Raw genomic sequence first — 72,089 nt, 5'->3', positions numbered from 1 at the left:
ATATTTACCTCCGCAATAACAATGCACTTTTTCATTAGGATTGAATTTTCTAAATTCATCATCTAATTTACATTGAACTGCAATATCTTTAAATGAATTTTCATTATAGATAATTTGTTTATTATCAAAATTGAAATAATATAATTGTCTTTTTTCAATTCTTAAGTTAATCAAATCATTATAATCTTTAGAAAGTATTATATCATCATTTCTTTCATTGAAAGGAGTTTTAAGAATATTAATTATGTTTTCATCTAAAGTTCCTTTAAAATTTAAAACTGTATTGAATATTTTAGGATTTTTAACGCCATTATCAAAAGTATCTACTAGTTCAGTAAGTAAATATGTTTCATTTGATAATATTTGATTAATCATAGTAATATTATCGATTTTATAATACCTTGCAGACACTAAATTTGTTGCTGAAATATAATTTTTAATGTAAAACTGTGAAAATGATTTATTGGTTTCATTGATTTCGATTTTAAAGGGTAACTGACACTTTTTAAAAGATTTTCTACTTTTTACACTAAACGATATATTATAGTATACAATAAGGCTAGGTGATTTCATAATTGGACAAATCTTTTCAATCTAGTCAGAATTGATGATTTTGATGTTCATTGCTTCTGCTGAACGCGTGGTACTGTGTCTATTAATAGAACTACGTCACTAAAGTAACGGCTTGGAAATGATGTCTATAGAAATGAATAGGAAATAAGCTACAAGAGCAATTCAACTTAATTTTATACCTATTTGGCATTCGAATTGAGACAAAATGCCTCTTGATTTTGAAAGTCTACATATTAATGATTATACTTAACTGTTGAATGGACCATATCCGTTCCAACTAAGCGCAAAAATAGGATTTGAATAGCAATCCATGGCATTTTCTAGTAGACAGCAAGGAACACGGATGTTTAAATCATCGTTTTGTAATATCATTTAGTGATAGTAAGTAAGATCATGGTTAGATCTAAGAATATTTTGACTAATGAACTGATGATGAAACTTAGACAGAATTAGCCGCAAGAATAATTTCAATTCTTTTCTTGAAATATACCTCGTATTGGTAGCGGCTTTGGTCACAAAATAAGAATATTTCCTCATCCATCCTATTTTAAAACTTAGAAATAACATTTGTGAAAGATTTGTGATGTAATCTATCAAAACTCTTCTGCAGCGTGAAACTTTAATCGAAAAACATTATTCCTTTGAATATTTGTTGTAAAGCTGTAGAAATTTATGAAAGTTTTTGTAGAGTTTTGAAGTGTTAGTTTTAAAACTAGGCCTACTTAGTCTTAAATGACTTTGAAAAATAGTAAACGAATATGAATCTATTTATTCTTTAGCGAGATCGAAATCTGTGATTACATAAGACACTGTAGTATGCTTGTGGTGCTGAACTATAGGTGAACTATGGAGCAGCAGTAACAGTGCTGAGAGCTTAGCATAGTGTACTTTAAAATAGCTTCATAGCAGCGGATTGAAATCTGCATCTTCAATTTGATCGATTTAGCCTATTCAAATTACTCATTGATTCTTTGAAATAGGTTTATGCAATAGACAATAGATCCTTTTAACTCCCTGGCCAGTTTCAAAGCTGTAAAACAATCTGGCATTGAGATATAACAGAAAATACACGCAGTTTCCTCAAAATTCAACACATTTCTATAGACGCTATTTCTCAGCTCTGCCTGTAATGACGTTGCAGCGCGCACCTGCTGATTTAGCCGACGCTGAACAGTAAGCGATGTAAACAACGAAATGAGGTCAAAAATCTTGTTACAAAATCACAAATTGCGCGTTAACTAAACATTTTGGAACAGAACGGTTGAAGATGAGTGTATAGATCAATAGAATACATCATATTTTGAAATAAAAAAAAAAGTGTCAGTTACCCTTTAAAGTTGTGTTCTTCTTCTTTCTTCATTTTTATAACAAAATTTTTATTAAAATGAATCCAACGCATATAAATATTCAATGATTTATGAATTATTTCACTCACACTTTACTCACACTTTTAATGTTTAAAAATCTAACTCATACAAATATTTTTACTCGAAATATGTTTAAAATATAAACTATTTCACTCACACTTTACTCACACTTTCTTCTAGTGAGTAGAAAATGGAAAATAAATTCGAGCGTGTGAGAATTATTTTTCATTTTTATGAGTTTCGCGAGTAATTCAAGTAGAAATTGTTATTATTTTTATGTTTTTCATTTTTTACGAGCTCGACCGTTCGACCTTTGATCTGAAAGCCTATTATCCCTATTACTTCGGTTTATTCAGCCACAATCGGCGGCAGAGTAAGGAATTGCTGATCTGTGTGTGTGCGTGTGTCGGCAGCACATGAAACCAAATTTGCACCGGTACCAGATAGAAACAATATATGATATAAGAGGACTGTATTGATGTTAAATGAGATATATGGACCTTTAATAGAAACAGAAAACTTACAAAGCCTTGTATTTTAAGAATACAAACAAAATGTGCACATTACAAGTTACACTTACAACAAATTTAAAGCTCACGAAATCAAACGATTCTACACACGCGCGCGAGGCTTCCGGAACGATATTATTTAGCGAAAAGCGATTTAACGGAACTCACGATATTAACGAAACGATCAACGCAAATCAACACCAATACGATGGAACGCCATCGGTTAGCGACGAACAGAGATTACGAACGATCACGCAGCAAAAACGACATCATGCTGATCCAAACTTTCACAGATCGATCCACGATTGTACGGCTCGCATTCCGCCACGATATTTGTCTCTACCCACGAAAAAACCGAAGACCTGCCACGAGTACAAAAGGCAGCCTCTTCCGGTTACTAATAAACAATACAAATACACAATACAAATACAACAATTTTTCCCATCAAGAATTAACAGTGCGTGTGCGTGTGCGTGTGTGTATAGTGAATTCGATGTCAAGAATTAATCCTCGAAACGGTTCAATTCAAATCGAATACGTATTACATGATTTCAAAGACCGAGGACAATAACATGACACAATATGAGCGGAGTTTATCATAATGCAGTTGCAGTTCTACAGCGGACAACCGCACCACCGGCTACAGATTAACCCTGTATACATTTTGAATATACACAGTGATTATGTAAGATATTCTATATGTCCTTATTGAAATGATATCTTCAAAATGGTTGTTCAATGAAATCATGGACCAGTTTGCAATGCAAATCAAAACTACATTTGTCTCGTATTATCACTGAATTTGATGGACAAAATCTTCTATTTCTTAACTATTTCTGACGGGTTAAATGAAATATTTCTTGCAATACGATACCTGGTTGTTGACGCCTATATTCCCCATTTCGAAAATTAAAAAAAAAACAATTCTCGCTCTCGTCACTTTTGGAATAAGGCTTTTTAGTGATCTCTTTTAAAGGGACGTAAAAACAGAAGAAGACAATCTGTGCGGGCCTTACAAAGCATATATTGGCCGCTGAGCGTTAGCACTCTAGATAAAAACATCAGGAATTAACAACCTTCTTGTCGGCACTATTGTCAAATATTAATCTGAATTATTTTATGAATTGTAGGGATTCACGCCGACATTGTTATACGATCCAGATTGGGAGGGGTTTAGTGAATGGAGATATCAAGATCCAGTCACTGGATTTTGACGAATGGCTGAATCATTAGGGTTTACCGTTAAATGGTGTACATTGAGATTCGATGATTACACTTTTCCCGACCGTCGTAGTGCTAATGGTATGTTCGATTTACCGGTACTCGTTCAATAATACCGCTGCTTTTGCATATGTGACAATGTATATTTTCTAGGTTGGTTCAGCGCAGTCCTGCCTATGAAGCAAATTCCAGACTCAGGAGCGTCTGAATTGTTAGACGACGCTCTAAATCTCTACTTGGAAAGTTTACCATTGGACGAAAATGGAAAGATTCACCCTTTCAATGCAGCAGCTGCATTCAGTTCATATGGAAATCAATTAAGACATTACGCTATGCTTCCTACAGTTCGAACTTCGGTTATCGGAGTAACTCGACTATTTGCGATCTAAAGCCACATTCACACGGCAACTAGTTAGACCGGACTGAATGGGTCCGTACCTGGTCCAGTCCAAATTTAGACCGGACCATATTTTGGTGAGCGTTCACATGGCGTTTTGACACGCGTTGATAAAATCGCATGTCACCGGACCCATGAGATGTCACCATCTGCTAAGTAATTAACTGGGCCTGGATGAAGTCTTGCTTCCAGATTCCAAGTAGAGCAAGACACCAATTTGATCCTCTGTCACGTTTAGACATTTACCCGAATTCGATTTTATTCTATCACGCCGTAACTCGTAAGTTTAAACACGGTTCACAACTCGAAAGTAAAACGGATCATGATAGCGACACGAATACGAATACGCTCCAAACATTTCCATGGTAGGGGGTGGAAAGACGGTACTTAAAAATAATTACATAAACGTTAATTAAAGCGTTTAAAACTTCATAAACTGGACTCACATTCTACTGCAAAGGTCTCGACATCTACCGCAGAGATTCAGAATTACGATTTAGACCGGACCTGGTACCAATTTCTGTCCACACACACACGTAGATTCAGACTGGTCCAAAATTTGGACCAAATCTGGTTCGCTCTTTTAGAACCAAATTTAGACCGGTCTAAATTTTGTCTTGTGAACGCGCCTTATGATAAACCGAATTAGTCTTGGGTCTAACGACAACCTTTCCTGGTTATACTCCCAAATAGGCATTTGGTCGGGAGCACTCGGAGATCTTCAATGATGATGAAGAAATGCTTCGAAAATATTAACAGAAAGAAAAAGTATACAACGACAAAGAACGATATTTTATTATTTCAACAGAAAATCCGTGGACACACATTTCATGGGGTCGTGGGTGGTCGTGTACGTACGGAAGTGGATACGTAATGTCCTATCTATATGAGGTACAACCAAAAATTATCACGATTGATCAGGATTCGCAATTGAGATTCACTTGGGGTAAATTGATGAATATGTACGAACAAACTACATTTTAACAATTGACTTTACCACTATATATTTGACTACAAGTAACGTATGAATATATCTATATCGGACTATTTTACACTACTAGGCTACTATATCTGTTAGGCCACAAAGAAATACCCTAGTTTCTCATCAGATTTTTATCTGGAAAGTGACGAAGGCGGGCGAATTTTATTTTTATTCCTTTTTTCGAATAAAAAAGTTGAAATAAAAAGCTAAACCTGAGACTTATAGAACAGACGCGGGAGGGAAGCTTTTATTTTACCAATGCCAAACAAATACCATTAAATGCAAGTAGAACATATGCAAAAAAAAACTTTATTTAGAATTAAGTAGCTCCCAAAAACCTATAAAATCAAACTATATCGACTCATTTAATGGAAACTAATTTTCGCAAGTGTCACGCTTCCTCGTAATAAGGAAAATGAAACGAACCTGGCGCTGTTTTTGTCACCGTAAATGTTGATTACATGTACGTCGAGGATGAGCATATTAACGCCCGCAGATAAAAATACCACTGTCGTGGACACTATACAGCTACGCAGGCGAGCGGGTTTTAATTTTCATCAAGAAAGCGCATTTGTCTTTTTAGTCTTTATTAGGGATTTTTTCATGGCGCGGGTGGTATTTGACTTTCTTGAGAAACTAGTTTGTTTCTTCGTGTAGTCTTAGACTACCAACCGATGACTACTACGATCGTACTTAATGTGGTCGCTCACTTAACGCCATCGTGTTTCAGGGAACAAATCTGCCAAATCCAACACAAACGAAAATGCTTCCGTATAAGATGTCAATTTTGTTATAATGCGGTGTGTTCAATTGGTCCCAATAGTGGCATTTAAAGGACTTCTACTGTATATCCATACGACACTACTTTAGGTATTTGACTACATCTATATTATGAACATAAGTTTAATGAATCACATTTGACTAATGCCCTACCGTAGCAATTTGTTTCGAAGTTCGACGATAAGTAGATACTGTTTCTTTTTTAATTGTGTCTACATTTTCCGAAGCTAGCTTTCTACGAGTACATTTAAACGACTGTAAGACATCTCTAGAGAATGCTGAGCAGCAGGTTTGACTAGTTTGCCATCTAGAGGTAATACAAGTTATTAATCTGTCTTCAGTCTGGTAACCACGCCCATACCTATTAGATTACATCGTCCCGGGCATGAGACCATCGGTCAACAAGCCGACAGACGGCTTCGTCGGTACCCAGGAGTCGGTATCCCCGTAAACAGCCGTATCCGCGACATCTACGCGTTTCCTGGTCAAATATTTCGTTTGTTTCCGAGCAGAGAAAGTCTTTCGGCGCCCACGTGATGACGGGCATTCCCGCAGTTCGAAATTCTACGCCGTTCGCGAGACTGAAATCGAGTAAGATATTCAAACCGAATGTTTTTTGGCCGGTTAGATCATCATAGTTACAAACTAAGGTCGATTCGTTTAAAACGCTGTCACTCGGTTCACATTTCATGCAGAAATAATTACGGTATGTTTTCACCCGTCCACCGACTACGGCTGATATCGGGTTAAAAACCCGTCTGCATTTAGACCTTAAGTCTTGATCTGCTGACTCGTTGCAGTGTGACGTCACGGGTAGGTTACTGCGCATGCACGGCTGTAAAACCATGCGAACTTGCCTGTGATGCGCGTAAGATAAACGACAATCTTCGGCAGTCGAACCTTTGCGGTATCGTCGCTTAAAGACGCGTTGCGCACGCTCGTGATGACGTCATCGATTCGTGTGGTGTTAGTGCACTGCAGGACGAGACTAGCCGGTTTGTATCGAGTGTCGTTGAACCCGTGACACATCGCGCAATACATATTCTTAAAGGGAAGCCAGTCGTCGATGTAGACGGGAATCGTCGTAGCTAGATTACTGGACGGCGATTCGCAATAGCGACGCACGTCTGAATTTAAGTCGAAATCACTCGGGCACCGACTGATCGCTATAAAACCATTTGACTGATACGTCTCGATTCCGATTCCGTATATACAGTCGGTCCATTGAATTTGTTGTATCGTTTTGTTTCATCTCAATTCGTCCGCGTCGCTTCTTATGACGCACTTTCCAATCAGGTCACAACAGTTGTTGAACAGTGCGCAAGTACATAAATTAGCCAAACAACCCGTGACTGGACAAACTCGAACTAAATCCCCATCTTCATCTATTTGCTCTGATGCCACCTTGTAATCTCCGATCAATTGGGTGTTATTTATGTCGCCTCTTCCGGGAATTTTTCGACCAGGCATCTCACGTGTGATACTCGTTATCCCAGATTCGGGATTCGACATTCCAGATTCAGGAAAACGTTCAGGAGACGCGATGAAACGATCTGAAATAATCGGGCTATAGTTACCTTTCATATAACATATAAACATATAACGAACTCCAGTTTTCTCCCTGCCAACTACCGTCGTCATTAAATGATCCTAAACTGTACTTCAAACGCAAGTTATACACAGATAAATATGACGCCATTCAGCGCAAACAAATTTTGGGTAAATTTGCAAAATCGAACTAAAAATTCGATGAAATTACAATTTCTTGTAACCGCGTGCTCCCAAATGACGACATGTTGATTGGCATGAACCGCACGTAATAATCAGGCTTCATTAGTTACTAGGATTGTTTTCCATTTTTCTCTTCAACTTCACTTAATTTTTTAACATGACAAAAAATTCCTCCCTCAAAAGTTTCAATCTAAGGATTTGCAGCCCTAGCTTCAAAGTTAGGTTCCTTGATTTTAAGTCAATTCACCAACATATTTACTGCTCTTTATTTTTCAATTTAGGAAAAAAAATTATGTATTATTCATATTTTTCCCTGTTTCATTTCTTTCGATTTAAAACACCTCTAATAAACAATCTTTTTGGAAACTATTTTTCCTTCTTCCCTCTCATTTATAAACCTTCCAATGTGCGTTAAAGAATATTTATTCCGGTTATCAAAAAGGCTAAAACGAATCCTAAATTGACCATAAGTCCTTTCTTTACGGACGGTTTAAAAGAGTTTATACTCGTATTAGCATGAGAGAATACAATATATAAATCTTTGGATGATTAACATTTCCCTGTACGATACAAAATGATTATTGAATTAGACCAGCCGACAAGCCATTCCTATAATTGACACAACGAGAAATGACCAATTCGAAATTTTAGAACGGATCTTATTTGATCTTCGCTTGGTCCGTTCTATTTGATCACGGAATAAATCTCCAAACGAACGTTCTGTATCCAGTTCCAGAGTTCTAAAATTAATTCGACTCTTCAGTTAGAACATCGAAAATGAACTGATTTTAACTCTAAGTTAACTCTATCTCACAACTGTGGACATGTGCTCTGAATAGTTAAGTGTGAAAAGCTGCTAAATATGGTTATTTCTTCCACGTAAATAAATTAGAAAAAAAAAACATTTGTTATTATTTTGTTCTGACGTTTCGGCAGGATATTACTTCCACCCATATTCAGAGAATTCTTCGAAAGTGAGATTGTGGGTGAAATAACTACAATCCAGACCGAAAATAGACTCGAATATCTACAACCATTATAACCACGCTGTTAGTATCGAGGCTTCTATAAAAATGTACAAAGAGCAAGAGACTAAGAGAGAAAGAACAAGAGATTGCCAACGATTGGTAGAACACTATATCCGTGTTGACGCGATGAGGAGAGAATCCCACAATGATAATAAAAAGTCCGAAAATGAAACTTCGAGATAGTAGTTTATTTCAACGTTTCGACTATATCCTAATAGTCATCTTCAGGAATAAAGTTATTCCTGAAGATGACTATTAGGATATAGTCGAAACGTTGAAATAAACTACTATATCGAAGTTTCATTTTCGGACTTTTTATTATCATTGTGGGATTCTCTCCTCATCAAGAGATTGCCAAGAGAGCAAAAATATATTTTCCATTATTCTTGTTTCTCCCACAATTTCCTTTCAAGGGTGCGTTGCTTTTGGCCTTTGCTTGACGGTAGTTAAAATACCGTCTCAATTTGTGTTCTGTTTGTAAATATTGTTAACGTACTTTCTTATGAAATGAATTTAAATTAACGATTAGTTCAATTCGACTTACCGGTGCAGACGATCAGAAGAAGAAATCGACTTACGAAGGATTGGCGCCACATCTCAAACCGATGCAGAGAAAAGACACGACTGCGAATCGTAAATGAAATTGAGCTGAACGATTCTCAACTTAGATTGATCGTGTTTGGATGAAACAAGAAGCTGATTGCGTGAATCAAAAACGGTTGGTAGTTTCAATGGACGTGTGTGATTTTAATGAGCTTTTATACACAAACGTTGATATGCGCTCAATTCTAATCTATATGAACATACTTGACAGGTGTAACATTAATTCAGATAGAATTTCACAAGATTCAATAGTAAGAGCTGATCACGCACTGCGAAACCTCATTAATATTTGTATGGGTTGTGATTTACTGATACTAAATAACAGATCTCACGACGACAAAAAGTGTGGCAAATACACTTTCCGCAAGCCGAAAGGTAAAAGTGTTATTAATTATGTACTTTCAGGCTTTAAATTTGATGATCCGAACAATTTATTTTCCACGTTTACAGAAACCCGTCATATAACAAAAATATGTGAAAATAACGCAGTAGCAGGACTTGTATTGTACAGTCTACTCGGGTATGACTTGTATTTCGAGCTGTCAGATTTCATGCCAATATTTCGAATTCAATACACTTTAGAACAATCGCCTTTACTGAAAAATCGAATTAATGGCTGCCGAACAGATTTCCTAGATTCAGGCGTCTCGTGTATCAGATACATTAAACGTGAACGTCTGAATTGGGAGAACGCTGAAATTTACTGTCAACAGAAATATGGAGGACATCTTCTCAGTATCAACTCTGAACAAGAAATGATGGCCGTGAAAAAGCTGTTCGCTACAAAACTGCTTCATGAGGCATATTCACAGGCGAGGCTTATTGTGATGATTGGATTGAGATGGCAGGTAAAATACATATCAAATATTAATCATCTAATTGAGCTTTGATGATTATGATCAATGTTCTTGCCATGTTGAAAAATATTAAATTGTTCCAAAAATGGCACCGAAAAAATGAAAAATGAGTTTTCAGCAATGTTTAACAAGTGTTTGTTTATTTGTTTTTTAATTAAAGGAGTCCATTAGTTATTACTCGTGGTCTGATGGGAAACCGTTCAGTTACACAGAATGGTTTAAACCTGCTGCTGTTAATGAAACGATACCAGAAGTTATTCGAGGATTGATATCTCCGCTAAGAAAACAACCGATAAATGACGTCAATATGCCGTGTACGGCGATGATGCTGAATAATCCACGAGGATCGGCGAACTGGGTTCGATTCCCGTGTCAAATCGAGGAGACGCACACGACATTCATTTGTGAAACAGAAAGAATCGATTTTAATGCATCTTCACAAAACGATACAACAGGAATAAAGCGGAAAAGCTTTGAACGATTTAACTCCACTTGTTTAAGTGGGTGGATTCGTATAGAAGCGCATTGCTATCAGATACTTACAGACTGGCAAACACTCCATACTGAAAGTTTAACAATCCACAAAGCTAGAGAAATGTGTCTTACAATCGGTGGAGACATAGGTATAATAACATCTAGTATTGAAATTCAGTATTTGATAAATGTTTTCGACTATCAGCATCAATACGGCGCTGCGCTATACTGACTAATCATACAAGCGGAAGAATTGTGGTAATAAAACCAGTTGTAATTAGAGATTGGATAACATATTTTCAAACAGTGAAATGGTCAGTGACTGCCTTCGATAATGTCACAGATGAAGCTCATGCCGTGTTATGTACCTATAATGTAACTGGTGAAGAGTTAGCTTCTATAAGCGGTTGTAAATCGTGGCAGTTTGAATGTAACGATCAAAGATGTATCAGCGACCATCGCGCATGTGATACCAGAAACGACTGTCAACACGGTGAAGATGAACTCAATTGTACGGATATCAATTTACACAGTCAGTTCCGCTGTGACGATGGACAGGTTATATCGATTAGCAGTTTCTGTGACTTTATGAGAGATTGCATCGATGGCTCGGATGAGAACTCGTGCTATCATATTTCATGTTCCTCTGATCAATTTAAGTGTAACGACGGACAATGTGTGGGTAAATATAAACGATGCGATGGACTGGTTGATGGTCGAGATAAATCCGATGAGATCGGCTGCTCTTCGGACGAATGTAACGGGTTATTGTGCGTAAATGGCGAATGTATCAGTTCTCTGTTGTATCGAGATGGTGTTGTAGATTGTGGCGGTGACCTCGAAGAAGACGAAATAGTAACGACCAATGTAACAATCAAACCACAAATTCACTGCACTACAGAGAACTACTGCACGACCAATTTCACTTCACTGTGTACAGAATCGGATAAACAAAGATGTTCATTCGATTCTCCTCATTGTTACGCGAGAAGAGATAGATGTATTTTAGAAAGAATGCCGACAGGTTTTCCTGTTTGTAGAAGACTCGAACATTTACTGAATTGTAATGAGTTTGAATGTCCAGCTGGTATAGTGAAATGTCCATCGTCTTACTGTATACCGATTAGACACGTGTGCGATGGTCGATCAGATTGTCCCAATTCAGAAGATGAATTCAATTGCGAAACGTTTTCGTGTCCGGGAATGTTTAAATGGGGTGACGAACATCGATGTATTCCTCAGTCGGAAGTTTGCGATGGCGTCGTGAATTGTAAACATAACTCGGATGACGAGGCTTACTGCGACGTCACGTGTCCTAACTATTGTAAATGTCAAGGTCGTTTCATCGATTGTGAAAATACTTTTTTATCGGATATTTCTCGAATTTTTGCCGCGTCGACTCGAATTTTGATTTTATCGAATAACCGAGTTAGATTCAATGAATCGACATTTTCCTCTTTTCTGTACCTTTTCTTACTCAATATTTCCCGTAATGATTTATCTGACATTGTCTCCAACGCGTTTTCTAATCTACGCAATCTAAATACATTAGATCTGTCGTATAATCGCCTAGTATCACTACACGCTGATACATTCACTGGTTTAAACAGTTTGAAACAACTTTTACTCGCCGGAAATCCGCTGAGATATTTGAACGATGGAAGCTTCAATGGTTTGACGTCACTTCCGGTTATGGATCTCCGTGAACTCTCTATATCGATTCTTACTCGTAACGTATTCCGAGGTTTACCAGCGCTGAAATATTTGAATATCAGCAGTAACGTAATCGAATCAATATCCAGATACGCGTTTACTGGGTTGAGGTCACTGGGAGTTCTAGATTTCACTAACAATTCTCGGATCATTACTACGGAAAATAATATCTTCGATAATCTGACGTCTTTATATTTTCTCGCTTCGGAAGCGTATAAATTCTGTTGTATGGCGCCGAATATTGACCGGTGTCTCCCGGATCCTGACCGATTCTCATCGTGTTCAGACCTCATTGAGAACACTGTCCTCACAGCTGTTATCTGGATCATCGCTTGTTTTACTTGCGCTTCCAATATTACCGTTATCTTATTTCGTTTTAGGTCGATTCGAGTTTCGTCAGAAACGCAAAATAGATCGTCGGATATCCTCATCATTTATATCGCGCTTTGTGATTTGCTGATGTCTGTTTATCTGTTTCTGATCGCTGCAACTGATCACGTTTATAAAGGTGTTTATTTTCTGAATTCTGAAATTTGGACTCGTAGTTCATTATGCGGTGTCGCCGGAATTGTGGTGACGATATCTTGCGAAGGCTCTTTAACATTTCTCCTTCTCCTCACGCGTTTCAGATATTCGAATATAATCGACCCATTTTCCGGTAACCCGGTTTTATCCTCAAATATCATTTCGATTCTATCTTGTTTATGCTGGATATTTCTGAGTTTAATCGCCTTTCTGCCGCTGTCTCGGTCGTCGTATTTCGGTGATAATTTTTATGGTAGTACGGGTATCTGTTTACCTATGAATTTAATATCTATAAATGTCAATGGTTGGCAATATTCGTTCGCTATATTCGCTGTATTAAACGCGATCATTCTCACTCTGATAATGATGTCGTACGCGCAGATGTACAAGTATGTATCCGGAAGCAGGTCCGGTTCGGGTAGAGCCGATCCTACAGAACTCGTTCTAGCTCGACGCAGTTTAGTCATCAATTTGTGTAATTTATTTTGCTGGTTACCGTTGATAATCGTTCAGTTTTGCGCCGTTCTTTCGGTCGAGATACCGAACCAGGTTGCCGCTTGGCTGGCCGTTCTTTTCTTGCCGATAAACTCAACTCTGAACCCGCTTCTTTACACTATTCTAACTATCGATATGAAATCCATACGAGCTCGAAATAAACGCAGAAAACGACAACCAATAAAATGATGATAGTATTGATGAATGATTATAACTTATTTCCTCTACAATGTAGCTTAAAAGATAACCGCTTCACTTAACAAAAATCACGTTCAGATATAACACATAATACGATATTTCAAAATATCAGGATGAACCACAGTTCAGACAGCGCCTACCAAACAGGACTTCTTTTATCGCGTACCCCGAGATTGCAGACCATCGTCACCCGGCTTATCCGGTGTGAATATATTGAAATTATCCGATTTGGGATGAAATTCTCGGTTCGTAATGACTGATAAATCTTTATATCCGAACTCGTTATAACAAGGTTAAAAAAACGTACAATTACTATAGCCGCCATTTTGTTAGGGCACTTTTGTCCTGTATCACGTTTCTTTGGTCCATTGATGGAAGTTGACAGTTTTAACAACATTTAAACCGTATGAATCTATAGTTTTCAAGGATGCAAAAAACATCTCTCAAATTTGCCACTGTAATGGGACATGGGAGCGATATGAAAATCTGTGTTCAGTTTAAAGCGCGCATAAAAATCCAGGGTGCTTAACTGCATTATTTTCAGAAATGATTTTCTGATTGTCAGTATGATGAAAATAACTTTGAATTCGATAAAAGTCAATTTTCAAATTGCACCTTTAACATTCGAAGTTGCAACAAAAATTTTGATTCTTTCACTGACTACATCAATTGTATAAAATCCGATTTTTCTATCATAGAACTTACTGAGACTTGGAGTAATGATAATGCCCATAACAATAATCTCCTGACTACAATAGTATTTTCAAAAGCCACTCGAATGATGTAAAGGGCGGTGGCATTGCCCTTTATTTCTAAGATGATTACGATCATCTATAATACGGCCAGATATTTCCGGTAAGAATGAGCAACTGCAAAGTCGTTAATTGCAGATAGTTCACTTTTCAGCAGTTAAGATATCATCACATTAATATAATAAAATAGTTCTTAAATAATTATCTTTATCAGTTTTTCAGTATGTTTAGTCCTCTTGGAAAATTGGAAGTTGATATTCTAAAAATGGGATTCGAACATACAAGCTCGAGTGCCGGCTTAGCAACTTTTAACTATACTTACATTCTTTACCTATTATTTTTCCCGTTAAAACACTAATACTAAACCTAAGCCTACTCGAACCCTAACCTAACTCTGACCCTTTGGACCCTAGTATAAACCTCATGCCCTTATGCTCCGTACTCTCTATAGATGGAATAACAACTATCAAAAAAGCCGCCATTTTCTATCGACAATCAAAATAGGGATCGTCTGATAGTCGTGGTGTTTATTACTGTGCATGCGCTGGTCTCTTGTGAAAAATAACTTTGCAGTGCGGTAACCCAGTGCCACTAGCGACACCTGGAGGATTATCTCTGAATCCTGGCTTGCCGCAGTAGCGTTGTCGGTTTACCACTGGACGGAGGACGTTTCTAAATTGTATGTATAAATATATAAATATAGAACAGCCTATGCACTGAATATCGAATGAGATTTTTAATCTCGTTAATCATTACTCGGTTTCGTAGATTATCGAATTTAATTTTTAGTGAGCGCCGTGTAGTCTGACTCATCCTCTCTACCGCTCTCTCTCTCTCACTCACACGGAGACGCCCAACATTAATTGGATTAAAATCTATTCGCTGTGTTTAGAGTTAAACTGATCGAGGAGAATGTCAACATGACGCGCAGTCTCTTAACGTTATTACTCATTCTGCTAATGAAATTGTCGTCGGTTCAGACGACTGATCGGATCTCTACCGATCAACCGTCTGTAACTGTCAGTTCACGGTGTAACAACACGTGGTTTTCACTCGATTCTACGTCCGGTTACATCGTTTCACCGAATTATCCGTCGTTTACGCGCGGTGTTGAATGTCGTTGGTTCGTCAACAGTTCTTTACCGGGTACCTTTCGCGTCCAAGTTTACTACGACATCGAGCCTTCGATATTCTGTAGAGATAACTATCTTCACATCAGCGATTCTGATAACTTACTGTGCGGTGATGGAAAACAATTAGATATTTACCGCAGTTATTCATTAACGTTGATGTTTAAGAGTGATGTAAATGATGTTGTGAAAGGAAGTCGAGTTTATGTTTTTTATCGTTTGGAGGAAAATCATCTAAAAACTGTTCACGACTGTCCCTCAAATAGGATAAAACAATCACAAACTTTTGAAACTGGTTACAAATTTGCCATCGGCATGAATAGAATATGTCATTTCCTGCAGCTCGAGTGGTCCGGGTTACCAGAGGGTTTCGGCATGAATCTGACTTTTGAGAAAATAAACTTAAGTTTAGAACAACCAGGTTTAGATTTGACCGTTCAAATTTATGACGGATGGAACACAAGTGAACCTATAACGAATATACGGGAACAAACCGGACATCCGCCCATCTCTATTTACACGAAAAGTAACAGAGCTGTCGTCACTTTTTCAATGAAACAGGCCGGATTAAATCTCAAAACTAATCTATTTGTAAAACTGTATAGAATATCAGATTGGAATATTTCGAAACCATCGATTCCGATCTGTAAAAACAAATCCGGAGTGCTCATTCCTGGTGATAGGCCGCACGTAATAACTCAGTCTAAACGCTTATACTGCTGGTCTATCACAGCTGAAATACTGCAGTACGTCGTCTTCAACTGGTCACGTGATCTCGTCACTTCCGGTGACGTCATCGGTGTTTATAAACTGGAAGGTTTAACGGTTGTCGGAACTGATATTTTACTCGGCGAAAACTACCTGGAATCGTTAGGCGTAAAATCTGACGGATTTCTCGTGATATTGTGTTTACTGTTATCAGAGAATCTTTTCGGAAAATCGTTGAGGAATTTAACATCGATCGAATACAAAATAGAATCATTGAAGGAAACAGACGTCAAAATGGAAGATGAAAAAGTGAGTTGAAACAGCATGAAAATATATTTTAAATTTTTTATATTGTTTTGAAATTGTTTGACAACGATGAAATAATGTGTAAAATTCACATGAATCGTAATTTTTTGAAATCAAACCTGAACGAACATAAGCCATTGACCCTTTAACGACAGAGTCGCAATATTTTCCGGTTAAGGGGCAAACGAAAAATAAGACATGAATGATAATTGAAAACCGATGATTTACTCTATGTTTGCATCTATTGTAGGTTCGAAATGCTCATTCAGTGTACTATCACAGTCTGTTCCCCCGTTATCCGAAACAGAAGTTACAATATCGTATCAGTAGATTTGCACTCAGCTCGAAAATCGACATCTATGAGTATAGATTAGGAACTCAGGAATTAAAACTAACAGTTTTATCAGAGAAATGTGAGAGAGCTGGTTTTTATATATTTGATGGTAGTAATTTCACAGCTAGACGCTATGGTCCGTATTGTCCTGCTGGTGGTTTGGGAAACTACGGTCGATCTGTCGTCAGCCTGATTACATCAGGTGGACCGGTTACTGTAGTAGCATACGCTTACAACGTGGGTGATAACCTAGTAACTGGTGGACTCAAGTTTGTCCCTACTGACTGTGACGGGTATGTTCTACAGGAAGGAGAACGTCAAATCACTATGACGTCATACTGTCTTGTGATTACACCTGCAAATCGACGTCTACCGATAGAAAACATAGATGTATTATCAGAACACGAATATCAAATTAACAGATGTTATCGTGGAGCTACGAATCCCTGTTCAGTGATAAGTCTCACTAGTCACGTGTTAAATACCAGTCTCGTATTAAACCATGTGAAATTGTTACTCACTAAATATGAATTCTGGAGGACACCACTAATGATTGTATTACGACGTAAATGTCAGAAATTAAAACAAAGTCAACTGAATCCAGGTTTTATTGGTGGAAACACAAAGAACGCTGTAGATTGTGGACTCGTGCTGTCACCGAACTTCCCTGGATTATCAACCTCATCAACTGTTAAGGTGTTTGGGTCCGCTGGACCGTTAGAGGCTGGGCAACACAGCCAGTTCCACGAGGGTGTAGCAATATGTACACATTAGTATGTAGTTTAAATATCCACAGTAGAAAAAGTTGTATTTAGGTCCGTAAGACTGTTAGAGGCTGGGTGATGCAGCCAGTTCACGAGGGTGTAGCAATGTAACAATTATATCATTCACAGTAGAAATAAAAACGAGTAATTCATATTGAGAATGTGAGGAACACATTGTGTTGTTTCTTTTATATATAGTAAACCGGCGTCGGTGTATGACTGTATTATATTGCAAGTTATTGCAAATAGTACTGATAGCCTAATCAGATAGATGGCGTGTGTATCAGCAACACATTCGAGGCCTTACGGTGGCGGGTAGTGGTGAGAACCGATATGGATGTTAGATTTTTGCAAAGGTGGGACGGGCTTTCCTCGTCTCGTGTGGAGAGTACTTTCCGTCCTGTCAAAACAGGGTCCGTTGGTGTTGCGAGGGTAATCGCACCGATCATCTGTCGGCGTATGTATCAACTACGTCTATATTTCAATCTGTTGGATTGAGGAGGTTCTTAAAATCATCGATCTGATGTGATCTGAAGCGATTTTTTGTGTGACCGCCGGGCGGTATCGATTCGACCAGGTATTCCTTGGTTGTCGAATATTGATATAGCGTTATGTTGATAAAACGACACGTCGGGAGTAAATTGACTGCCCTTAGCATCAGTCCGAGCGGCTGTATATCGAGTCCTGAGAGTGTCTATACATGAGCGGAACGGAAACTGATTTAAACGGTTTTCACCTTATTTTGCATAAATCTTGATTGAAGGATTCGTATGAAGCACATAAAACCGACTATTATTACGGTATTGAGGTTGAGATGGTGGTGTGCCTTACACACATCTCGCGCGGACTAGAATGTCTCAAAGATTTTTGCCGCGTGTAAATAGTATTCTAGGAGGTTCCTTGAATATTATTCTCAGAGTCGCGTTCGATTGGATTATCTTCCAGTGTTTTGTAAGCGACTGACGGATATTATCCGTGTTCGGATGGTATTTGGTGATCAGTGAGATTGAATCAAATGAGCGCTTTTTTGTGCGCGTGTGTAAGAGATCCGTACGATATCGTTGGTCCGCTTTGTAGATTTGAGCGCGGATTTCGCGAGCACTATAGCCTCGGGCCCGGAGGTAACCCTGTAGTTTTTTACATTGTGAGCGGTATTCGCTTTCGTCCGAGCAGATTTTCTTAAATCTGAGAGCCTGTGCGTATGCAATGTTGTTGCTGCAGTGAGGCGGGTGACACGATTCTTTGTGTAGGAGCGAGTGTGCGTCCGTGGGTTTTGTGTACACCCTTGTTGAGAGTTTACCTGAGTTCTCAAAATCTTTCCCTTTGTAGACTTCAACGTCTAGGAAGGGTACCTTCTCCCTTGATTGTGTCAGTTCGTATTGGATGGTACGGTGTGATTGGTTCATATGTTCGAAAAATTCGAGTAGTTTATCTTCACCGTGGGTCCAGATTGAGAATATATCATCTATATATCTCCAATATAACATGGGTATAGTATTGTTCGGTGCCGAGCGGAGACATTTAGTCTCGAGATAATGCATGAATATGATCGCTAGACTCGGGCTGACTGTTGAACCCATGGCGCAACCCTCTATTTGAAGGCGGTGTTCGTTTTTCCCGAAAGAGAATTCATTTCTCTTCAGTATGAGATTCAGGAATTGAACGAAGCGTCTTTTGTCTGGACGGCGAACTGCGTATTGTAGCGGGAAGTCATCTAGACTTCTTAAGATGCTACTGATGGCTTCTCCGTGAGGGATGTTGGTGTATAGACTTTTGACATCCATTGTCACCAATATCGCATCTTTGCGGAGGGGAGGGAGGGAATTGATTTTGTTGAGAAAGTCATTGGTATCTTGGATGTATGTTGATACTCGACTCGCGATTGGTCTCAGAAAATAGTCCAGATATTTGGATATCTTTTCCGTGGGGCCATTGTTGCCGCTTAGGATCGGTCTCCCCGGGTTGTTGACCTTGTGAATTTTCGGTAGAAGGTAGAATTCGGGGATTTTGATATCAGATCCCGGTGTTAGATATAGCCATGTAACATGGTCTATTTCTTGGTTGTTTTTCATATCGTCTATGATTCTTTTTATTTCACTTGTGACTAAAGTAGTGTCGGGTGGAGCGATTGACCGGTAGCTGTTGGTGTCATTTAGCTGTCTCAGAGCTTCTTTTTTGTAAGAGTCTTTGCTCATGATAGCTATGGCTCCCCCTTTGTCACAGGGTTTTACAATGAGATCTTTATTCCGATTTAGTTCGTTGATCGCTTTCATCTCGTTTCTCGATAAATTGGATTTGAATTTTTGCGTGAGATTGAGTTTTTTTGAGCTCTGTACGCGTTAGTTCAATATAACGTTCGAGCCGGCGATCGCCTGATGTAAGCGGATTGAATTGGCTTATCCCTTTGAAGGGGTGCAGTGAGTTTTTCTCACGGTTAAAAAATATATATTTCAACCTAAGGCGGCGGAAGAAAGCTTCGGCGGCCGTGAGAAGTTCGTCCTTCTGTGTCGGTGCATTATTGGGTACGAATTTCAGACCCTTGCTTAATGCATTAATGGTGGTTTTGCTAACCACGTGGTCTGATAGGTTGACCACAAATCTGTTGTGCTGGGAGGCAGTTGTAGCGGAGGGTTTACCTCGGCTGATGCGTGACCCAGTTGAGTGGTTTTTCCACTGGTTGTTTTTCCTCCTACCCATAAGGGGAGTAAGATTGGAATGTGAGTGCGTGATACTGTGAGCAGAGTTCCGCGTGTGTCGTCTGGTTAGATACACTGCTAGATTAGCCGAGTAGATCGGTATTAAACAGCTGTAGAGCAAAAGGGTTTAGCTGTTAGTGGCTCTATGAGTGTAATCAATAGGTGGATAATCGACCTAGTCGTGTGATTAACACTGTTCTCTGTATGCGGGCGTGTTTTGTATACATATAATGTATAATGCACGATGGCGGCTCGTGTGTATTCGTTCTGATGGAAGAATAAATAAATAGAAATAAAAAATGAATTCCCATTAAACTATGAATACATGTATATGAGCCTTGTTTTTAGACACGCGGACGGTTAACGTCGGAGTGCGGTTCAAGGGAACGACTGTTCAGATAGAAATCTATTGCAAACATTTGAATGGGTTTGCGTCGGACTGAGATGGACTAAGTCTGTCTTAGACATAGGGGTAGTCCTGATAAGGACTGTTGAGAGAGTGTGTGTTGTTGTGAGAGAGAAAATGGATTATTCTCTTCTCGGTCGCTTGCCCCGGTAGTTAGAGCGGCCGCCGGATTGGTGACGTCCCCTACTCGGGTGACGTTTCTTCGGTGCCGCCGTAGGGTCCTCTTCGTTCACCATTGGTGTCGGTTGAGCCGGAGCTGATTTCGGTGTGACCGCGCTAGCTTCTGCTTCTTTGAGCTGGGCTTCTGAGGCGCCTGGTAACTTTAAGATCTCAGCTGCGATCGCCTCTGCTTTGAGGCGGTTTTGGTCGGCCATCGCTTCGTGGTGGCGGGCCGAAATCTTCATCAGATCTAGACTCGTCTGGTGGAGTCTGCGAATCCAGTCTTTTGTAACGTCTGGATTCCTGTCTGCTTCCATCAGTCTGATGGGTAAGTGGATTTTGAAGTGTTTCGGCACTTCGCCAGCGACCAAACCGATTCTAAGTAGCGAGCCGTGATGTTGGTGTTGCAGTACCCTCCGTCTCGAGTCTTCATACATCTTAAGAGCCGAATAGTGTTCGGGTCTTGTTGAGTTGGTCTCGGTAGACGGGTGCGGCGGTTCCGATGGCGGCGTCGCGGTAGCGTTGGTTGAGTCCAGGTCTCTCATCATCTCGTCGATTTCGGTTTCTGTGAACATGTCGTCAAGAGCCATAATACTGATACAGAGCGAGTCAATGTAGTGCAGTTAGTGATCAGTTAGTGAATAGCTAACTATTTATACTCTCTGGGTGCTCCCGCAGGGCACCAATCGGAGAGTTTGTTGTTTCACAGGCTAATTATCACTGTTACGCGCTGATTGGCTAGAAAATCATTGAGTCACTTGACGTCGTGTAGTACACATCCGGTGGTGTGTTGTGTGTATATATTGTGATTTGCTAATTGCGTGATCGTTCTTCTGTGTATTTATCAGGTTTTCCACTCCTTCAGTGTATGAGGGGGTGATTCTGTGTATAAATTGTGTGGACCGTGATGTTCACGGCAAGTTCTGTTACCCACACGGGATCGTTCGAGTTAGCGATCTACTGGTATTCCTCAAGTAATTCCGTGCCGTAGCAGGGACCAGTTAACCGTATGGTTGGTTGTAAATAGAACCGATATTGCTATTCTGCTACCGATGTGGGTGGCTGGACACACCGTCTATGTTGGCCATTTTCACGTTGAAACAACGGCTTCTACCCGGGGGTAGGAAAAAGAAGACATGTTAAGGTGTTTGGGTCCGCTGGACCGTTAGAGGCTGGGCAACACAGCCAGTTCCACGAGGGTGTAGCAATATGTACACATTAGTATGTAGTTTAAATATCCACAGTAGAAAAAGTTGTATTTAGGTCCGTAAGACTGTTAGAGGCTGGGTGATGCAGCCAGTTCACGAGGGTGTAGCAATGTAACAATTATATCATTCACAGTAGAAATAAAAACGAGTAATTCATATTGAGAATGTGAGGAACACATTGTGTTGTTTCTTTTATATATAGTAAACCGGCGTCGGTGTATGACTGTATTATATTGCAAGTTATTGCAAATAGTACTGATAGCCTAATCAGATAGATGGCGTGTGTATCAGCAACACATTCGAGGCCTTACGGTGGCGGGTAGTGGTGAGAACCGATATGGATGTTAGATTTTTGCAAAGGTGGGACGGGCTTTCCTCGTCTCGTGTGGAGAGTACTTTCCGTCCTGTCAAAACAGGGTCCGTTGGTGTTGCGAGGGTAATCGCACCGATCATCTGTCGGCGTATGTATCAACTACGTCTATATTTCAATCTGTTGGATTGAGGAGGTTCTTAAAATCATCGATCTGATGTGATCTGAAGCGATTTTTTGTGTGACCGCCGGGCGGTATCGATTCGACCAGGTATTCCTTGGTTGTCGAATATTGATATAGCGTTATGTTGATAAAACGACACGTCGGGAGTAAATTGACTGCCCTTAGCATCAGTCCGAGCGGCTGTATATCGAGTCCTGAGAGTGTCTATACATGAGCGGAACGGAAACTGATTTCGTGGAACTGGCTGTGTTGCCCAGCCTCTAACGGTCCAGCGGACCCAAACACCTTAACATGTATTCTTTATTTTCTCTTATCCTACTGACAAAAATATAAATCATTACATCAGATTCCTGTTTAAATTTATCGGACAAACATCATGCTCCGAATCAATTGGTACCCGCTCAAGGGGATCAATAGTACTAACACAAATTATCAAAACATTCGAGGATCCGAACAATTTATTTTCCACCTTCACAGAAACCCGTCATACAACAACAATATGTGAAAATAACGCAGTAGCAGGACTTGTATTGTACAGTCTACTCGGGTATGACTTGTATTTTGAGTTGTCACAGTTCATGCCAATATTTCGAATTCAATACACTTTAGAACAATCGCCTTTACTGAAACACCGAATTAATGGCTGCCGATCAGACTTTATAGATTCAGGCGTTTCGTGTATTAGATACATCAAACGTGAACGTCTGAATTGGGAGAACGCTGAAATTTACTGTCAACAGAAATATGGAGGACATTTTCTCAGTATCAACTCTCAACGTGAAATGATGGCCGTGAAAAAGCTGTTCGCTACAAAACTGCTTTCTGAGGCATATTCACAGGCGGCGCTTATTGTGATGATTGGATTGAGATGGCAGGTAAAATACATATCAAATATTAATCATTTAATTGAGCTTTGATGATAATGATCTATGTTCTTGTCATGTGTAAAGATATGAAGTTATTCCAAAAATGATTAGAACACAGAAAACAATCCAAAAAGAGTTTTCTGCAATGTTGTATAACAAATATTTGTTTTTTGTTTTAAAGGAGTCCAGTGATTATTATTCGTGGTCTGATGGGAAACCGTTCAGTTACACAGAATGGTTTAAACCTGCTGCTGTTAATGAAACGATACCAGAAGTTATTCGGGGATTGATATCTCCGTTAAGAAAACAACCGATAAATGACGTCAATATGCCGTGTACGGCGATGATATTGAATAATCCACGAGGATCGGCGAACTGGGTTCGATTCCCGTGTCAAATCGAGGAGACACATACGACATTCATTTGTGAAACAGAAAGAAACGATTTTAATGCATCTTCACAAAACGAAACAACTGAAATAACGCGGAACAACTCTGAACGATTTAAATCCACGTGTCTAAAGAGGATGGATTCATATAGAAGCGCATTGCTATCAGATACTTACCGCCTGGAAAACGCTTTATACTGAAAGTTTAACAATCCAGACAGCCAGAGAAATGTGTCTCACAATCGTCGGAGACATAGGTATAATAACATCTGATATTGAAATTCAGCATTTGATAAATGTTTTCCACTATGAGCATCAATATGGCGCTATACTGACTAATCATACAAGCGGAAGAATTATGGCAATAAAACCAGTTGTAATTAGAGATTGGATAACATATTTTCAAACAGTGAAATGGTCAATGACTGCCTTCGATAATGTCACAGATGAAGCTCATTCCGTGCTGTGTTCCTATGATGTAACTGGTGAAGAGTTAGCTTCTATAAGCGGTTGTAAATCGTGGCAGTTTGAATGTAACGATCAAAGATGTATCAGCGACCATCGCGTATGCGATACCAGAAACGACTATCAACACGGTGAAGATGAACTCGATTGTACGGATATCAATTTACACAGTCAGTTCCGCTGTAACGATGGACACGTTATATCGATTAGCGGTTTCTGTAACTTTATGAGAGATTGCGTCGATGGCTCGGATGAGAACTCGTGCTATCATATTTCATGTTCCTCTGATCAATTTAAGTGTAACGACGGACAATGTGTGGGTAAATATAAACGATGTGATGGACTGGTTGATTGTCGAGATAAATCCGATGAGATCGACTGCTCTTCGGACGAATGTAACGGGTTTTTGTGCGTAAATGGCGAATGTATCAGTTCTCTGTTGTATCGGGATGGTGTTGTAGATTGTGGCGGGGACCTCGAAGAAGATGAAATAGTAACGACCGATATAACAATCAAACCACAAATTCACTGCACTACAGAGAACTACTGCACGACCAATTTCACTTCACTCTGTACCGAATCGGATAAACAGAGATGTTCATTCGATTCTCCTCATTGTTACGCGAGAAGAGATAGATGTATTTTAGAAAGAATGCCGACAGGTTTTCCTGTTTGTAGAAGACTCGAACATTTACTGAATTGTAATGAGTTTGAATGTCCAGCTGGTACAGTGAAATGTCCATCGTCTTACTGTATACCGATTAGACACGTGTGCGATGGTCGATCAGATTGTCACAATTCAGAAGATGAATTTAATTGCGAAACGTTTTCGTGTCCGGGAATGTTTAAATGCGCTGACGAACATCGATGTATTCCTCAGTCGGAAGTTTGCGATGGCGTCGTTAATTGTAAACATAACTCGGATGACGAGGCTTACTGCGACGTCACGTGTCCTAACTATTGTAAATGTCAAGGTCGTTTCATCGATTGTGAAAATACTTTATTATCGGATATTTCTGGAATTTTTGCCGCGTCGACTCGAGTTTTGATTTTATCGAATAACCGAGTTAGATTTAATGAATCGACATTTTCCTCTTTTCTGTACCTTTTCTTACTCAATATTTCCCGTAATCATTTATCTGACATTGTCTCCAACGCGTTTTCTAATCTACGCAATCTAAATACATTAGATCTGTCGTATAATCGCCTAGTATCACTACACGCTGATACATTCACTGGTTTAAACAGTTTGAAACAACTATTACTCGCCGGAAATCCGCTGAGATATTTGAACGATGGAAGCTTCGATGGTTTGACGTCACTTCCGGTTATGGATCTCCGTGAACTCTCTATATCGATTCTTACTCGTAACGTATTCCGAGGTTTACCAGCGCTGAAATATTTGAATATCAGCAGTAACGCAATCAGATCAATATCCAGATACGCGTTTACGGGGTTGAGTTCACTGGGAGTTCTAGATTTCACCAACAATTCTCGGATCATTTCTACGGAAAATTATATCTTTGATAATCTGACGTCTTTATATTTTCTCGCTACGGACGCGTATAAATTCTGTTGTATGGCACCGAATATTGACCGGTGTCTCCCGGATCCTGATCAATTCTCATCGTGTTCAGACCTCATTGAGAACACTGTCCTCACAGCTGTTATCTGGATCATCGCTTGTTTTACATTCGTTTCCAATATTGTTGTTATTATATTTCGTTTTAGGTCGATTCGAGTTTCGTCAGAAACGCAAAATAAATCGTCGGATATCCTCATCATTAATATCGCGCTTTGTGATTTCCTGATGTCTGTTTATCTGTTTCTGATCGCTGCAACTGATCACGTTTATAAAGGTGTTTATTTTCTGAATTCTGAAACTTGGACTCGTAGTTCATTATGCGGAGTCGCCGGAATTGTGGTGACGATATCTTGCGAAGGCTCTTTAACATTTCTCCTTCTCCTCACGCGTTTCAGATATTCGAATATAATCGACCCATTTTCCGGTAACCCGGTTTTATCCTCAAATATCATTTCGATTCTATCTTGTTTATGCTGGATATTTCTGAGTTTAATCGCCTTTCTGCCGCTGTCTCGGTCGTCGTATTTCGGTGATGATTTTTACGGTAGTACGGGTATCTGTTTACCTATGAATTTAGTTTCTATAAATGTCAATGGTTGGCAATATTCGTTCGCTATATTCGCTGTATTAAACGCGATCATTCTCACTCTGATAATGATGTCGTACGCGCAGATGTACAAGTATGTATCCGGAAGCAGATCCGGTTCGGGTAGAGCCGATCCTACAGAACTCGTTCTAGCTCGACGCAGTTTAGTCATCAATTTGTGTAATTTATTTTGCTGGCTACCGTTGATAATCGTTCAGTTTTGCGCCGTATTTTTGGTCGAGATACCGAACCAGGTTGCCGCTTGGCTTGCCGTTCTTTTCTTGCCGATAAACTCAACTCTGAATCCGCTTCTTTACACTATTCTAACTATCGATATGAAATCCATACGAGCTCGAAATAAACGGAGAAAACGACAACCAATAAAATGATGATGATACTGATATGATAATCACTACCGGGTATTTCCTTTTTAGGATAATCTCTACATCATTTTAGGATAATCTCTATACTATGATGATAATAATGATAAATAATGATTATTTATTTCCTCTATAGTGCAGCGTTAAGGATAATCACTCTACTTAATACAAAAGTTACGATAAGAAATTACACATAAAACGATATTTGAAAATATGAATACATTTCGTCGACCCACAGTAAAGACTGCGCCGACCGCGGAGCCAATAAAGAAGTTTCCAGTTTCTAAGCGCAATTTTGTGGCGGTCCCTCGAGGTTTCTCGAGGCTTCTGATTATCTCCTAACCCGTGATTGTATACCATCGTCCACCCGACTTCGCTCTACCTCTGAGAAAATATATTCTTTTCCCATTATGAATTAATTTTTTCAATTATCAATAATTAGACACTGGTGAGATTATACTGAATTTATTTTAGAACTTAGAATTTCATTTCATTTATTTTTCATTTCATTTATTTTACAAACCTATGATGATTTATAATACAAGGACAACAGGTTATAACGTTATAACATACGTTTGTCAGGGGATTCAAAAAATCCGATAGGATTGTCCAGTTGAATCCCCGAACATAAAAAAATTAAACAGTTGTTCACCAAGTAAATAAGGTAAGAAATATACATCTTTACGTATGTGAGTTTACAAGTATATATAGTGGCGATGGTGACATAAAGTGATTACACCCTATTACAATGATTAGAGAACACAGAAGGCAACGCAGAAGAGTAATTATAGTACATCAATATTGAGACAAGAGGAGGCGCTTATAGTGAAATTTGAAAGATTGAACAGAGGACTTATTCCTTATATCAAGTGGAATATTGTTCCAAGTTTTTGGACCTATGATACTAATAGAGAACGATCGCTTAGTAGTACGAGAAAATGGAACACTCAAATCATTACGGCTCCTTAATACTCTAGCTTGGTTTGAGAACCTGAAGTTACAAATATAATTAAAATTATTTGGTAAATGATTATTAACGAGTTTATACATAAAGATAGCTACCTGTACTTATCATATCAATTGAATTAAGTATTTTACCTTTTTTTAAGTAAAGGGGCAGTGTGAGCAAGATACGGAGCATTAAAAATGAGACGAACTGTCCGCTTAAGCAAAGTACTTAGATGATGTAGCCGTATAGAATAGTTGGCACCCCATAAGGTAAAACTAGAGAATTAAAAATGGTAGGGAGAATATAAGCTGGTAAGGATTTACGTACTTTATATAAGATGCCAATAGCACGCGATACTTTGTTGGACGTCATTTTAATATGGGGAGCCCAAGTAAGATTGTCATCCACTATAACACCAAGAAACTTGGATTCTTGACACCTTACAAGGGTGACATTATCAATTTTGATACGAAAATCATGAGGAACACGGATATTGCCGAAAATTACATAATTAGTTTTACTTATATTAAGAGATAACTTGTTAGCTCTAAACCACATGACTAGGTTTCTCAATTCGGAATTAATGATGGCATTTAATCAAATTGGGTCCTTATCACTAAAAAAGATAGTTGTGTCGTCTGCAAATAGAATAAAGTTGAGTAGATGAGATGTACGGATAATGTCATTAATGTAAAGTATGAACAGTAGCGGACCAAGAATAGAACCTTGAGGCACTCCGCAATTTATTGGAAGTGTTATTGAAGAACAACTATCATAAGAGACAAACTGATATCGATTAGATAGATAATTACTAAACCAGGCCAACGCAATCCCGCGTATACCGTATCGTATCAGCTTATCTAAAAGTATGGAGTTGTCAATAGTGTCAAAGGCCTTTGACAAATCTATGAAAATACTCACTGTTAGATAACCGTCTTCTGTAAGTTTCGAAATGCGATCAGCGAAATCGAGTAATGCCATTTCTGTGGAACGGTTCTTACGAAAGCCATATTGGTTTGGACAAAGAATTCTATTTTTATCAATATGCGAGATAAGACGGCAATGGGTTAGGCGTTCAAGAATTTTAGAGAAACATGGCAGAACAGAAATTGGTCGGTAATTAGTAATATTATCAGTAGCTCCGGAGTTAAATAAAGGCGCAACCCTGGCTATCTTAAGTGCATCTGGAACTATACCTGTAATATAAGACCTATTAAATATATGCAGTAGTGGAGACACGATTTCATTAATTGAGCATTTAATAATTTTAGGTTTTATATCATCAGGACCAGCTCCTTTGTCAGCATCTAAAGAGTTTACAATAGCAAAAATGTCTTCTTGAATAATCGGCCTGAAAAATAAACTATCGGGACTATCGGTTGGTAGATACTGAGTTGGTAAGACATCAGCCCTGGGAATGTTTGATGCAAGCCTTCTCCCAATATCAATAAAAAAGAAATTAAATTTATCAGCAATTTCTTGTGAGCTTAATTTTCGCCCATTGTCAGTCTTGAACTCAGGAAGAATGAGGTTTTGCTTAGCAGTACCAATGACACTTATTAGGACATCCCATGTTTTTTTCAAATTATGTTTCACATTAAATAAGGATTCCGCATAATAACGCTTTTCAGCAACTCTAAGCAATCTATGTAACTTATTACGGTATACCCTATATTGTTCGAAATGACAGGGTCGCTTTGTTCTTTTATATTTTCGGTAGTATTTACTCTTAGTTCTGATAGACCGAAGAAGACCTAATGTTAGCCATGGCTTGCGGGTATTTCGTTTGATAGTTTTAGCACGAACCGGAAATACTTGGTCATATAATAATTTATATTTATCTAAAAATAGGTTGTACGATTTATCCGGATTGGCCTCATTATAAACTTCCGTCCAGTCTACACGACTTAGCAGATTATTAAAATTATTTATTGAGTGCTCATTGAATGACCTATAACGTATACTATGCGCAGTATTGACTTTAAAATATTGGTTATGGATCGTAAAGGTAGAAAAGTGGTCCGAGATATCTGTCGTTAGAATTCCGAGGTTAGACAGCCGTTCAGCGTTAACATTCGTGTACATATGATCAATACAGGTAGCAGAGTGTTCCGTGATCCGTGTCGGTTTAGTTATTAAGGGCTGAAGCGATAAAGATACCATGTTATGCAAAAAGTCTTCAGTATGATGGTCCGTGTTGTGTTTAAGTAAATCAATATTAAAATCACCCATAATAAATGCATTGTCTCTCGGCAATTTTTCTAAAGACACATTTAACTCAGTAACCAAATCTTCAATAGAATGACCGCTTTGCCTGTAGAGAACACCTACAAAAATGCGTTCGTTTTTAGATAGGAAAAGCTCGCATATAAGTAATTCAAATGTGTCACTCTCAATTGACAGGTCGTCGCGGAATTTAAAATTAATCCGATCATCCACATAAAGCGCAACGCCTCCAGCATGATTAAAATGACGATTAAAAAACTTACTATTATAACCTTCCATATAATATAAAGTCTCATTATCGTTACCATCCGTGGCCCAGGTTTCTGAGACACCAATGAACATAGGTAATTTATCTGAGCTTTGTATAGTGTCATATAGAACATTAAAATTTTTATTGATACTACGAACATTAGTATGGAAAGAGAGAATAGAATTAGCATCACAAGTGCGAAATAATTCATTAACAGTATTTAATGAGTAATACTTATCATTAGGAAAGTCACCATGGCCACCCGTTTCACCAATAAAATGATGATAATATTGATGAATGATTATAACATATTTCCTCTACAGTGCAGCTTAAAAGATAACCGCTTCACTTTACAAAAATCACGATCAGACATTACACATAATACGATATTTGAAAATATTACGATGAGCCACAGTAAAGACAGCGCCTGCCAAACGGGGCTTCTTTTAACGTGTACCCCGAGATTGCAAACCATCGTCACCCGGGCTTATCCGGTGTGAATATATTGAAATTATCCGATTCGGGATGAAATTCACGGTTCGTAATGACTGATAAATCTTTATATCCGAACTCGTTAAAACAAGGTTCAAAAAACGTACAGTTACTATAGCCGCCATTTTGTTAGGGTACTTTTGTCCTGTATCACGTTTCCTTGGTCCGTTGATGGAATTTGACAGTTGTAATAACATTTAAACCGCATGAATCTCTAGTTTTCAATGATGTTCTTTGCATCTCAAATTTTCCACAATGCGACATGGGAGCGATATGAAAATCGGTGGTCAGTTTTTTAAAGCGCGCATAAAAATCCAGGGTGCTGAACTGCATTATTTTCAGAAATGATTTTCTAATTGTCAGTATGATGAAAATAACTTTGAATTCGATAAAAGTCAATTTTCAACTTGCACTTTTAATATTCGAAGTTGCAACAAAAATTTTGATTCTTTCACTGACTACATCAATTGTATGAAATCCGATTTTTCTATCATAGCACTTACTGAGACTTGGAGTAATGATAATGCCCATAACAATAATCTTTATAAACTACCTGGCTACAATAGTATTTTCAAAAGCCGCTCCAATGATGTAAAGGGTGTTGGCGTTGTTCTTTATTTCAAAGATGATTACGAATCTACAATACGCCCAGATCTTACTGGTAAGAATGAGCAAGTGTAAAGTCGTTTATTGCAGATAGTTCACTTTTCGGCAGTTAAGATATCATCACATTAACATAATAAAACATTTCTTAGATAATTATTATCTTTATCAGTTTTTCAGTATGTTTCATCCTCTTGGAAAATTGGAAATTGATATTTTGAAAATTGGATTCGAACACACAAGCTCGAGTGAAGGCTAAGCAACTTTTAACTATACTTACATTTATTACATTTTTACCTATCATTTTTCCCGTTAAAACGCTAATCCTAAACCTAAGCCTACTCGAACCCTAACCTAACTCTGACCCTTTGGACCTTAGTGTGAATCTTATGCCCTTAGAAAGAATAAATACTATCAAAAAAGCCGCCATTTTCTATCGACGATCAAAATTGGGATCATAAAATAGTCGTGGTGTTTATTGCTGCGCATGCGCGGGTCTCTTGTGAAAAATAAATTTGCAGTGCGGTAACCCAGTGCCACTAGCAACACCTGGAGGATTATCGCTGAATCCTCGCTTGCCGCAGTAGCGTTGGCGGTTTACCACTGGACGGAGGACGTTTTGAAATTGTATGTAGATATATAAATATAGAAATGACTAGGCACTGAATATCGAATTAGATTTTTAATCTCGCTAATAATTACTCGGTTTCGTAGATTATCGAATTTAATTTTTAGTGAGCGCCATGTAGTCTGACTCATCCTCTCTACCGCTCTCTCTCTCTCACTCGGAAACGCCCAACATTAATTGGATTAAAATCTATTCGATGTGGTTAGAGTTAAACTGATCGAGGAGAATGTCAACATGACGCGCAGTCTCTTAACGTTATTACTCATTCTACTAATGAAACTGTCGTCGGTTCAGACGACTGATCGGATCTCTACCGATCAACCGTCTGTAACTGTCAGTTCACGGTGTAACAATACGTGGTTTTCACTCGATTCTACGTCCGGTTACATCGTTTCACCGAATTATCCGTCGTTTACGCGCGGTGTTGAATGTCGTTGGTTCGTCAACAGCTCTTTACCGGGTAGCTTTCGCGTCCATCTTTACTACGACATCGAGCCGTCTATATTCTGTAGAGATAACTATCTTCGCATCAGCGATTCTGATAACTTACTGTGCGGTGCTGGAAAACAATTAGATATTTACCGCAGTAATTCATTATCGTTGATGTTTAAGAGTGATGTAAATGATGTTGTGAAAGGATGTCGAGTTTATGTATTTTATCGTTTGGAGGAAAATCATCTAAAAACTGTTCACCACTGTTCGTCCAACCGAATAAAACAATTGCAAACTTTTAAAATTGGTTATAAATTTGCTATCAACATGTTTGGAATATTTTGTAGTTTCCTGCAGCTCGAGTGGTCCGGGATATCAAAGGGTTTTGGCATGAATCTGACTTTTGAGAAAATAGACTTAAGATTAGAACAACCAGGTTTAAATCTGACCGTTCAAATTTATGACGGATGGAACACAAGTGAACCTATAATGAATATACGGGAACAAACCGGACATCCGCCCATCTCTATTTACACTAAAACTAACAAAGCTATCATCACTTTTTCAGCCCGGCTGCCTCTCAAAACTAATCTATCCGTTAAAAAGTATAGAATATCAGATTGGAATATTTCGAATCCATCGATTCCGATCTGTAAAAACAAATCCGGAGTGCTCATTCCTGGTGATAGGCCGCACGTAATAACTCGGTCTAAACGCTTATACTGCTGGTCTATCACAGCTGAAATACTGCAGTACGTCGTCTTCAACTGGACACGTGATCTCGTAACTTCCGGTGACGTCATCGGTGTTTATAAACTGGAAGGTTTAACGGTTGTCGGAACTGATATTTTACTCCGCGAAAACTACCTGCAGTCGTTAGGCGTAAAATCTGACGGATTTCTCGTGATATTGTGTTTACTGTTATCAGAGAATCTTTACGGAAATTCGTTTAAGAATTCAACATCGATCGAATACAAAATAGAATCATTGAAGGAAACAGACGTCAAAGTGAAAGATGGAGAAGTGAGTTAAAATAGCATGGTAATATATTTTAGATTTATTGTATTGATTTGAATTTGTCTGATGACGATGAAATAACGTGTAAAAATTATATAAATCGTAATTTGTGAAATTGATCGAACATAAGTCATTGACCCTTTAACGGCAAAGTCGCAATATTTTTCGGTTAAATGACAAAGGGAAAGAAGCAATGAACATTAATTGAATACCGATGATTTACCCTATGTTTGCATCTATTGTAGGTTAGAAATAGTCATTCAGTGTTCTATAAGAGTCTGTCCCCCCGCTATTCGAAAGGGAAGTTACAATATCGTATCAGTAGATTTGCACTCAGCTGGAAGGTCGACATCTATGAGCAATTCATTAAACTAGCAGTCTTATCAGAAAACTGTGATCGAGCTGGTTTTTATATATTTGATGGTGGAAATTTTACAGCTAGACGCTATGGTCCGTATTGTCCTGGTTCATTCTACGGTCGATCTGTCGTCAGCCTGATTACATCAGGTGGACCGATTACTGTAGTAGCATACGCTTACAACATGGATGATATACTAGTAACTGGTTTCCTCAAGTTTGCTCCTACTGATTGTGACGGTTATGTTCTACAGGAAGGAGAACGTCAGATCACTATGACGTCATACTGTCTAGTGATCACACCTGAAAATCGACGCCTACAGATAGAAAACATTGATGTATTATCAGAACACGAATATCAAATTGACAGATGTCATCGTACAGCTATGAATCCGTGTTCAACGACAAGTCTCAATAGTCAAGTGTTAAATACCAGTCTCGTAATAAACCATTTGAAATTATTGCGCACTAAATATGAATTCTGGAGGTCACCACTAATGATTGTATTACGACGTAAATGTCAGAAATTAAAGATAATGCAAGTGCTTCCAGGGTTTATGGGTGGAATTTCAAGGAACGCTGTAGATTGTGGACTCGTGCAGTCACCGAACTTCCCTGGATTATCAACCTCCTCAACTATATTCTTTAGTTTTTCTTATCCTAATGACAAAAATATCAATCGTTACATCAGATTCCTGTTTAAATTTATCGGACAAACATCATGCTCCGAATCTGTTGGTACCAGCAAAAGGGGATCAATATTACTAACTCAAATTATCAAAATATTTGATGATCCGAACAATTTATTTTCCACGTTTACAGAAACCCGTCATACAACAACAATATGTGAAAATAACGCAGTAGCAGGACTTGTATTGTACAGTCTACTCGGGTATGACTTGTATTTTGAGGTGCCAAGGTACATGCCAATATTTCGAATTCAATACACTTCAGAACAATCGCCTTTACTGAAACATCGAATTAATGGCTGCCGATCAGATTTTATAGATTCAGGCGTTTCGTGTATTAGATACATTAAACATGAACGTCTGAATTGGGAGAACGCTGAAATTTACTGTCAACAGAAATATGGTGGACATCTTCTCAGTATCAACTCTCAACGTGAAATGATGGCCGTAAAAAAGCTTTTCGCTACAAAACTGCTTCATGAGGCATATTCACAGGCGGCGCTTATTGTGATGATTGGATTGAGATGGCAGGTAAAATACATATCAAATATTAATCATCTAATTGAGCTTTGATGATTATGATTTTTGTTCTTGTCATGTGTATATATAAGGGATTAAAAGCTATTCCAAAAATTTTTAGAACACAGAAAATAATCCAAAACAAGTTTTCACCAATGTATGTAAAACAAGTGTTTGTTTTTAAAGGAGTCCAGTGGTTATTACTCGTGGTCTGATGGAAAACCGTTCAGTTACACAGAATGGTTCGAACCCGCTGCTGTTAATGAAACGATACCAGAAGTTATTCGAGGATTGATATCTCCGCTAAGAAAACAACCGATAAATGACGTCAATATGCCGTGTACGGCGATGATACTGAATAATCCTCGAGGATCGGCGAACTGGGTTCGATTCCCGTGTCAAATCGAGGAGACGCACACGACATTCATTTGTGAAACAGAAAGAAACGATTTTAATGCATCTTCACAAAACGATACAACTGGCATAAAGCGGAACAACTTTGAACGATTTAACTCCACGTGTCTAAGAGGATGGATTCCTATAGAAGCGCATTGCTATCAGATACTTACAGCCTGGCAAACGCTCCATACTGAAAGTTTAACAATCCAAACAGCTAGAGAAATGTGTCTTACAATCGGTGGAGACATAGGTATAATAACATCTGATATTGAAATCCAGTATTTGATAAATGTTTTCCACTATGAGCATCAATATGGCGCTATACTGACTAATCATACAAGCGGAAGAATTATGGCAATAAAACCAGTTGTAATTAGAGATTGGATAACATATTTTCAAACAGTGAAATGGTCAGTGACTGCCTTCGATAATGTCACAGGTGAAGCGCATTCCGTGCTATGTTCCTATGATGTAACTGGTGAAGAGTTAGCTTCTATAAGCGGTTGTAAATCGTGGCAGTTTGAATGTAACGATCAAAGATGTATCAGCGACCATCGCGTATGCGATACCAGAAACGACTGTCAACACGGTGAAGATGAACTCGATTGTACGGATATCAATTTACACAGTCAGTTCCGCTGTAACGATGGACAGGTTATATCGATTAGCGGTTTCTGTGACTTTATGAGAGATTGCGTCGATGGCTCGGATGAGAACTCGTGCTATCATATTTTATGTTCCTCTGATCAATTTAAGTGTAACGACGGACAATGTGTGGGTAAATATAAACGATGTGATGGACTGCTTGATTGTCAAGATAAATCCGATGAGATCGGCTGCTCTTCGGATGAATGTAACGGGTTTTTGTGCGTTAATGGCGAATGTATCAGTTCTCTGTTATATCGGGATGGTGTTGTAGATTGTGGCGGGGACCTCGAAGAAGATGAAATAGTAACAACCAACATAACGATTAAACCACAAATTCACTGCACTACAGAGAACTACTGCACGACCAATTTCACTTCACTCTGTACCGAATCGGATAAACAAAGATGTTCATTCGATTCTCCTCATTGTTACGCGAGGAGAGAAAGATGTATTTTAGAAAGAATGCCGACAGGTTTTCCTGTTTGTAGAAGACTCGAACATTTACTGAATTGTAACGAGTTTGAATGTCCAGCTGGTACAGTGAAATGTCCATCGTCTTACTGTATACCGATTAGACACGTGTGCGATGGTCGATCAGATTGTCCCAATTCAGAAGATGAATTTGTAGTTACTACGAAAATCAGAAGCGTCGGCGTTATTTTTACTACGACTTTCGAACAATTTAACTAGCATTGGCATGACGTCATAGTTGTCAAACGATGCCAAAAACGTTAAGAGTTTGCGGCAAGCGAGATAACCAATGAACTATTAACATAAAAAGTGACTTTTCTAACTTTATCTTTCTCTTCTTTTGGGATTCGTTACACACAGTTGATGCCAGCTGTAATTTTCACGATGGTTTTTTAGCACAAAGTCTGATTGTACATAATACTATATTATATCTATTTACATATCTGTTCGACAATTATATCTATTTTGTGTCTATCCTTGTTGAAAATCTTTTTTATCTATGTAAAGCATTCCTTGTCTTATAAACATTATCAAATTTTCGACAAAGCTCATACTTGCTAAAAAAAATCTAGTTAAGCTACAAATGACTATTTGACTTCATGCTTACTCTATTTAAGGTAACGATTTTAAGATTAATTTTTGAAGATTAATCATTGGAATTTCAATTTACAGTTTGAATATAATTCGACCATAGTAAACATTTGCTAAAGATTAACGATATTTCTCGGTGATGTCCTTTTTAAAGGGAGAATGTTATGGACAGCCCAGTTCATCAGTCGCGTGGTGCAGTGATGTGGACGGATCTGACACCCCATCCGTCTGCTGCACAAGTCAGAGACTCAAACCAAACTAGACACCTGGTTGATTATCATATGCTAAATGTGAAATCAATTATTGTTGCGATAAAGTAGTTAGTAGATTTCATTTAGCAGATGTTGTAACCATTGAAACGATATATTAAAACCTAGTATGTTTCGTGTATGTACAATCAGTTACTGTTTGTCCAGTGGCAGCCCTTAAGGGAAATTGATCATGAGCATATTCAACAGAAGCGTAAGAATAATGTTGAATATCATCTTTCACAGGCTCAACAGTATCTTCCGTTAACTGATGATACGTCACGAAAGGTTCGGGATTCGAGAACTGATCTCTATGCGTGTCTCCCCCTGCTCCCATATCCATATAAGGAGTCGTATATTTGTTGTTTGTGGCCTCAGTATCCACGCACGGATCTGTAGTAACTTTATGATTGCTGGTGTGTGGTATGTCAGTTTCGTTACCCGAATCTATGACATCATTCAACTCGTCGTTGACTCCATGCACCATCTCGAGTTGTTGCTGCGGTGTTGTAGACTCGGGTGTAGTGTCCACACGATCTCCACTGGAAAGTCGCCTGCGTCTGAAAAATGGGTAGTTTTGCGCTGAAGAAATCGAGCGAGAAAGAAATGTTGAAATAATGTAAGATTTTGATCAGAGATCATACTGTTCAGATCATTTACCGCAAAGCCCGCATCTAGAAAAACTTCTTGAAAAGAAGAGTTAACTCCGTATAAAAAGCTCGTGTATTGGTCCGTCTCTGCAATTCCTATGAGTTTATCTAAGTCGTCATTACTTTGAAGAATAATTAGAGAAAATTGGAACTCCGACATTTTTTATTGGAATTTGAACAGTTCAATGTACTGCCAGTAGGCCTACCTTACGAAAACCTGTTTTCCGATTAATTAAACAATCAAAATGCTTAATCACGTTCGTTACCGGCTATTTGTTGTGACAAAAAGCCAATGTGACTAGTTTTTTTGGTTATCAGCCATTTTGTCAGGAAAGCCCACAATATAATAGCAACATTTGTCGTGTATGTTCGATTCGAAGTAAGTAGACACGCGCGCGGTTACGTTATCATTTATACATGACGTCACCGACAAACTCGACTTGGAACTAACGACAACCGCTTATCATTAGTTATAGAGCTCTACAATCGACCTTGATATTGAACTTCGGTCCAATCAGACATAGTTATAATCTCTTCAGAAATCTACCGTGTTTGTTTAGTAAATACCTGCAAACGATGACTACGATAATAACGATGATGAGGAGGAAACCGATAACTCCACTAATGATGTAAACTATCGACATGGTCCAGTCATGTGTGGTCCGGTCAGTGTGGCCCAGTTTAGGCTGGACGGTTGGGTCAGTCTGAGAAAAAAAAATGAATTTTTGAAAAAAAGTTTGTTTTGTTTTACCCTACGTTAAGTGGGTATTAATTGTGCGTTGGATCCGGGGACTATATTTCACGTAAAAAACGTATGGAAGTTATATGAAAGTTTGATATTATAAGTTAAATTTATAATGACCTTGTTTTTCGAGCAAACCTTTTCTTCAGTAGTAACCAGGCGAACTCTGAATGAAAAGGACGAAATTTACAATCAAAAAACAAATTACCAGCGAAGAATTGAACAAAAGTAGGGCTGGTGGTAGCGGCATCGATGTCACATATTTAGCGATTGCCTTTTTTCCCAAATTTTCAGCTGATGGTAGAAAACGACATGAATAATTAGTGAATGTCCCAGTTTTTATTACAATTCCGGTTTCATTGACCCCGACACATCTAAACATCAGCATCTTAAATACACCAACCAGCACGTGATTCTTGTTCAGAAACCAGAGACAAGCGAGATATCGAATCAAGTTATTTTTACAAAACACATAGACCGCAAAGCAGAGTGTGATACGTAGTCTAGTATCAGCCGTTGTTACGAAACAACAGGAACCCGTACATCGTCTAGGAACCTTTTCCGTCGGACATTTTTAGCTCGAAATGAATACTGACCCGAATGTAGTGGTTTCAGTCGTCGGGATTTGAGTGGAACTTGAATCATCTGAAATGAGAGAAAAAAACTACATTTTGAAAGTAACTTTCACTGCGTGTGGCTTTGCTTTCAAAGTAGCCTGGAAAAAAGTGTTTTCCGTAATGAACAAATATGCATTTAACGCCGTAGTAACGCCTAATAGTAATTAACTATCACTGGTCACATGATGTCATACCTCCTCCTAGACCCACCCAGCTTTTAGCCATTTTTCAGCCATTGGTTTCCACCCGTCACCTGATGAAGTTAATGATGTTAGGCAATTTTTTCACTCTTTTGACTGTGCAAAAAATTCTAGAAAACCTTATGCTAGATCTTCGCGTAAACTAAGTATAGTACCCGGAACGCAAAATAGCTGATTTGTAAATCAATGTGCCTTTTCGCATAAAATGAACAACAAACACGAAATGAGATCCGTTATGAATGCGGCGCCAAATAAAGAATACTTCCTGCGTGGCCAGTCAGACAACAGTGCTTCAGCATCCAGTTCCACAGTTCTGAGTTAGCGTTAACTTGAGTTAATTTAGTTCATTTTCAATGAGTTAACTCTGAGTCAACTCTTAATTCACAACTGTGGAACTGGGCCCAGACAGTGAAATCAACGAAATCTAACTCTTAAATCTGAGAGCCGTAAAATGGTTGACACAAAATTTATTCTTGTACGGAGATGAACGGACGGAATAGATACATCAACGAGGAGGCAACAAACCGCGGTCCAACGAAAATAATCCGTGAAAACAAAAGTAAATTCGATGTCGAAACAGATGATATTTACATGAGATTCTTTAAAAGAATACTTTCAAAAATTGGTCGTCCATTCTCCGCATGTGTTCAGCACTTGACCAGGGACATTTTTAAAAGAAAATGAAACTACGGATGAAACAACAAACACCAGGCATTGGACATTTTATCGGCACAATTTGACTCTTTGATATTTGTAGGAAAACCAAGAAAGCAAGTTTTAATGTTCTAAGTTGTTTAACTATTTCAATTAGCTATACAAACAGTTACTTACCTGTTCGATTAACTAGTACGATTAGATCAAACTGAATAGGTTCCCGATCTGTTGGGCTTTCCTTTACTAGACATCTAAAAGACGTTCCATTGTGCAGTTTGAAATCTGCTTGGAATTTTAGCTCAACGGAATGGACATTCTTTTTGCTAGCTCTGTGAAGCTTGTCGTCTGGAATTGTTTCCCATTGTTCTGAAGCTCTTCTCTTCTCTTGGAATGTTAATGTTGCATTAAAATTTCCGACAATTTTACAAGTGTAATATACAATTTCTCCTTGTGTTTTACTGTCGGGGTTTCCTTTGAGGTCTGGCATTGGAATGATTTCTGAAACGAATGAATATAAATATATAGCACAGTACACATTAAATAGCCTTCCCCAGCACAGTACTCGGTCAAACTTCGAATAACTTATCAGAAGAAAATCCAAGGAGGGGGGTGGGGTGTTAGAGGGTATCGAACCCCTCCCATGCTTCGTGTTCAGATTATTTCTGATAGTGAGATCAATCATTTAATGATGGAACTAACCACAATTAAAATCTACATCGATTGATATTTGTAGCGCCTAGGTCAGAGGACGACCATCTTGAGTCCTATCGGCCAAATTTTTCTCGTGCTGATGGGCCCTTTGGGGGATGAAAACATTTACGAAAGACCACGATAATTGATAAAAGTCTCTTCAAAATTTCCCTTAAAAACTTGAAAAATGTGGAAAAAGTGCTGATTTTGGCGAACAACAATGGCTGCCAGTCTTGAAACTTCGTCAAAATAACTGGATTCCGTCTACGGACGAAAAGTGAACGCACTAGCCCGCTGGGACTAAAGTCCAAAATGGGCTAAAAACGAGCTCTACAAACACCAGATATCAGACATTTTATCAGCTCAATTTGACTATATGATATTTCTAGGAAAACCAAGAATGCAAGTTAATGTTCTAGATTATTTGATTATTTCAATAAGCAACACAAACTGTTACTTACCAGTTCGTTTAACTACGATCAGATCAAACTGAATAGGTTCCGGATCTGTTGGGCTTTCATTTACAAGACATCTAAATGAAGATCCATTGTGTAGTTTGAAATCTGCTTGGAATTTTAGCTCAACCAACTCAACATTCTGTTTGTCTTTAGTTCTGTTAAGCTGGTCGTCTGGAACTGTTTCCCATTGTTCCGAACCGTTTCTCTTCTCTTGGAATGATACTGTAGAATTTCCGCCAATTATTTTACAAGTATATCGAATCGTTTCTCCTTGCGTTTTATTGTCGGGTTTTGCATCTCGAGCAGAATGAGGCGTCCTGTAAATTGCTGAAACAAATGAATATAAACATCAATCATATTAATGATAGAATAAACCACGATTCAAATCTTTATCGATTTCTGTTTCGCGGCGTCTGCCGGAAATTACTGCACACGGTTAATTTATGAATGTATTTTTCATTGAAATATATAAGAGATACCTGGGAAAAAACTGCACTTGACCCCTCTACTCAAACGTCTGACTCCGCCCCTGGTTAGTGAGGTGATTATATACGCGACTCGTTTTTTATCAAACCAGACATCAAGATACAAACTTCATGCGAAATTAAGTCAACCAGATGTGTTCATAGTTTGTTGTTTTGTCAGGTTGCATTTAGGGCCTGTAGAAAATCTATTATTTAACAGGTGACGTCATCGAATTCGCAAATCTGACTGAAATATAATCACAAAGTCTAGTAATGGCTGCTGCAGTAACTTACTTTCAGCTCCAGATGTTTGTGTAATGTATAAATTTCCCAGTTGCAACAAAACTGTGCAGATTATAAAGAACAGACGCGTCTTCATCGTCGTGATATAGAAAGTATTGATTCACCTATACCCGTATATACATAGCCAAAACAATCGCTTTGGTTGAGGAAGTTTAACAGATTTAGATGGATCGATAAAAGAGTAAATATATCCTCGTGTTATAGATAAGCAAATGGAGGAAGATAAAAATGTGAAATTTATTAGATGAAAAAATCAGCGGACCTTCCTGACCTGATCAGCCCTATGGGCGACAATTCCTTTCAAGGAGTCAAGAACGATATTGCCGCTAGACGTATCGGCCCCACTCCGCGCGGTTGCGCCACCGCGCGGGATTTACGCGAAGCAGCAGAACACAAACATGGCCACTCTCTCAATTTTCAATGATAGAAATCGTGTGTGCATTTCAATTAAGGTCGGCTGTTAGGGTTTTAAGACACAATAGAAGTTGATGATGTGATATGGCGATGTTGATTAATGATAATTCCACAGTGAAGCTAGTCACGAACGGTGCCGATTGAGTGTACAGCTGCCAAAAACACGTGCGTAGTTGCGTAACTATTTGCAGTGAATTGCAGACAATGTACGAAGCCATAACGGCCTTTAAAAAAAAAATTATACCAATCGCAATTGTAAAATAAAAATGAGATGGAACCTAAGTTAAAATTCTGGCCATTTCTAAAATTTTATTAATTATTATTACTAATTTTTAGTCAGTGCAGAACGTTTAGTTTTCCAACAATAATGAGGGGTGGTAGGTAGTCATGCAATTCAAGTCATCATTTATTACACGTTACTTTCGTGTTGTTGAAAATCTCGTGAGTTCTGGACCAAACCCCAATGAAAAATGTGATCGGTGTGCTGGCCACAAATGCACACAGATCGCACTACACTACCCATTACACACTCCAGTACCCACAGCTTTCATCCATCCAAATATTCAGTGTCTTTCTTCCTGGATTTCCGGGGCTGAAGTCAGCCATGTCTTCGGAGGGTGGATTTTCACAGAAGTGATGGAACTTTTATTCCTAAGAAGGTGGAACCATTTGTAAGGTTCCCGCGTAAACATCGGGTCCGCTGAGTACTTACGTAAATCATCCAGTTTATGCATATTTCGTACAAATTAGCCAATCATCGACGAGTATGACTAATTATGCGTCCAATCATTAATGAGGAAGTTTTGGAAGCTGGTTTTAACGGCAATTTTAATAATTCAATTTTCAAATTAAATCATTTTGCTATCAGAGATTTATGATTTATACCGATATAAACTTCATGCATTTCAGAATAGATTGATTTCTTCACTAGAGTCGCCGCGCAGTTTATAGAGCGAAGATGGATTATGACCAGTGACCCCAATAGTTAGATAATATGAAATATGAAACTTCATTGTGTTCGACAATTCTTGTCGTTCGCACAGATTATTACAAGTGGGTGTCTTGTATATGTTTACACCTAGAGGTTATCGCGATGGTGTATGGTTTACCAGTCTGGACAGAGGTGCTCAAACTGTCTCCCGTAAAACAAGCAGACCCCTCTTGTAAACATATCAGGATGTATTCTGGATGGACGAAAGATAAACCGTTCTCAAAAACTGAGCCGTTACTGGAAATTAAATGGAATTTGAATTGTATTATTGTTCAGGATTTATTTGGAATGAAATCGCGCTCAAACTAGTTCTGGATTGATATAAACTGTGCTAAAAAATAACTGTTATCAAAAACACAAGGATTCAAATTGACTCAAGGATTATCATTGGATTCATACATTACACACACAGGATTGGATAAATTGTAAGTTAGAAAAACATTAACAGTCGAAATTATGTTTTATAGGTTTAATTAGTTTAGGAACTTACTTGGTGAGTTAGTAAGTTATAGAAATGCATGAATATTAATACAATTTTATATAAAATGCTTTAATTAGTAAATAGGGTGCTATTTACGTCAGGGTCCTGTGGGTCTCTGGGTCTACGGATAGAAATAGCAGTTTGTTTATTACTTATGCCTCATATCTTTATTTCATGTTACTGTAATTCATGCTTCTTTTATTCCAGGGTTTCTCTCTATTTTCAGGTTTTTTTTAATTTTTACAGAATTTCAGATTTTTCAAATGTATTGTTTTATAAGACAACGCCTTTTATGTAAATATTTTACTTGAAATAAACATGACAATTTCAGGGTCATCGCTGAGACAAGACCCCAGAAGACTGGGCCACAGAGTACGTGTCTTCACCCCCAGCACACAACAGAGTGGCCCGATTCAGGTGCGGCCTGTATGTTCTACTTCAGTGAGAAGATCACGATCCCCTAGTCACAGTAGATTGAACCTTAAGTTGAATGATGATGACAGAGTGACTGAAGAATTCCGGTGTGACCTGTATATCATGTCTCTCAATTTCAGTATCCTCCTCCCTACCCCCAAACCCTAGCCTGAATGGATAGGCCGAATATATAGGTTAGGTTAGAATACTTAGTTGATAGATCTTTAAATTAAAACATAATTTCAGCTGTTGATATAAAATACAGAATATGTAAGTTTAAGTGGAACTTTTTCACAATAAAGTTGCATTTATTTACAATTGAACTTGATTGGCAATGTTTGACAGTTTGTGAGTTAAGTGTGATTTGAGTAAGATAAAGAGTTGAAGAGTTGAACTCTACTTCTTATGAAATACAAATGACATTTACTTTCGTACAACTGGTTTCAGGTTCAGACAGCCGGTTTCGGTCGAGCCCTATTCCTGTGGAACCTAGATTTCTGGTTTTATATGGGTGAATTATTTCATTGGTATTTGAGCTGATTTTGGGCACGCGATTTTGTTTTGATGTCGATATTTCTCGGGTGTATTTTTAGAAGATGCGGTTTTTTAATTGATGATTCAAATTCACTCGTTATTTGTTATTTTGAGGTCTCCTCTCAATTTCATATAATCTCGTAATAGAAGCGGTTGTTTTTTCGTACCAGTGAACGTCAGTGTTTTATTGCGAACATAGAAATTCATTACAGAAGACAGAATTAGATTCAACGATTTATTACAATTATTCTATATGTAGATTATAGTGGCTACGAACTTTTTAAGTCATCATTATGAAGCCATTTCGCGCTGTTTCATTTCTGTCACGGCGACTGTAGATAGGTAGATCTCGGTCTATTGTTATTCCACATCAGTTCCTCCAATTTCACAACCCTCACGTTGTCAATTCGCTATGATACGTATTACATATCACAGAAAGCCGCATATACGCTTGAATTCATACTGTGAGCAAATATCACAAAGTATCGCAATTTGCTTATTACGTAATAACTAAGATCGTCGGAGATAGTGATACTGTGCAAGAACGAAGGCAATCGGGTTAATTGAATCTATATAGAGATTTGATGTTCTAAAAAAATTAATTAATTAAAAAAAGTAATTAATGTACGCAGTTTTAAAGAGACCTTCAACAGTTCTTTTAATAAATTCGCAATGACAACATCCATTTCAAAGTACCTGGCTCACGTTGCATTAATCATTATTTTTATGTTCTCATCAACTTTAAGTATCCAGAGTGATTTTTGCAAATTCTATTCCATCTTTTTAATTCAACTGGTTTAGTGATTAAACGGCAATCACACATGTTAAATTCTCGTCAAATATGGCGTTGGGGATGGGGCTCTGAAATCTAAAAAAGCCTGGACGGATCCAAAATATATCTGTTTCGCTCGACGGAGTTTAAATCGGCCGCCTTCTCAACAGTTTTATTGCAGTTCCTCTAAAATTATCGTTTGCTAAGTAATAGATAAAGAAATTTACAGACGAGTTTAAGGTCGGTAAAAGATCGGTAAACAGTTCTTGAAGGGTATAGATGGTGTGAGAGTATTTAATAGGTGGCATTTTGACGAAGCGACCGATGAATTCGTTATAAGATCGGAACGAAGCAGGGATTTCACAGACGATAAACAGAATAACAATAGCTACAGCTATCCTGATAGCTTTCACGTCTAGCCTTTGTTCGCCTTCGTGTGTCATTTCTTTTCTCCTAGAACTTATCTTTCTCAGAGTCCATATCAGATGGCTGTTGAAAATTATTAGCATTAAGGCAGGCAGGATTTCTTTGTACAAAGGACTAGGAAAGTCATCAATCCACATAAATACAGTGAGGAAGTATTTTCGTATGGGATCGCTTGCTCCGCGGATGGATTTTATAACGACTTAATTACATTCGTCATAAAACCAGATACCTACTGTAGTACCGATAATCAATGGAGAGCCTAAGATACCAAAAATAATATAGAAACAACAAACTACAATTCTTACCCTTGGTATTGTGAAATGAGTTCTAGCGAAGAATGGCCTAGCGATAGAAAAGGACCTTTCTAAAACTAGTAGTACAGTTATCCAGTTCCTTGTCACTTGCGCTGAGGTTCTCGGTAACCAAGCTACCCGATAGATCCATGGCCGAACACCCCAACTCATACTCGTAGGAATCACGAACATATGACTACCCTGGGTCAAACCGGAGACAATGAAACGAAAAGGTTCTTGAATTATGTGAAATGTAAGAAAGATTATGTCAGCCACTGCCAGACATCGCAGAATGTAGAGCGATATGTGATTTGAAGTTTGGCGACGTAAAATCACAATGCTGAAATTATTCAAAATTATTCCGACGATACTGATAGGAAAACCTCCAGCTAGTTTTACGCTGATTGACAATGCGTTTTGGAATAAGTAAGGTGAGCAGGGATTTCTAGTAGTTGTAGAGAGTAGTGAAGTCGTCTGCGAACTGAAATTCATCGTGAGAGAGAAACCTGTAATCTATGAAATGGAACACCTACCAATGCGTAATATGCACATTCTATGAATGCTTGTATGTATATATTTTCACGATCTCTCTCTTTTTGAAAACCTGAACCGTACGGAATTCCTGGACCGCCACGCTGTTCGTCAATCGCTAAACGTTATTCGCTATTGGTTAATCGTCATACGTTATTCGCTATTCGTTATTGATTCGGTGGTACCGAGTAGTTTCTTCATCGCAACGCGCGTAAAAGTCATCGAACAACTGTAACACGTGTAGACGACTCAAGTTTAGTTTTACACAATGGATGAATTTTAAGCGTTTTAGAGACGAAATGTATAAACGTGAAATGATTTATTACATTGATATCTTCAACGGTATAAAAGCCTTTGATTTTATAAACCTAGTTTTACAAAAAAAAACCATCTGTTAGTGTAGCAGCAGTGGTGGTTTCATAACGATATGTATCATGTTGATATAGTTGTAAGTGTTTGGAATTCTCGATTCTTTAGGTTAACGAACTCTTCGAGATCGGCCTACTGACGAATTCTTGAATTACTCCTGGATTCTTTTGGTTCAACATATTTTCATGAGACAGAATGTTTATCCAAATTAGTTTCTACTTTCTAGAGAGCTCACAGAACAATATCAAAATACTCTCAAAATCATAGTAATTTGTAGTTTTTGAAAAATCGATTGAGATTATTTGAGATGATGATTTTGATGATTTCATTGCTCACGCGAATCGTTTTGTCCTTAAATAACATTATCAAATTTTTCGGAATATCGAAACGTTTCATTGAATCTTATTCGTAGGTGAACAATTAAATAATGAACCCAAATATAACCTTATATTGTCACATTTACACGTGTATTATATTTACGTGTATTACGTTTGTATATATTTGTATAAGATTTTGTTTCCAAAATAAAATATAAATCATGTTCAGTTTCCCAACATACTAGTTTACGTGGAGCAAACCTGTCGAAAATCCCGGTTGGCTTACATGTTAAAATCGATTCGAATGAGTCTATTAAGTTACAACAGTCAACAGTTGGGTCGGAATTAAAGAAACCAGAATCTTGCATCTTTAAGCGTCGATTTTTCAGATCAGGCTATAACCAGTACTACAGTCTTCGCCTAAGTTTCGTCCGACATGGTTGGAATCCGACTCTGAAGGACCATTTTTTTTTAAATATTTTGGAACTCATTCATTAAGGAATATGGTTGCTAATATAGGGTTTACTCACTGTAAAAACTGTTATATGCAGAAATAAACGTAAATGAATAATCAAATGTGTACTATTTAAATAAGTAACATCAGTTTTTGGTTGCTCGTCGCTTGTATCATCTGTCTGATGTGCGATCGATTAACCCTATCTAATTCTGTAGCCGGGAAATCCCCTGGTCAGCATTCACGTGTCGGGTGCCACCTCGCATGCCAGCAATCGTTCTGCTGTCAGCGTCATTTATCCGGGATTCGAACCCACCCGCAGAATTCATTTACTGTTTCGAACGGTCAGCACCGCCCCTACGAGCATTATTGGTCCGGTCACAAATTGTCATTGAATTTACTGGGGGTTAAATAATACTGGTTAGACCAATGGTCGTTCAGAATATACGACTTAGCCGCAGTAAGTAACGAAAACGATTGAGACATTGCTACGAGAATACGAAAGCATTATTTCATATAGGAAACTGAATTTTTTTTATATTGCACCGAGTTGAGCGGTTATATACGACTCGGCCAGATCCGACCTGGCCACAGTTTACTGTACTACTATTCAAGGGCAATCGTACGGTTCGGTTTTATTAAAAACTGCTGTTGCTGCCGTGACAACTGCCTCCTGTCAGATAATTATTGAAAATACAGGAATGTTATTTGATGACGGATCTCAGAGGTCATTCATAACCCAATCATTATAATTTGATCAATTTCAAGACGAAGAGACGAGAATTTTTTAACTTTTCTGGTTTTGATGCTAGATCATCAGGATTCAAAGAAGTTGATAATTATTACTTTGAATGTTATTTTTGTCGAAGAGGAACCTTTTGAGCTTGATGCGTTAGTTGTCCCTGTTATTACTAAACCTATGTCAGTTCAAGTTTCATCGTTTTCTAGGATTCCTGAGTTCAAGGGTATAACATTCGCACATAGCGTGAACAGTGGTTCAAATTCTTTCAATGTAGCGTTATTAGTCGGTTCAGATTTTTACTACCAGTTAGTAGATAAATCTAATGTTATACGGTCTGAATCTGGCCCGGTTGCTGTAAACAACAAGTTAGACTAACCGGTCCTTGGTTGGGTATACCCGGTGGCGACGTTCATAGGCAATTATATTTTTTTCTGGAAATGATTATTTGAAATGGCGAAATATCGAGTCGGGTCGTTCGTGCCCGAGAAACAGGGTTTTCTTTTGCTGTGGCCTTACCCACTAAGAATAGAATAACCTATCCGTATGGAATTTCATTTAGTTATTTTAAACTATCTGTGAGTTAGAGCCCGGAAATGAATTTCACAAAATGGATTTCTGCGACCTTGACCTTGGACCTACAGGACCCAAAATCTAATCAGATACTAACCAAGGACAACACAACTCTTTGAATTTAAAGAAAGTCTGTCAAAGGGTTTAGGTGCTAGGGCACGGAAAACACTGCGGACAGATGGACGGACGACGAAGTAAATACAGCATGCCCCAACAACGCGTTGTGAGGGCAACCAAATCTAGAACCAATATTTATGATTAATTTCTCTTTATGCATGATCGTGACCATTTTCCATGTTTTGTTACGGTATGCAATGGCCGCGACGTTATTACGTCGATCGATTAATTTTAGTCGATGGTGTTCGAGTCCCGCAATTCGAAGTCCGATTAAGCTCAGTTCATAACACAATGCAATTTTATAGCATTACCATCGTCGTTTTCTAATAATCTCAGATGATTAAATCGTTGATAAAGAGGAAAGGTCACACTGATGTCTGAACGGAAAGTCTTCCACATTTGCCGTGGAGTATGACGGTGATTGATTATTAAGGACCATTTGAGCACATGGGTTTTCAAATGAAGAAACAGATATTGTCAACAATGATTCATTTAGTTTTTAAAAGAACTTTGTTTTTAACCCACGTCGATAAAACGTTGAAATTAACTAGTAAAGCGACGCCAGCTTACAACAAACAAAACCATCGACGTAAATCCACGTTAGTATTTCGACATCACAGTCTTCAACGCAGGATCGACGTCGAAAATTGGTTGTGTACCTGCTGGCACTACCGGTTTAATTGTTTCATGATCAGCAATCAACATTAACTTTAGAACATTACATTCACTGGTGCAGTCATTTACATGTTGTACGTGAACCTAACGTAGAACCCAATATTGGCTGGATTACAGAAAATATCATGTCCATATGACCAAGTGGTACAAGGTAGTAAATTCAACTTATCAAAATTTGAAATGGAACATATATTTTTTCATAGAGAAGTGCCTGTTCCTATTGACTTCCATAATTTACTGTGTTATTTCTTAGCTAGCGTTGTGGCTAAAGTTTGAAAAGAATTTAGAATTAATTTGTCAAACGTTAAAGTTTATATGAGGAGAGAAAAAAACTTTTCCCACTGCCTGTTCCTATTCACCCCGTTTTACGGTAACGAGTAATACATAACTAAAATCAATTACGTACCAGATTAGATCTTAAATCAACACATTTTCAAAACCTGGTCGATATGACCTGACGTTACAATGGTGAATGTTTCCAGGGGTGCTGGAGATGGATACCTGTATTTCTGCCTATTTCAGACGAAAACTTCTGAATGCCAAATGTTAAAATATGACAATAAGAGATCATTTCGTGACATTAACGTTGCAAACATTTATTTATATTTCCAACGATTCTGATTTTCTTCTACATCGAGTAAATTTACATTTCGTGTATATTCATTGAGACGTGCTAAAACGTTGTACATTCATCTGCTTCCATGTCAAACACAATATCGATGGCCTTTAAGGTTCACTAGCATTAATAGCGGGTGTAGGAGAGTCCGTTGTCTCTTTGGACTTAATTTTGTTATTCATTCGATCCCTTAATCGGATGTTGCTACGAGTGCCATCTGTCGACCAAATAAGAAACTTTTCAGCAAACGCTTCCCGCACCTTTCGACTGGCCAATGCGTAAATAAGGAAATTGACTGAATAGCTTATTTCTGAAAGAATGACGGACATTGAACTCGATACCAATTGCAGAACTTCTCGTAAGTGTGGGAGCACGGTTACTAGAGTAAGAGAAACTATAGTAGGAAATAACAGAACGAGAAAAACCAGCATTACGAGAAGCATAAGACGAGTAACTCTGTTATTGGTTAATTTGAAGGCGGCGATCGGCATTCTAGCACTGCGGAGTCTCAAAACTGCGACTATACTCACGCAACAAAACGTTATAATGATAAAAGGCAGGTAGCCCATCATTAGAGTCCCTAAAGCGCGTGAGTCGTGGAGTCGATTGGGTATCCTACAACTGGTGTCGTAGTTCATCCATGGACGCAGGGAACCGTCGATTAACACTACGCAAAGGACGCTAAGAACCGTGCAACAGGTGGCGCCACGGGCCGATCCACGGCGACACAAACGCGACGCTGACATCGGAAAACAGACAACGATAAAACGTTCAATACTTATCAATGTTACTAACCAACTGCTCAAAGCGGCAAAATACATACTTATGTATTTCATAAAGCTCTTTGCGAACCCTCCAAAGACCACGATGACCAACGGTCTACCCGAAAGGGCGCTGATGTAATTAATCCAGAAAATACTGTGCAGTATCAAATTACCGCCGTCGCTTATAGCTAGAGCTGCCAGGTAGACCGCGAACGAGCTCTTGCGCATTTTCGGCATCATCATAACGATTAATGATACGACATTCGTCATCAGACCGAAGACAATAAAGAACGAGGTGCAAACAATGTGTACCCACTTTATCGACCGGTTCATAGTGTTCACCAAATCCACTGGATAGACAAAATAGAAGTAGCAGGACGCGCCATAGAGGTGTCGTTCTTGGGGATAAGTTTCATTCGCGTAATTTGAAGTCGAGTTCATTTCTTTATCGACGTATTTGTTTTAACTCGTGAATATATCTCATCAAAGTTCAACTAATTGATTGGTGTTTTCTTCTTGTTCGCGTGATTCACGATCCAGACACGGCTCCTTCACGACGGATCTTGGGTAAAAAGTTTTTATACACCGTTTTGAAATCAATAAGAAATTCTACGATGACGGCGCTGCAAAGAGCACACAATGTAAATTCCCGTTCTTATAGAAATAGTCAGCTTTCGAAAATGCAAGTTTTTGGTTCTCGATCCGTTATGAATAATCCGATATCGTCAGTGAAAGTGTTTGTCATGGACCAAATTGCGGCGGTAAGAATCGTCTGGTGATTTTATTTACGATGGGAGATACGCCAGCTGGGTGTCACACATCAATCTAATTGATAGTCCGTAGTGTCACGCCTCTTCCGTGGCCACGCCTCTCTCCACCGAAAGTGCCGCTTTAAAAGCATATCCACTTGAAACACAAAGAAATATTTCTTTGTATTAAAATAACGATAGAACAGAGTAATTGCCTAGTCACCACTCCGACCAGTACGTCAGTGACCTATGGTCTGGCAGTATTGTTTGCAAGGCAGCATTTTATTTCGATGCATTGAACAAGTGTTTTAGACGACTTGAAGATTGGAATTTAGCACAAATTGCTCTCTATAAGCCCGAGTTCTGAATAGTGTCATCTAGTGGATCTCCGATTACCCAAACAACAAACGACTGCCCCCACTTCATGTGGGCACAAAATATCTCGGCAGCCCATGTCCAGGTATTCTACATTTTAATATATTTCATAAATCAGACATTTGACGGTCATTCACAAATTTGTAAGGTTTCACGGTTAGGTAAAAAAGAAAGATTAGGCATTCTACTTCCATTCGACTTTTCCTGGATGTGCAACGTGAGGCATAGGAATATGTATTAGATGATTACTTGAAATACAGGATATTTGAGGGTGATATATTGGGGGTTAACTGTATTGTAAAACAAATAAGTCACATAGACCTAACCATTCAATCCAATCATCCACACTGAAGGTACTCTTCTTCTCCCGGAAAAGTGCACTGCACTCACTCTGTTCGCTTTTCGATTTTTTAAATTAACCGTTGTTAATTCGTTATTTTTTTTGCTCATGCTCCATTGCTCTAGAGATAATATTATATATACTTGCAATGCGGTTTGGCATCAAAATCGTTCACAGGCAAAAGTACACTGTCCTTTAAAATACAAAATCCTCTAGAAAAATAATCAAAAGTACACCACATTTCGATCTCGCCTTTGAGATCATCATCCAGGAGTTTGAACGCCTGGCGATGATCTCTAGGTTGAGTTCTAGGTCGTGTTGTTTTAATATTTGATTAGATAAATTCCCGATTTAAAAAAAATTTTAACGTGTAGATAGTGGGTTCTTAATATTCGTTCAACGCGTTTGAGTGTGTTTATTCTACTGAAGGAATATAGGGAAAAAGTGAAAAATAAAGGATTTTGTATCAAAGGCGTTTCTAAATACTAATTGGAGAAAAGAATGACCAGGGAATCTGTGCATTTTCTCACGGAGATCAGGGCGTTCCAAAGGGTCTTGGTTTTAATTGAACCTTTCAAATTCATGCATTATTATTTCATCAATTATCTAACACATAGGTGTATATCACTGTGCAATAGGCCACACCTCATGTGATAACTTTGAATTGTCGTAATTTGTCGTTGTGAAATTGTGTGAGATGTAATTACGTTCATCCTCAGTTATGTGGAAAAACACAACACCCTTGCAATTCAGCTAATCAAATTCCCATCCTCTGCGATAACCTTTAACTTTTACAACTGTTCCTAAATCACTTATATTCTTAACCTCCTGATCATCTTCATTGTCTTTTCTACTCTTGTCTTGTTTCTAAATGCAATTTTAGAGGTTTAATTCAGAGTAAGTAACTGGGAATAACGAATAAACTAGTTTTCTCAAATAAATGTGATTTTGTCTATTCCGGGTTACAAAATCGGAATTAATCTCCGAAAAATCGCTTTTAACTAAGGAAACTAGTTTATGAGTTACTGACTCGCAATAAACCTCAACATGTTTTTTGCTTGGCCCCCATTAGCCCTCTTTCTCTCTTTTTTACTTGATCATCTTCAAAGTAATATATGAACCCTTTCAGTGCGCTTAACGATACGATTGATCATAACATTTGTCTATAGGAACGACTCCAAATTGTGCGGCGACGGTGACGACCGACCACCACAGAACAGACAACGTAGAGTACGATAGATTTGACTTTAATTCCCCAAAATAGTATACATTACGAGATATTTATAGTAAGCACTGAAAATACGATTCGGTTGATCGGTTTTCGACACGGATTAACGTTGATGACTACGACTGTTCTCGACGACATTCATCTACATCGATTTAAATCTGTGTATGGTTTTGGAAACACACTCACAGCTCTTGTGAGTTCCTATATTATAAACCGTACTTAAACAGTAATCGAAGGAGGTGAAAGTTCGGCTTCTAAACCTTTAACCTGTGGTATTTAAAAAAAATAATATCCGGTGATTCTATTCTAATGTTTTCACAAATCACGCAGTGCTTGTTTCGTGAAAATCGTTTTTCTGTTAGACGTTTTGTGTTACCTAAATACCCGGTAACTACCGCAACTACCCGGAAATTTGAACGGAACAATGTCTTCTGTGATGTGATTTTCTTGACGAAATAGAGGAAAGATGCAGCTGTTCATGTTATAATGATAATAACAACAACAACAACAACAGCAGCAGCAGCAGCCAGCAGCAGCAACAGCAGCGGCAGCAGCAACAGCAGCAGCAACGATGTATATAGACGTGATCCTTATACATAAGACGTGCCTCGGGGTATACTGATTAAACTAATATTCAAGATATCATTCCTAATTCATTGATAGATACTAAGTTTAATGGTGAGTTCAACGGCGATGAACTAGTGGAATTTTTTCGTAGTCGTCGGCGAATTCTGAAATCTCCATATGATTAAAAAGTTGGAACGGATTCATTTTTACTAATTAGATAAATTTGAAACGAGGAAAGAAAGACCGAGAGTTAAAATAGTCTAATTTAGCGGATGCAGATTTTCTAAATGATTAGATTAGTTAAATGGAAGACAGGGTGGGTGCTGATATAGACTGCAGCGAGGTAATCGATTTTTTATAACGACCGTCTTGCCACCGGGTGAAGAGTATTATACGATTTTGGATATGTCTACAGCTATATTTCGTGGCCGCGTTCACGACGGTTTCTTTGCGAAGCACAAACTCCGCAATTCGTTTCTGATCTCTTTTCCCGTCATCAGATACAAGTAGAGATTGAACGAAAAGTTTATCATTAGAATATCGGTGAGGGCGGTGAAAATTTTTTTTAATCCCGCATTAGTCCCGACGTGAGGGCTCACTAAAGTGGCGGGGAATGTCGTAACCATGAAGAAAACGCACAGTACCAGAACCAACACGGTTACCTGGTTTGAGTATTTAGATGCTCGGGTTGTTCCTGAGTCTCCCCTTTTGTTGAATAACGTGATGGAAGTTATGGCGGACGTGATCGCTAACGAAATACACGGGCCGATAGAGATGAGAATCGACGACAGCAAAGGCTTGGTAAATGTGAGCACATCTTTAAAGGTACAACCGTTATCACTAACGTCAATAGTTACAAATAGAAAACTGTAGATCAGCGCTATGAAGCAGATTACGGAGAAACAGAGTTTCGACGCTGTATTCGGGCTCCAGAAACGAGGACCTCTAAACGGAAAACAAACGACGCACATTCGCTCGGCGGATACGAGGACCAGCGTCCACGGACTGCTCGAAAGTCCAACCGATATAAAATACTCAAAAAGTATACATTGAATTCGCGTCGACGGTTTGACCAGTAATTTTCCATAAAATGCATATGATATAACGTTGATATATTTGGCGAAGTAACCGATGAGAACCAATGTGTCGCAGACGGCCAGCTGAACGAACATGCGACTGAATGAACGTCGCCATAGATTACGTCGCAGCATAACTATTAAGATGAGGAGATTGCCGCCAAATCCGAGCACGAAACAAAGACTGGCGAATACGAGGTAACACCACAGATAGGTTCCGTTTATCGTACTCGCTGCGAGTACGACGCTTGTGTAGATATTAGTGGGATTCGTGCGGTTCCGATGAACTGAAGTTGCAGCCATCGCGTCGACCAATCAGACTTCACTCTCAATTACGGCTCGCTGATTACTATGAAACTATCTCGAAAGTTATATAGATTTCCCAAACGTCCTCGCAGACTTCTTTCGTGCGTCAATTCGAATGACCTTGAATTCTATATACTTTTACGTTATAAGTGTGTAAATCATCGTATGGATTCAATGGAGAAATAGTTACCTGTTCCTCAACGCTCGAAACATTTGTACGTTTAACAAAGCATCATCGATATTTCGAAGTTGATACATTTATATGATAATAATCTGTTTTATAAGTTTAAACAAATCGATATCGATGATGATGATTCTGACAATTTTCTTCCAGACGAGTAGGCATTTGTTGTTGTGTTCGCTGATTGGTTCATTTACCGAGAAATCCGACGGAAGCCAAATGTTGGATTTGGTATACGGTAAAATCTTCCGAAAAGAAATGTCCTGGAAAATATGTCAATGGGAAAAATGTCCCCAGAAAAAATGTCCTGGAAAATATGTCCCCTCAAAATATCCCAGTCTATCATTACTAACTCGGTAATGTAAGTTAATTTCATAATAACGCCGGGAACAAACTTGGTAATACATTTAATCATAATTTCATACGAACAATTATTGAAAATTTATAACAAATAATGGGTCCACTAAGATTTAAATATTTGTATTATAAATTTATCTTCTCATATTTGACGTAATAATTGAAGTATGAACATACAAACCATAGACCTTGCTAGAAAAATCGTAGTAGGTTTTTGCGGCAAAAATTAAAACAACGGAATTTCTAACTTTTAAATGCGTTTTATTCTTTAATCCGATGGGAATTTTTCAAACATTACCAGGTATTACCTGAAAATTAAGCACTAATCAGAGCCTGATATAAATTTTTCCGAAAGTGGCCACTTTTCAGAATTCGTCAGACTCACTACATACAGTCCCTGCGATTAAACCGAATATTCGATTAAACAGGGTGAGGGGTACAGGCCCAAGTCCGATATACGACATTGTAGTGCAACGTGTAGATATACTTTTGGAGTAAATCGGGGAATTAATGCGCAAGCTGAAATGTAAAAGCGTAGTAATACGCCTTACGTACTAGGGTGATGACTCTAAATGACGGTTGACAGATGACACCCTACACGCAAGTTAGGTGACGACTCCACAGGACGGTTGACAGCTGACACCCTACATAACAGTTAGGTGATGACTGCACAGGACGGACGACAGGTAGACACCCTATACGACAGTTAGGTAATTACTGCACAGAACGGTTAACCGGCAGACACCCAATACAACAGTTAGGTGATGACTGCATAGGACGGTTGACAGGTAGACACCCTACATAACAGTTAGGTGATGACTGCACAGAACGGTTAACTGGTAGACACCCAATACAACAGCTAGGTAATGACTGCACAGAACGGTTAACTGGTAGACACCCAATACAACAGTTAGGTGATGACTGATGCCTGAACGTTACATTATAAAGTTTCACGAACGTTTCCGAATGTTGTATGGACGTTGTGTGCTAGCTGGAACTTGTCTCTTTTCCACGATAATGTTCCATCGGAGCCTGGCGAGGTCCACACGTGTCTAGAAAAGTTATTTGAAAATATTTTTCGAATTCGAAAAAAGTCACATCAATACATGAGAATAAATGAGACCCAAATAACGAAATTTCTGTAGGAATGCTTTTTCATTGAAATACTGCCATTGAACCCTGAATCTCACAATATGACTTATGTTATTTCCATACTCTTGTTTCGACATCTTCACTATTGCCATCTGGTAAGATTCAGATGGCAGTCTACTGTAGACGGCGGAATAAAAGTTGTAAATAAGGTCTCTTTAGTAAGTTGTAGAATCGTGTTTCTCATCAGAACAGTTTTATTTGTATTTCAAATGTGATGAGATTGGATACATAAACTGTACTGTATATAAGAATTGAAATATACTGTAAACGTGATCACAAATAATCAATACGTCTCTTACCTATCGGTAGTTTGGTTCCAGTGAATAAACTGAAGTTTAAAATCAAAATCATGCACGAAACCAGCATTTTAACAGGATATATCTGTAAGCTCGGCCGCGTTCACAAATATCATTTGTACTGATTTGTATCGTTTTGATTATGTAACATGTAAAACCCAGCAGAGCAATAACATCAAATAATGTCATTGATATACTGCATGATCAGCAGATGCGTCACGCCTCAAAACGCTGAGTGTCTTTAGCAATAACTGTTTAAATTAGAAATAACCGTACGGCTTACTTTGCAATATTTACAGTTCCATCCACTACTGTCACTTTTTTTCCAAATCTCACAAGAACATGAGTGAATTTCTTTATGGCTAATTTGCAAAGTTACAAATGTGTAACTTCGTGGTAAATTTCTACATATATCTTTTACCGGGACGAGAAATTCGTGGAATATTTCTGTATGAAAATCCGCTGCAGAAATTTGGTCAGATAACTATTGATTTCAAGTTTCATACAACATTTTTGTTCGTTTAGTAACATGTAAAAGACAGACAGTATTTTAGTCTTATCTAGATACGAGCTTTTGCAACAATAGCAGCTTCAAGCAGCTTCATCAGATAAAGAAGTCCCTGTATGAATAACCCATAATGCGACTTCTAGATCCAGTTTTACACATGTGAGTTACTGTTAACTCTGTTTACTGTTAACTGTTAAGAGTAAAAATAATCAATTTTCAATGAGTTAACTCTGAGTCAAATCCTAACCAGAACTGTTGAACTGGGTCTCGTGTTATAGGTTTTGTTGATTGGACAGAAGGTTAACATAGGCTCCTCTACAACCCTCATTATAGTTTATATAATTATTTATTATAATTATGTTAGTGCGTGGCTCAAGAGAAAGCAGAACTCTTAATATCTAACTACAAATGCACATGCTCAAACACTTACTTCGATGACGTGGTGCACATAGACTCGCACAGAACCCTTCAAACTAGGTATCAATGTATATAAAAATTATCGTAACTTTTTTTTACGGCGTCGAAATACTCCTGCACTTGCTTATTTCTTATTTCTTAATCAGAAATTCTACATATAGATTTCGACCATTTCTCAATTTCTTTAAAATCATCCACTGCCCGCGCCTCTGATCCACGACTGTATTGGTTTGCTGAACGGACAACGACTACTATTTGAGAGTATTTTCTACTATTTCAAATAACTTTTAAATATCTATAATAACTCTCAAAATCTGGTTCGGTTCGTCTTCAATTAAACTATTTTTTTCGAAGTTGAAAAGACCCCCTTTTTCCATATTTTCAGATTTGACTTCAAACTCATATTTGAGAGTAGTGGGTTTCTGTTCTTAACTATTCCGAAGCATATGAAACGATTCTAAAAAACAAGAATCCGGAGCGCGTCCAGTTCTAACCCGTCCATATAAACACGACTCTCAATGAACGTGTCAAGCAACGAAATCGATAAAATCACGAATATGAAAAAAAAAACTATAATAATTTCACGAAACCACGAACAACAATGATAATATTTCGATGGCGCGTGTTCTCAATTCTTCTTTTATCAGTACTTCGCTCCGAGGTAAGCGACGTCCGTACCGCAGAACGAGGGAAACTCCTTCAAATTAAATACATAACAACATCCAATAATTTTCTTTGACAAACATAGTGGAACTCGGGATTTTGTGTTCACACTCAACGCAACAGAACAAAGTTTATGTCTTCCGATACAGAAGTCAAATGTGCCAAATGCCCACGTGACGCGCGGGTCGCATCGAAACCGGTTTCATTCAGTTTAGATTAGGCATATTTCGTACCAATTAGCAAATCATCGACGAGTATAACTAATTATGCGTCCGATCACAGATGAAAATGTTTTGTCAGCACGACCTGGTGTTAGCGGCATCATCAAATGTGATTGTTAAATTTTCAAATCAAATCAACTGCTAGTAGATATTTCTAGTATCTGATTCATACTATATTGATACATATTTCATGCAGTTCAGAATTGATTGATATCTGTAGAGCCGCGCAGTTTATAGAGCGAAGATGGATTATGACTAGTGACCCCGATAGTTAGATAATATGAAATATGAAACTTCATTGTGTTCGAAAATTCTTGTCGTTCGCACAGATTATTACACCTGGGTGTCTTGTATTTGTTCACACCTAGAGGTTGTCGCGATGGTATATGGTTTACCATTCTGGACAGAGGGGCTCAAACAGTCTCCCGTAAAAAAAGTAGACACCTCTTGTGAACATGTATGGAATCGCGCTGAAACGAATTTAAGATAAACTGTTCTCAAAAACTTAGCTGTTACTGGAAATTAAATGGAATTTGAATTGTCTTCTTGCGCAGGATTTAGTTGGAATGGAATCGCGCTCAAACTGATTACCGGATTTATAACTGTTATCCAAAACACAAGGATTCAAATTGACTCAAGGATTATCATTATATTGGATATACATTAAACACACAGGATTGGATAAACTGTAAGTTCGAAAAACATTAACAGCTGAAATTATAATTTATAGGTTAAGTTAGTTTAGGAACTTACTCGGTGAGGGATTAAGTTATAGGAGTGCATGAATATTAATACAATCTTAAATCAAATGCGTTAATCAATAAAGAGGGTCCTATTAACGTCAGGGTCCTGTGGGTCTCGGGGTCTACAGATAAAAATAGCAGTTTGTTTATTACTTATATCTCTATTTCAGGATCCTGTATTTCATGCTTCTTTTTTTCCAGGGTCTCTCTTTATTTTCAGGTTTTTAACTTTATTTTTTCAGAATTTCCGATTTTTCAAATTTATTGTTTTATAAGACAACACCTTTTATGTAAATATTTTACTTGAAATAAACGTGACAATTTCAGGGTCATCGCTGAGACAAGACCCCAGAAGACTATGCCACAGAGTACGTGTCTTCACCCCCAGCACACAACAGAATGGCCCGATTCAGGTACGGCCTGTATGTTCTTCTTCAGTGAGAAGAACAAGACCCCCTAGTCACAGAAGATTGAACATGAAGTTGAATGATGATGACAGAGTGACTGAAGAATTCCGGTGTGACCTGTATAACATGTCTCTCTATTTCAGTATCCTCCTCCCTACCCCCAAACCCTAGCCTGAATGGGTAGGCCGAATATATAGGCTAGGTTAGAATAGTTAGTTGATAGATCTTTAATTAGAACATAATTTCAGCTGTTGATATAAAACACAGTTGTAATTTCAAGTGGAACTTTTTAACAGGAAAAGTTGCATTTATTTACAATTGAACTTGATTGGAAATGTTTGACTGTTCGTGAGTTAAGTGTGATTTGAGTAAGATGAAGAGTTGGAGAGTTAAACTCTACTTCTTATAAAATACAAATGACATTTACTTACGTACAACTGGTTTCAGGTTCAGACAGCCGGTTTCGGTCGGGTCCTATTCCTGTGGAACCTAGATTTCTGGTTTTATATGGTTGAATTATTTTATTGATATTTGAGCTGATTTCGGGAGTGCGCTGTTTGTTTTGATTTCGATATTTCTTGGGTATATTTTTAGAAGACGCGGTTTTTTAATTGATGATTCAAATCATTCGTTTCATGTTATTTTGAGGTCTCCTCTCAATTTTATATAATCTCGTAATAGAAGCGGTTGTTTTTCGTACCAGTGAACATCAGTGTTTTATTACAAACATAGAAATTCATTACATGAAACAGAATTAGATTCAACGATTTATTACAATTATGCTACATGTAGATTATAGTGGCTACGAACTTTTTAAGTCATCATTTCGAAGCCATTTCGTGCTGTCTTATTTTTGACATGGCGACTCTAGATAAAATAGCGGTTTATACATAAAGCACTATTTGAAAGAGGTTTTGAAACTAATGGGACTTAATTCGTGCGACCGAACGATTTCGCTACTTGTATCAAAGCGATTTATGCGAGGTTGACTACGTATTATCTGGACACACACAGGATGCCGCACGCGGTTAGCTGGAATCTGTAACTGGTGATTAGTTCCATGCATAGAACAGTTCTTATGTTACGTGTAGCACATTTTCTCCACGACATGTTCGCTAAATTCATCCCGTTTATTTGTCTGACAGTCCGCGTCGCGTCCGAGTTTCGAGAGTTCTATACGATGACGGTCGACGCGTCTGCAAAATCTTACAAGTCGACAGTCGGGTCGCGCGGTGAATGCGCGCTGCGCTGTTTGAGCGAAGGGTCGAATTGTCGGGGTTTCGACGTCGATTCGACGAAATCTCACGGCGTCGACGAATGTTACCTGTTCGACAACGAGCTGGTGAAATACAGAGCATCGGGAAAAACGAAAATTGTCATGTACAAACACGATAAAGGTATTTTTTCGAGAACTTACTACTTTTTTTCAATTCATAAGTGAATAAATGATTCCAGCTGTAAAGAGAAGCTCTAGAATATTGGCATAAATCATGTTAATCGGGCTATTTGAAATCGTCTTTTTGAGAATATCGGATATGTATATATATATATATATATATTATATATTCCTCTGTTTGTAGAACACGGATCTTGTAGATTTGGATTTTTCGTCGCGAATGGAATTTGCTATCACGTTTTCCGATGGAACAGTAACGCTTATAAAAGTGCGACCGTCACAGACGCGGCAAGTTTCTGTACCTATCACGGTTGGATACTTGCCGAACCCCGCACTTCACAATCGAGGGCTGCCTTGAGGAAATATCTCATCGACAAAAATGGTATGTCTAACTTCATATTGATTGATTCTAAAGCTAGAATAAAATCATACCTTGTTTCTCCTAATCGACCGAGTAAGTTTTGTAAACTGCCATAAAATTTGTAATGAGTTTCTATTACTATTACTATTACTGTCGGGTCTGTTATTGTTAGTTTGATCATGATTAAAAAAGTGATGCACGGTAGATTGGGTGACCGGCCGGGTCAACTTTTAAACTCTACAGAAATAAGAAACAAAGTATAAACATTTTTGTAGCCAAATTCCTATCATTAAACGAGTTTGAATTAACTTTTCGGTAATAATGCCAGGTTGTCGATTTAGATGTGGGATTGCGAAACATCGCGGAGTCTAAATCAACACATATTATCTGAAGCTCTTAGGCCATTTGCTCTGGTTAGTTACTGCCATGCCGTATCTTCAGTTTTCACACCATAAATCAGTTATCCTTTTGAGTTACCGGCTCAAAAGGCGCCACCCTTAAAATGGAGTGCACAATTATTTCTAAAATTAATATTTCTTTTTCAGAAGTCGTTTATAAACCTATGTTAGGTGGATATGATTTGCAGACGAATTCCGGGTCAATGCGCGGCCCGTGGGTTTGGAGATCAGATAATACCATTATCGCAATCCTACCCTGGCACAACGGGGAACCGAACTATCGGCACGAACGCTGTATTCAGTGGTACATCGATACAGATAGATATAATGATATTCCTTGCAACAATCACAACGACTTTTTATGTCAGTACAACCCGTGAGAAACACATTTCATAACTGTAACACTTCCGATTTCATCATTAAATTTACAGTTGAAATCATTGTGCGAAAACGACATTAAAACCGGTGATGCGTTAAATATCGTGTCGTGACAATTACTATATAGATCAGGAGTGAATTATTAATATGTTTATGGCGGTTTATGACGCTTCACTAATTTGTCCTATTTGTACAAGAATAATAAAACCGCCAGATAGTAACAGTAGGTAATATATACATTCATTAAAATGGATTTCGATATTACTTCGGAACATCAAATTTCTTTCATCGTTTACTGTTGATACACTAGGTTCAGCAACTGCCAAAAATCTAAAACTGTCATCAGAGAAAACTCAGCCAAAATTCACTAACCTCCAATTCGTGATGCCTTTCGGTCCCGGCTGGTTGTAACAAGTTTATCCGAAAAAGAGGTTTTTACAACGGTATAACATCGTACTACACGTCCTTAGTACAAACTACTAACTATAAATGTATTTCGGTGTTGCAAATTCTATTTCCATGTGTCCGTCTTAAGACTATGTAAAGCCTTTATAATTCCCACGGCATGGGAATCAAGGGCGACGAACAATGAGCGAACAACTTGAGCAGACGACAGGCCATCAACAGTAACAGCGAGGACGTATAACTAATTACTTAGCAAACCACAAAAATACCACACATGGTATTTTCCTAAAATGAACTGTCCAATCAATCCGTATCCTTAATACCGGTAACTGATCGTTATTACCTTCTGTAGTTAATGATTATCAAATTAACTACACTTTGAAAACGAAAGTACGAAAAACTAAAATGCGAGAAAGATGACAAAGAAATTTCGGATATTTTCAATCAAGGTTGCGCCAGGACAAAAGTCCAAGTGCCGGTTCAACCGCTAGTGAAAATATTTAATTTAATATACTATTAATCCTGTTCTTACTATGGCTGATTCTAGAAATTACTTAATTATGTTCGTTGCACCGTTCGTCTTTTAGTTCTGTCGAGATTGGTAGGAATACAGTGACGTGGATGGTAGCGCAAATACTGCAAACGCGACTTAAACAGCTTTTTTTGTACTCTGTGATTTTGTAGTTTTCTTTTCAGAAGAAATAATTTTTGATTTCTTGAATAACTGAACTATTATAACAGAATTCAATAGAATTATGAAAGATAACGGTAGAATGTAAGCGTAGATAACATTCATGGCGAAATATTCTAATTTATATTCTATATAACAAGCGGCCACCTGGTTCGGTATCTCGACCGAAAATACGGCGCAAAACTGAACGATTATTTTCGGTAGCCAGCAAAATAAATTACAAAGATTGATTACTAAACTCCTTCGAGCTAAAACCTGTTCGGTAGGAACGGCTCTACCCGAGCCCGACCTACTTCCAGATACTAGTCTATACATCTGAGCGTACGTCGTTATTATCGTAGCCAATATGGCCGTATCAAACAAGGCAAAAAAAGCGAATGAATAGTGCCAGCCATTGACGTCGATCATCAGAAAAATGGTGATCACGGGTTCGAAAAGTATATTTCAGAACAAACATGCGGCGAGACAATTCGGTCGAAAAGTGCAAAAATAGGGATGTAAAGTAAAATTTTCTGATTTCAAAATACGGCGTTCAAATTTCGGCCGTGAAAAAGACTGGAAAACGGATTTCTTTGGAAACTTTAGACAATTTCTTTGGTAGCAGTTAGAGTTACGAACCGGAAATATTTCCGGGACTCGTGTATACAGCGGATAATCGAATAAAATGCATCGTGCATAACGGTGGAACGATCATCTTGACGGGGGCTAGAAATGAACGAGCGATACAAGATGTGTACTGACTAACATTCTTTTAAATGCCCTTCTCAGACGCGACTAACTCATAAAAACGGTGCCCTCGAACTTTATAAACGCGTGGTGATAATGATGACGGAAAAAAATTGTGAGATTTATATCATACGGATTATTCGATATGACTCACGTATACGTGATATTAATACCTAGAAATTATCTAGACGATATCAATCGTATGGTGAAAACTTTCGTCGAACAAAAGCTTCAAAATGATTTTACAGGAACTCGATATGTCGAGTAATTTATATCGTAGAATTGTAGCCGCGATATTTTGTATAAAACTGTCTAAAACATTACCCGCGCAGAAGTACGTTTTAAAGCAACTTTATATGATTTTTTGAAATATAGAAATATGTTCAAACCTAATTTTGTGTAATTAGATTTTCTATCAAACCTAAGTTTTTTCAATCGGAAATTTCATCGAACCTTTTAGTATTTTCCCGTTTTAATTTGTAAAACAGGAAATTGACGTCATCAAAATGTATTCCAACCGAAATAGAATTATATGTGATTTATCACGAACGTGGTTTGATATGAGATCCATTAAAAGAGCACGTACCAGTATTGAAATTGTGTTGCTGTTTAACCGATACAAATCTAGAGTTGAATTGCAAGGTTAGTAAAGTGAATTGCATCTCCTCTTGTTGTCGTGGTAACACAATCTCACCGGAACATAGATATCTTCTATTTGACATTTGCACTCAGTTCCATGTTTGTAACTTTGTGGTAAAATTCTACATATATCTTTTACTGGGTCGATAAATTCGTGAATTTTTCTGTATGAAAATCCGCTGCAGATATTCAAATAAGCAGTAAAACAAATAACCCATTAACCCATCAATCTTTGCCAGATATTCAGCAAACCAAGAAAAAATTTTCAACTAACATTTGTACAATTACTTTATATAATAAACAATTGCATTTTAATTTGACGAGCTTATCGGCAAAGATGGCAATCTGTAAATTACAAATGACGTCATTGTTGGAGCTGGAGATCATGTCACCTGTCTGTGTAGAGAGTTATAGAGAGTGTTGTAGAGTACATTTTCAATCTTTTCTATGGACAGATTTCCCAATCTCACTTCAATCTCGAGCTGTTGACCACTGTGCCTAGCCACGGTGACTAGGGGGATACGTAGATGGCGCCTCGGTGAATATTGCAGAAAACATGTACGTCAGTATATTAAGTCATGGGCCTCGTAATTGGGAAAAAAATCAAATATGTTTAAATTAGCGTTAGGTGAATATATTAGGGAAAATTTGTGACGGATGGTCCGCAAAATGACGACAGTGGACCTCCGATTGGAAAAAGGCTTCGACACTACAATCATTTTAAGTTATCGAACGTTCATTGCACGGTAAACGGTAGCGATCGTTTATTTGAATTGATTCAGTTTGAATTCATTCAATAAATATATTCATCTATTACATAAGATATCTAAATAAATGTTTTACGGCAAATTAAGGTTTTTTTCATTTTTAAGGTTAATTTCATGGCGTTATGGGCTTTTCCGTTAAACAAGCCGATGCCATTGTGGAAAGCGTTTTTCTGAAGTTTCTATCAAGTATGACGTATATTAGGAAGTTTATACAGGAATTTAACGAAGTAGTAAAACTCCCTACAATAAAGAACATCGGCCAGATATTTGCACCGACGACGTTTCTGGCTGTTCCAATGAATATTTGGGGAAATTCTAATATCACATACGCCGAACAAACATAAATGACAATGAGAGTCGCTTTCGTTTGGGAGTTGGATTTCGCCTCACCACCGGGCGGAACTGCCGACGGTTGGTTCAGTAGTGACCGCCGGCGCCTCGTATTAACGGCGAGAAAAATTAACATGATTAAATCCGATAGCAAAGTCACGAGAATCGGTACTAGAGTGAAGGAATAACGTTTAACGATCGCTGGAAATTTATTTTCATGCGGTATCATGTAGTTCAGACTGATGCACCCTGTGGTGATATGTATCGGTATGTTGACTAACCAGGCAAAAATAGTCAGCAGTAAAAATACAAAACTTATTAATGCGCTACATATAATTAAACGGCGCGGTGTGATAACGATTCTGGCTTTTAACGGAAAAGCTATGATAAACAGGCGTTCGATTTGAATTAAAACGGTTACCCAGTTACGAGTGGCGTGCAGCGTACCGTTCGGTATCAATAATGCACGATCCATGCGTGGAAAAATCAGTTTACCAGGTATACCGAAAACATGTCTTCCGTATATGAGGCGAAACGCTAAAAATCTTAGTGATGCCCTGGGCAGCTTGTTTATTAAGAACGCGGTCTCGATGATAGCCAGGATCCATAACGCATTAACGGAACGGCGCGCTTTACGCAGACGACCTAATACAACAACCGTTATCACGTTCAGAATGATACCGATAACGCATAGTGGACCCATACCGTAAACCTTCACATGGTAACGAACGTATTCTATCGGTATAAACTTCGGTTCAGGACACAACCATACCGTCACCGATCTATTGTTCGCCATTCTGGTCTCTTCTGGTTTGGCATCAAATACTGCATTTCGATTCAGCGTTTCAACATAAAATGAATCCATCGCAATGTGTCCCAGGAAGATCGAATCAAATTCATTTGACAAATTGAATTTAGTCTTAATGTGGCGACTATACATCTGCAATGCCTAATATGATTATATACCTATTTACTGCTAGAAGAATGTAAATGGTTTTCTATCCAACTTTCCATTACTATTCAAGGTATAGTTTTGTTCGTGTTAGGTCAGATTTGGATTTCAACATTTGCACAAAATATCAATTTACATAGAAATATAACAAAGGCGGCGACAATTCATGAAAAATATATAATGCCTTCAGTCATATGTATAGTGAGTATTTTGAAGGATTCAATACTAAAGGACTACGTGACTCGATATGTTAGGGGGGGGGGGGTCAAGATGCTGTTATTTCCAATTACCGACGTGAAAACTGGTCGACAATTCGGGAAGAAGTTCGGCGTTTTTTCTTTCCTAAAGGTCGAACACATGGCTCCAGAGAAAACATTTCTCCAGAGAATAATATATCCATTTTGTCGGATGAAAAGCAAGTAAGTTTCGGGCGAAACATACCCGTTTGGAAGGCCATTTAGAAGGTTGCTGAGTATCGTATGTATCATTTTGGTGCAACAATCACCTATTGGGTAAGTTTTGGTCATTCGACCGGAAATGCATTGGTCATGTCGTCACGTGCTGTGACGTAGCCGCATAGCAATGCAACCTCTTGAACCGTATGCGTAAGATCTCTGCTAAGCAACTTTTCCCTGGGTTCAATCAATATGAGTTCAACACAGCGATAAAATATGTATAGAAATACAACCAGATACCGTTACGATTTCTAGCGTCGATTTGCGGCATCTATTTCGGTATTTAAAGATTTCGATTCCGAGGCACTTAGAGTGAAAGTCAACTCGGGATTAAAACGCAAACGATATACCATTTCACCGAGTCGAAACCACTCTCCTTCAGCGGTTTTATTCTAATGCGAATTCTTCTAAATGAAGGATTAGCTTTTCGCAATAAATCATGAGATTTATTTTAGTGCGAGTAATATTTCTCTCGAATCCCAAGCCGTCGTCGTGACTTCTATCTTATAAATCAGGGTATCAATTAACAATTTTATTTTCAAGTTGAACACGATAAGAAAGAAGCTATAAGCTAACACAGAGCTGATATAACACTTTTCAATCTACCTCAGTATTCAGCGTCTAGTTCTACAGTTCTGAGTTCAATTTCACTCTACAGTTAAAACATTGAAAAGAACTGATTTTAACTCAAGAGTTAACTCTAACTCACAACTCTGAAACTGGGCGCAGATAACATATATACAAGGGCTATTTATCATACCTCAGTATTCTGAGTAAATACCCGGGCTATTTACTACGGAAGCCCCTACTTGACATACAAGATAATTTTTTCACAATTTCGACTTATAAAGTCGAAGTTCGACTTACTATGACGAATTTTGTGTTATTTTCATGTAGACTTATTATCTCGGAATTCGACATAAAACAACTCGAATTTCGACATGAATAAGTCGAAATTGTGAAAAAAATATCTCGTATCTCACCTAGGGGCTTCCGTAATTTACAGTAGGTCTACAGTCAAACTACACTTTGGAACCTTAGGTATCTATATATAAAGATCCATATTGGTTCATCGCACATATTAAAAAGTACAATGTAAATTAGTAAAGGTTAATTATTTGTTTTTAATTCCAATTCAATTCTAAATATTTTCACGATTTCTCTCTCTTTGTAAACCTCAACCGTACGGAATTCCTGGACCGCCACGCTGTTCGTCAATCGCTAAACGTTATTCGCTATTCGTTAATCGTCATACGCTATTCGCTATTCGTTGTCGATTCGGTGGCACCGAGTATTTTCTTCATCGCAACTCGCGTAAAAATCATCGAACAACTGTAACACGGGTAGACGACTCAAGTTTAGTTTTACACGATGGATGAATTCAAGCGTTTTAGAGGCGAAATGTATAAACGTGAAAATGATGTATATCATTGATACGGTACAAAAGCCTTTGATTTTATAAACCTAGTTTTACAAAAAACCCATCTGTTAGTGTAGCAACAGTGGTTTCATAACGATATGTATCATGTTGATATAGTTGTAAGTTTTAACTCTCGGCTTAGGCCCAATTTTTTGCGCGGATCGTTAACTTTGGAACTCTACGGGCCTGTCATTAGTTAATCACTGGAGAGGGACTTCTGATGATCCCGTCTGTTATAATCTAGTGTTGAATGATTTTTCTGGGTATCCGTTTGTACGTAGGTTGATACTGTCCAGAGATCGGACTAATGATCGTTGAATTCTGGATACGCTAAAGCCGCTCTCAGACTGATACAACTAGCCATTCTGGTACGTATTCGACATCCCAGTATCGAATATGACCCGATTTTAGTCTATCGCTTGATAATAAGACATTCGATCAAACTCAAACGTTTAATTCTAATTCAGTTCATCTGCAGTCTGGGAGAACCACCTTCAAAATATTCAACCGGGTGCGTTCACACTCTACCGCTAGTTAGACCGTTCCAAAGATCAATGTGAAGGATCAGTTTTTGAAAGTTTGTTTAAAATAAAGCATGTACAGTATAGTTAATCTTCAATTCAAAATGTCTCAGGTGAAGTTCCGAATACTTGTGACTTCACTTGATGGTCTGAGAGCTGCAGGATCTACAGGCTTCGGATTGATAAATAGTTAGATTCGCCCGAGCACAAACTGAGTCGTAGGATTCCTGAAGCATCGCTTAACTCCTTAATCAAATCTTCATTGTCTGTAACTCGAAACATCACTGAATTCGAAGAAGTTTCTTAGAACTATCTTAGAACTATCTACCTGTCGCAACACGGAACCTGAAATCACCAATCACCACACCTGAAATCACCAGTCACCACACCTAAAATCACCAGTCACCACACCTGAAATCGCCAGTCACCACACCTGAAATCACTAGTCACCACACCTGAAATCACCAGTCATCACACATAAAATCACCAGTCACCACACCTGAAATCACCAGTCACCACACGTGAAATCACCAGTCACCACACCTGAAATCACCAGTCACCACACCTGAAATCACCAGTCACCACACGTGAAATCACCAGTCACCACACCTGAAATCACCAGTCACCACACCTGAAATCACTAGTCACCACACCTGAAATCACCACTCACCACACTTGAAATCACCAATAATCACTAGTGATCACACTTGACTGATTACATACCGTGTCAGTCACCAGAACTTGGCAGCGGGTAAGAGGTGCACAGGTTCAAATCCCGAGTTCTGATTCCACGTCTTTGTCTTATGAACAAAAGATAGAAAAATTGCATTAAAGGAACGCAGAATTAGAGCAGTTGAGCCCTTGAGAACTCCTAGTTACTGTATTGCGTGGCTGGTTGAACTAGTTGAATCATAAACTGATGCTATTGACATGTAATGATTTTACGATGAATTCTCGCACGTTGTTTATTTTTATTTGACTAAGTTGAATTTTTATTTCACGCAGTAAGTTTCACAACATACCAGTAGATTGTGCTAGATTTCGGAGAATAGATTTTCTATTCGCTGTTAAGAATAAATCTTACAGGACAGTTAGTACACTTCCATTCGATTCTAAATTCGAGCCTCATGAATTAATGAAATCTACTCTAATGCAAATTGGTCGAACTTATATCAGTTACATCATTATCATATCTGTAGCGAACAGGTCCGGAGTCTACCGTACTGTATCATAGGCCATTCTGCCTAGTGCACTGTTCTTGTTTGGAGCATTTTGAAATTCAGCTACTTTCCTAATGATAATGATAAGTCGCAGATTCCACAGTTTATCTTAAACTAACTATCTGATCGTATTGTCAATCAGTGATTGTATGTACTGTATCAGTTTTACGCTGATGCCCATTTTACAGTTTGTTCTCTTGCGCGTTAAAGATGAACAAAATTCATCATGGATACACTGATCAGCTGTCAAATCTATGAATTTGTAATGATACTCGCAGCAAGCAATAGTTCGTGGTTTATAATAGTGATATCTCTAGAACGTCCGAGATTCGCTAGATTTACTATGTTGATAATCACTGCAGTGAATTCGCTGGTTCTATATCCTCT

At 38.2% G+C, this 72,089-nt stretch overlaps 4 protein-coding genes across 4 annotated transcripts; 1 reads left to right on the top strand and 3 right to left on the bottom strand.

Moving 5' to 3' along the window:
* Positions 1 to 36,677: 36,677 nt before the first annotated feature.
* Positions 36,678 to 38,549, bottom strand: LOC141911282 (uncharacterized). The gene is made up of 2 exons (XM_074802282.1): positions 38,417 to 38,549; positions 36,678 to 37,759 (listed from the first exon to the last, which is right to left on the bottom strand). The coding sequence occupies exons 1-2, from the start codon at positions 38,491 to 38,493 to the stop codon at positions 37,318 to 37,320; spliced, it is 519 nt and encodes a 172-aa protein (XP_074658383.1). The 5' UTR covers positions 38,494 to 38,549; the 3' UTR covers positions 36,678 to 37,317.
* Positions 38,550 to 38,648: 99 nt separating this feature from the next.
* Positions 38,649 to 42,053, bottom strand: LOC141911251 (uncharacterized). Its single transcript, XM_074802238.1, has 5 exons — positions 41,969 to 42,053; positions 41,214 to 41,537; positions 40,240 to 40,560; positions 39,188 to 39,236; positions 38,649 to 38,757 (listed from the first exon to the last, which is right to left on the bottom strand). Exons 1-5 carry the CDS (start codon positions 42,051 to 42,053, stop codon positions 38,649 to 38,651), a joined length of 888 nt encoding a protein of 295 aa, XP_074658339.1.
* A 13,097-nt stretch (positions 42,054 to 55,150) lies between these two features.
* LOC141911250 (rhodopsin-like) lies at positions 55,151 to 56,095 on the bottom strand. The gene has a single exon (XM_074802237.1). The coding sequence runs from the start codon at positions 56,093 to 56,095 to the stop codon at positions 55,151 to 55,153; it is 945 nt and encodes a 314-aa protein (XP_074658338.1).
* A 6,056-nt stretch (positions 56,096 to 62,151) lies between these two features.
* LOC141911249 (uncharacterized) lies at positions 62,152 to 63,578 on the top strand. Its single transcript, XM_074802236.1, has 2 exons — positions 62,152 to 62,440; positions 63,346 to 63,578. The coding sequence occupies exons 1-2, from the start codon at positions 62,152 to 62,154 to the stop codon at positions 63,576 to 63,578; spliced, it is 522 nt and encodes a 173-aa protein (XP_074658337.1).
* Positions 63,579 to 72,089: the final 8,511 nt, after the last annotated feature.

This window comes from Tubulanus polymorphus, chromosome 9 (assembly GCF_964204645.1).
Source record: "Tubulanus polymorphus chromosome 9, tnTubPoly1.2, whole genome shotgun sequence".
In the NCBI taxonomy this organism is placed as follows: Eukaryota; Metazoa; Nemertea; class Palaeonemertea; order Tubulaniformes; family Tubulanidae; genus Tubulanus; species Tubulanus polymorphus.
This window is presented reverse-complemented; position numbering and strand designations above follow the sequence as displayed.

Excerpts from the sequence above, each read along its gene's own strand:
- LOC141911282 (XM_074802282.1), bottom strand. The coding sequence starts at position 38,493 with ATGTCGATAGTTTACATCATTAGTGGAGTTATCGGTTTCCTCCTCATC. Across the intron at positions 37,760-38,416 it reads ATCGTAGTCATCGTTTGCAG|ACGCAGGCGACTTTCCAGTG; the intron begins GTATTTACTAAA and ends CCCATTTTTCAG.
- LOC141911251 (XM_074802238.1), bottom strand. The coding sequence starts at position 42,053 with ATGAAGACGCGTCTGTTCTTTATAATCTGCACAGTTTTGTTGCAACTG. Across the intron at positions 41,538-41,968 it reads ACAAACATCTGGAGCTGAAA|CAATTTACAGGACGCCTCAT; the intron begins GTAAGTTACTGC and ends CATTTGTTTCAG. Across the intron at positions 38,758-39,187 it reads ACTGAAACCACTACATTCGG|AGTTCGCCTGGTTACTACTG; the intron begins GTCAGTATTCAT and ends CTTTTCATTCAG.
- LOC141911250 (XM_074802237.1), bottom strand. The coding sequence starts at position 56,095 with ATGGCTGCAACTTCAGTTCATCGGAACCGCACGAATCCCACTAATATC.
- LOC141911249 (XM_074802236.1), top strand. The coding sequence starts at position 62,152 with ATGTTCGCTAAATTCATCCCGTTTATTTGTCTGACAGTCCGCGTCGCG. Across the intron at positions 62,441-63,345 it reads CATGTACAAACACGATAAAG|AAGTCGTTTATAAACCTATG; the intron begins GTATTTTTTCGA and ends TTTCTTTTTCAG.